The 72,089-nt window shown below is 40.8% G+C and overlaps 3 long non-coding RNA genes across 3 annotated transcripts; 2 read left to right on the top strand and 1 right to left on the bottom strand.

The window, feature by feature from the left end:
• Nucleotides 1-22,884: 22,884 nt before the first annotated feature.
• LOC138350679 (uncharacterized) lies at nt 22,885-26,520 on the top strand. Its single transcript, XR_011222210.1, has 2 exons — nt 22,885-25,872; nt 25,907-26,520. It is a non-coding gene; the product is annotated as an uncharacterized lncRNA (long non-coding RNA).
• A 5,067-nt stretch (nt 26,521-31,587) lies between these two features.
• Nucleotides 31,588-40,392, top strand: LOC138350678 (uncharacterized). The gene is made up of 3 exons (XR_011222209.1): nt 31,588-31,720; nt 35,647-35,763; nt 40,085-40,392. It is a non-coding gene; the product is annotated as an uncharacterized lncRNA (long non-coding RNA).
• A 5,910-nt stretch (nt 40,393-46,302) lies between these two features.
• Nucleotides 46,303-53,999, bottom strand: LOC138350525 (uncharacterized). Its single transcript, XR_011222155.1, has 3 exons — nt 53,864-53,999; nt 50,301-50,417; nt 46,303-46,607 (listed from the first exon to the last, which is right to left on the bottom strand). It is a non-coding gene; the product is annotated as an uncharacterized lncRNA (long non-coding RNA).
• Between the last annotated feature and the right edge of the window lie 18,090 nt (nt 54,000-72,089).

Genomic DNA, 72,089 nt, shown 5'->3' with positions numbered 1-72,089 from the left:
TTTTACACCGAATTTTCCTCGAATGCCTCCTTCAGCTGCTGCATACATCTGACATCAGGTACCTGCATAAAAATGTCACCAACACATCTGCAGGGTTTCACACCTATGGCGGGTTTCAAGTCCATGTCAACCAAGACCCTCTGCTCTATGGTACCCATGTACCCATGTAAAAGTTCGCAAACAGAACACCTAGGGGAGATCCCATGGTGACCCCATGTACTTGCTTATACATGTGCCAATCGGGACTCAAGAAGGGTGCCGCTTTAGGGCATGCTTGGAGTAATTTTCTCAGTATGCTCTCTGTTATGTCAAAAGGAGTACAAGCCGGATAACGATTCACTCTGTCCATTATCATCCCAATTGTTTCATCCACTGGCACGTTGGTAAACAGCAACTCCACATCCAAAGAGGCTCTTATCCCTGTGGCCCGTGTTCCCCGCAGTAAGTCAACGAATTCCTTTGAAGACTTCAGGCTGAAAGCACAAAGCACATAAGGAGTCAGTAGGCAGTTGAGTCGTTTAGCCAGTCTGTATGTATATATATATATATATATATATATATATATATATATATATATATATATATATACTTTTTAGACACTCAACCCACCAGGGGACTCGAACACTGGCCAACAAGGTGGCAGTTGCATGCTGTATCCACTACACCATACTTCAAAGCCATTAAGAGAGGTAGGAATTCTGGGGTATTTAACCAACCAGAACTCCAATCCTCTCCCAGGCAATGAGATAGTGTGGGACCTCTGATGCTCTTTCATCGATTCCTGTTATATGGGAAAACTCAGTGCCAAATGCTTAATGCACAGACTACCCTATTCCAGTAGCTGATGTTTATAACTTTTTAGACACTCAACCCACCAGGGGACTCGAACACTGGCCAACAAGGTGGCAGTTGCATGCTGTATCCACTACACCATACTTCAAAGCCATTAAGAGAGGTAGGAATTCTGGGGTATTTAACCAACCAGAATATATATATATATATATATATATATATATATATATATATATATATATATATATATATATATATATATATATATATATATATATATATAAATATATATATTAGTATATTTTGGTAGCAGTCTTTCCTGTAGACATATATTATTAAATATGACAGAAAAAGTAAGATTAATAATTCTAACACGAATTTTCTCAATCTTTCGTACATTTCGCTTCACTGTTGGAGGTAAATCAAAAATCAATTCTCCAAAATTCATTTTTATTTCTAGTCTGACGCGACACGAGCGCGTTTCGTAAAACTTATTACATTTTCAAAGACTTTAGTTCACAAATACACAACTGAATAGAACTTACGCATCTCCGATTTTATATCTACATTTGAGTGAGGTGGAAGGGGTGATGTGGCATTAACACAAGACAGAACAAGATGTGGTATTAATAGGGTATTAATTTCATCAACACAAGACAGAACAAGAGTATTAATAGGGTATTAATTTCATCAACACAAGACAGAACACGAAACAATGGATATTGAATAGAAGTGTTTGTAGAAAGCCTATTGGTCCATATTTCTTGATGCTTCTATATTGGAGCGGAGTCTTGAGGTGGGTAGAATATAGTTGTGCAATAATTGGCTGTTGATTGCTGGTGTTGACTTCTTGATGTGTAGTGCCTCGCAAACGTCAAGCCGCCTGCTATCGCTGTATCTATCGATGATTTCTGTGTTGTTTACTAGGATTTCTCTGGCGATGGTTTGATTGTGGGAAGAGATTATATGTTCCTTAATGGAGCCCTGTTGCTTATGCATCGTTAAACGCCTAGAAAGAGATGTTGTTGTCTTGCCTATTTACTGGGTTTTTTGGAGCTTACAGTCCCCAAGAGGGCATTTGAAGGCATAGACGACGTTAGTCTCTTTTAAAGCGTTCTGTTTTGTGTCTGGAGAGTTTCTCATGAGTAGGCTGGCCGTTTTTCTGGTTTTATAGTAAATCGTCAGTTGTATCCTCTGATTTTTGTCTGTAGGGATAACGTTTCTATTAACAATATCTTTCAGGACCCTTTCCTCCGTTTTATGAGCTGTGGAAAAGAAGTTCCTGTAAAATAGTCTAATAGGGGGTATAGGTGTTGTGTTAGTTGTCTCTTCAGAGGTTGCATGGCTTTTCACTTTCCTTCTTATGATGTCTTCGACGAAACCATTGGAGAAGCCGTTATTGACTAGGACCTGCCTTACCCTACAGAGTTCTTCGTCGACTTGCTTCCATTCTGAGCTGTGGCTGAGAGCACGGTCGACATATGCGTTAACAACACTCCTCTTGTACCTGTCTGGGCAGTCGCTGTTGGCATTTAGGCACATTCCTATGTTTGTTTCCTTAGTGTAGACTGCAGTGTGGAAACCTCCGCCCTTTTCCATGACTGTTACATCTAGAAAGGGCAGCTTCCCATCCTTTTCCATCTCGTAAGTGAAACACAGCACGGAACTCTGCTCAAATGCCTCCTTCAGCTCCTGCAGATGTCTGACATCAGGTACCTGTGTAAAAATGTCGTCAACATACCTGCAGTATATGGCCGGTTTCAAGTTCATGTCGACTAAGACTTTTTGCTCGATGGTACCCATGTAGAAGTTTGCAAACAGGACACCTAGGGGAGAACCCATGGCGACCCCATCTACTTGCTTATACATGTGCCCATCCGGGCTCAAGAAGGGTGCCTCTTTAGTACAAGCTTGGAGTAGTTTCCTCAGAATATTTTCTGGTATGTCAAGAGGAGTACAGGCTGGATCACGATACACTCTGTCGGCTATCATTCCGATTGTCTCGTCCACAGGTACGTTGGTAAACAGCGATTCTACGTCCAACGAGGCTCTTATCCCTGTGGCCCGTGTGCCCCGCAGTAAGTCAACAAATTCCTTTGGAGACTTCAGGCTGAAGGCGCAAGGAACATAAGGAGTCAGCAGGACGTTGAGTCGCTTCGCCAGTCTGTACGTGGGTGTGGGTATCTGGCTAATGATTGGCCGAAGGTGGTTTCCAGGCTTGTGCGTCTTGACATTTCCATACGCATATCCAGGTTTATATTCCCCAATGATCTTTGGCAGGTAGAGTCCGGATTTCTTGGCATTCACAGTTTCGATAAGTTTGTTGACCTTTGCTTTTAATTCGGCTGTAGTGTCCTTCGTTACCCTTTGGAACTTAGTTTGGTCAGAGAGTATGATGTTCATTTTCGCCAGATATTCGTCTTTTTTAAGAATGACATATATTGGCGACTTGTCACCTCTCCTGACAACTATCTCCTTGTTCTCACGAAGGCTTTTAGCTGCCGCTTTAAGCTCGGGGGACAGTATGGTGCTTCTGTAGTTGCCTCGATTCTTTCCTCCTTCTGCAATAAGTTCTGCTTGTAAGGTATCTTTGGTAGTGACCTTCTTTTGTGTCTCGAGGTCGAATATGTCGTCCAACAGAATTTCCAACTCTACTTTCCGGGCCATCTCACTCGGTCTGGACATAACATGACAGTTTATGCCCAGATTTAGGAGAGTGACTTGGTCCTCAGTGAGGTTAATTCCTGCAAGGTTCAGGAAGCCATCTCTTGGTCGTGGAATTGCCATAGGTCCTCCGGCCATATACTGCAGATATGTTGACGACATTTTTACACAGGTACCTGATGTCAGACATCTGCAGGAGCTGAAGGAGGCATTTGAGCAGAGTTCCGTGCTGCGTTTCACTTACGAGATGGAAAAGGATGGGAAGCTGCCCTTTCTAGATGTAACAGTCATGGAAAAGGGCGGAGGTTTCCACACTGCAGTCTACACTAAGGAAACAAACATAGGAATGTGCCTAAATGCCAACAGCGACTGCCCAGACAGGTACAAGAGGAGTGTTGTTAACGCATATGTCGACCGTGCTCTCAGCCACAGCTCAGAATGGAAGCAAGTCGACGAAGAACTCTGTAGGGTAAGGCAGGTCCTAGTCAATAACGGCTTCTCCAATGGTTTCGTCGAAGACATCATAAGAAGGAAAGCGAAAAGCCATGCAACCTCTGAAGAGACAACTAACACAACACCTATACCCCCTATTAGACTATTTTACAGGAACTTCTTTTCCACAGCTCATAAAACGGAGGAAAGGGTCCTGAAAGATATTGTTAATAGAAACGTTATCCCTACAGACAAAAATCAGCGGATACAACTGACGATTTACTATAAAACCAGAAAAACGGCCAGCCTACTCATGAGAAACTCTCGAGACACAAAACAGAACGCTTTAAAAGAGACTAACGTCGTCTATGCCTTCAAATGCCCTCTTGGGGACTGTAAGCTCCAAAAAAACCAGTATATAGGCAAGACAACAACATCACTTTCTAGGCGTTTAACGATGCATATGCAACAGGGCTCCATTAAGGAACATATAATCTCTTCCCACAACCAAACCATCGCCAGAGAAATCCTAGTAAACAACACAGAAATCATCGATAGATACAGCGATAGCAGGCGGCTTGACGTTTGCGAGGCACTACACATCAAGAAGTCAACACCAGCAATCAACAGCCAATTATTGCACAACTATATTCTACCCACCTCAAGACTCCGCTCCAATATAGAAGCATCAAGAAATATGGACCAATAGGCTTTCTACAAACACTTCTATTCAATATCCATTGTTTCGTGTGCTGTCTTGTGTTGATGAAATTAATACCCTATTAATACTCTTGTTCTGTCTTGTGTTGATGAAATTAATACCCTATTAATACCACATCTTGTTCTGTCTTGTGTTAATGCCACATCACCCCTTCCACCTCACTTCCACCTCTGCCACATTTGAGTGTATATATGTATACACTCAAATGTAGATATAAAATCGGAGATGCGTAAGTTCTATTCAGTTGTGTATTTGTGAACTAAAGTCTTTGAAAATGTAATAAGTTTTACGAAACGCGCTCGTGTCGCGTCTATATATATATATATATATATATATATGAATGAAAACTCACACCCCAGAAGTGACTCGAACCCATACTCCCAGAAGCAACGCAACTGGTAACTACAGGGCGCCTTATCCCGCTTGACCATCACGGCCGTCAAAAGGAAGTGATAGCCGAGGCTATTTGAGCCACTTCCCCATTCAGGCTTGTTCGCATATATATATATATATATATATATATATATATATATATATATATATATATATATATATATATATATATATATATATATATATATATATATATATATATGTCGTACCTAGTAGCCAGAACGCACTTCTCAGCCTACTATGCAAGGCCCAATTTGCCTAATAAGCCAAGTTTTCATGAATTAATTGTTTTTCGACTACCTAACCAACCTAACCTAACCTAACCTAACTTTTTCGGCTGCCTAACCTAACCTAACCTATAAAGATAGCTTAGGTTAGGTTAGGTAGGGTTGGTTAGGTTCGGTCATATATCTCCGTTAATTTTAACTCCAATAAAAAAAATTTACCTCTTACATAATGAAATGGGTAGCTTTATCATTTCATAAGAAAAAAATAGAGAAAATATACTAATTCAGGAAAACTAGGATTATTAGGCAAATCGGGCCTTGCATAGTAGGCCGAGAAGTGCATTCTGGCTACTAGGTACGACATATATATATATATATATATATATATATATATATATATATATATATATATATATATATATATATATATATATATATATATATATATATATATATATATATTTATATATATATATATATGTATATATATATATATATATATATATATATATATATATATATATATATATATATATATATATATATATATATACACAGACCCCTGTTCGGGTCTCGAAGAACGGTCAGTTGCATGCCAGTGTTGGCACTATTCTGCTCCCGCCCGATGTTGCGACCGGTGTTCGGGACCTGCGCGACTGCCACGACGATATTCGACATATCCTTCCTGCCCAGGGCCATTCTATTCTCCAGGTGGACACGTTTACTCGTCCCCCTCGTGGTATTCGCCGTCAACCCCTACGGGCTGTGAAGATTACCATTGATAGTAGGACCCTTCCACCCTCTGTCATTCTTGCTGGTGCCAGGTGCTCTGTCCAAGAGTACATTCATTCTCCTCGGCTCTGTAACAAGTGCTGGAGGTTTGGGCATGGTGCCCTCCGCTGCTCCGGGACTGTCTCTCTCTGTCCTTTGTGTGGTGGCGAAGGTCACTCTTAAGTCGGAGTGCACTTCTCCCCAAACTCGTTGCCTCAACTGTGGTGAGGCCCATCCTACCTTCTCCCGTGCGTGTGTCTATTACAAGCTTGAGGCAGCCGTCCTCAACTTGAAACACCGGGAGCGTTTATCTTTTCCTGAGGCAAGACGCCAGGTTCGCCGGCTCCCGCCTTATGCTAATCTCTCTTATGCTCGCGTGTTGTGCTCTTCCTCTCCTCGTCCTTCCCACCTTCCTCAGACTCACAACCGTTTCCGGGCCTTGGACCCTGATACGCCCACTGCCCCCTCCTCTGTTCCTTTGGGTTCTCTCCCGAAGGATCCACCTCCTGGTCCTCTGTCTGGGGTTCCCATTCCTTCTACCCGGTCTGTCGTGTCTCCTATGTCTTCTTCCTCGTCTCCCTCCGTTCCTCCTTCCCATCCTTCCCCTCCGTCTCTTGACTCTCCCCGCCGCCTGTCGGTGCGGGCTGATGTCGATCGCTCTCCAAACGGCCGTCATGTGTGCTCTCGTTCAGCTTCTCCTGTTGAGACACTAAAATCCGTTGCCCAGTAAGTGGTTGCTGGGACACCAGTCTCTTTAAGTCAGAAGCGTAAGCCTGGCTCCTCTCCTTCCTCCTCCCCGGCGGGTAAGAAGGTTTCGCTTTCTTCCTCGGCCCCTACTTCTGCCTCTCTCGCTCCTTCCCCTCCCATTTCGGTGGTTGCGCCCCCTGTTCATGCTATGGAGGTTTCTTTAGCCCCCGTTTCCCTCTCGGTTGCTGCCCTTGCTGAGGTGCGCTCCCCTCTTTCTACCCCCCCCCCCTCTTCCTGCTGCTGTCCTTGACTGCTCCCCTCCGTTGTCTCCTCTTCCTCCTCCGGACCCCGCCCGCCCACCTCTGGTCTGTTCGCCCGCCTCCTTCCCTCCATCTTTGCTCAGTTTACCCATGCCCCCTAACCCTGACTTTGCTGACCATGATCCCGACCCTGATATTCTTTAACGTGCTCTGTTGCTCTTTCGCCTTTGTTTCTTCCTTGTTCTCTGTTTTTGTCCTTTCTCTTCTCGTCGATGTCTCTTCTTCAATGGAACGTTCGAGGTTATTACGCCAATTTCCTCGAACTCCAACTTCTGATTTCACGGTTTTCGCCCCTTTGTGTCTGTCTCCAGGAGCCGATGCTTGGTGCTCGTCCTGGTCGTTTTCGTGGCTATTCCTTTCTCTCCCCACCCCCAGCCGTTGCTGGGGCTTCTAATTCTTCTGCTCTCTTGATTCGTGCTGATGTTCCCTTTGTTCCTTTACTTTTTCCTTCGCCTCTCCATTGTTCTGCTGCTCGTATCTTTGTGGGGAAATGGTTCACAGTTTGTTCCATTTATCTCCCCCCGAGTGTCCCACTTTCTCTTCCTGATTTGAAACACCTCCTAGACTCCTTGCCGGAGCCTGTGCTCCTGCTGGGTGACTTCAATTGTCGTCATTCTCTTTGGGGTGACGTGCTGACGAATACCTGGGGTCCCCTTCTTGAGCCGTTTCTCCTCTCTTCTTCCCTGTCTCTTCTGAATTCTGGTGAGCCCACTCATTTGTACTCTCGGACTCGCACCCTTTCTTATCTTGATCTTTTTCTCTGCTCTTCTTCTCTTTACTTAGATTTCACGTGGCAGGTTCTTGATGACCTCCATGGAAGTGATCATTTCCCCATCCTTGTTTCCTTTTTCTCTTTTCGCCCTTCCCTCTCTTTCCCTAGGTGGCAGTTTGCTAAGGCGGACTGGACCCTATTTACCCTCAGTACTGCTCTCTCTGACCTCTCCCTTCTGCCTCTCTCTCGCGCTCTCCTCCTCTTTCATGACACTGTCTTCAACGCTGCCCTCCGCTCTATTCCTCGCTCTTCCTCTCGGGGTCCACAGAAGTGCGTTCCCTGGTGGAATGCGGACTGTGCTCGGGCTGTCCGCTGTAAGCATGCAGCCTGGAAGAGGCACCGCCGTAGGCAGACGTCCGATTCTTTTCTTTTCTTTCGGAAAGCGAGTGCGGTGGCCCGTAGGGTTATCCGTACGGCTAAACGTGAATGTTGGGCATCTTATGTCTCAACAATTACGTCTGAAACTCCTCTGCCCCAGATCTGGAAGCGTATCCGCAAGATAGCGGGTAAGTTCGTTCCCGATGTTTCACCGGTCCTTCACCTCCATGGTACTCTTGTGGCGGATCCGTTGCAGGTAGCTTCCGTACTGGGTTACCACTTTTCTTCTGTTAGCTCTGGTCTTCATCTTCCCCTATCTTTCCTTCTTCGTAAACTGTCCTTGAGTCTCGTTCTTTAGATTTCTGCACTCGTCTTCAGCTTCCCTATAATGATCCCTTCTCTCTCTGTGAACTTCGTTCTGCCCTGGCCCTCTGCGGTTCTACGGCGGCGGGCCCCGATGGTATTCCTTATGAGATGCTTCGCCATCTCCCTCCGTGCACGTCTTAGTATTTACTGAGTCTGTATAATCGGATCTGGGAGACGTCGTCAGTCCATGAGGACTGGCTCGATGCCGTTGTCCTCCCTGTTTGCAAACCAGGGTCTCTGGGTACTTCCCCTAAGGACTTTCGCCCTATTGCCCTCACAAGTTGTGTCTGCAAACTCTTTGAACGTATGGTTAACGTTCGTCTGATGTGGTTCCTGGAACACCATCACCTCCTCTCCCCTTCTCAATTTGGCTTCCGCAAGTGCCGCAGCACGACAGATGTCCTGGTGAACTTGGAGGTCTATATTCGTACTGCTTTTGCTGCGAAGACCTCCGTTGTTGCCGTCCTTTTTGACCTGGAAAAGGCTTACGACACCACTTGGCGTTATCATATCCTATCTCAACTTCATTCTTTTGGCCTTCGTGGTCATCTCCCTCTCTTTCTCCGCAGCTTCCTCTCTCGTCGTTCCTTTCGGGTGCGCCTTGGTACCGCTCTCTCTCCCTCTTTTCAGCAATACGAAGGTGTGCCCCAGGGTAGTGTTCTGAGCACTACTCTTTTTCAGGTTGCAATCAATGGTCTTCTTTCCTCTCTTCCTTCAGGTGTCTTCTCCGCTCTCTATGTCGATGATCTTACCCTTTGCTGTCAGGGTGATGATTCGCCTCTCCTTCAGCGCCGGCTTCAACTTGCAATTGATGCCGTGTCATCTTGGGCCACCGATCATGGCTTCAAGTTCTCTACTTCTAAGACTTGTGCCATGACTTTTACGTGGAAACGGGTCGTTCTTCGTCTCTCTTTGTCACTTTATGGTCATCCCCTTGAGTACAAAGATTCCGCGAAGCTTTTGGGGGTTATTCCTTGACACTCGTTTGTCTTGGTCTCCCCATATCTCTTTCCTCCGTGTTGAGTGCTCTAAGGCCCTTACCCTCCTTCGGGTCTTGTCCCATACTTCTTGGGGGGCAGATAGGCGCACTCTCCTTGCTTTACATTCCTCTCTCGTCCTGTCTAAGCTCGATTATGGTTGCCCTGCTTACTCGTCTGCTTCTCCTTCTACTCTTCGCCGTCTTGATGCTTTGCACCATACTGGGTTGCGCCTCAGTTCTGGTGCCTTTCGTTCGACTCCCGTCCTTAGCTTGTATGTTGACACTGGCTTCCTGTCTCTCCAAGACCGCCGTGATCGCTACTGTCTTCGCTATCTTGCGCGGTCCTTACAACATCCTTCCTCTCGCCTCTGTCGTGCTTTAACTTTTACCCCTCCTGCGGTTCCTGTTCCTCTTCACCACCTCCCTCTTTCTGTCCGGTTATCTCGCCTACAGGACTCTCTTTCCGTTCGTATTTCTAATGTTTCTCCTCGTGTTGTTCCTTCTTTGCCCCCGTGGAGAGTCCCTCTTCCACAGTATTGTACATCCTTGACCCACTTCACTAAAGCTTTTACTCCTCCTACGGTTCTAAAACACCTTTTCCTTGAGCACTTTTTTTCTCACTCCTGCTCCATTTCTGTCTTCACCAATGGGTCTAAGTCTGCGAACGGTGTTGGCTACTCTGTTGCTTTTCCTGATCGCACTTATATGTGTCGCTTACCTCCGGAGACTAGCATCTTTACAGCGGAGCTTTATGCTATTCTCTCAATGGTCCGTATGCTCTTCGTCTCCTGCATTTCGTTGTCAGTCTGTTTTCTTTTGTAGTTGTTGTTGACTCTCGTAGTGCCCTCATGGCTCTCGGGTCCTTTAATCCGGTTCATCCTGTATTTGTCGAGATCCAGCATTGGCTGTTTCTTGTTCACAGTAAATTTAAGTCGGTTGAGTTTTGTTGGGTTCCCAGCCATATTGGTGTGTCTTTAAATGAGCGTGCGGATGCTGCCGCCAAGGAAGCTGTCCGCTCTTGTTCCATCTCTCGTAAAGGCATTCCGTATTCCGACTTTTACCCGGTTATTCATTCCTCCGTCCTTACCCGTTGGCAGGCTTCTTGGTTGTATGTTACTGGTAACAAACTACGTACTCTTAAATGTTGTGTTTCTTCGTGGCCGTCCTCCTTCCACCGTAACCGGCGGTGGGAAACAGCTCTGGCGAGGTTCCGTATTGGCCATACTCGCTTAACCCATGGTCACTTGATGGAGCGCCACCCTGCTCCTTATTGTCCTAGTTGCATTGTCCCTCTTACGGGTGCATGTCCTTCTTGAGTGTCCTGACTTCCAGGACGAGCGTGTGTCTTGCTTTCCGACCGCCACTCGCGGTCACCTGTCCCTCAATAGAATTAATGGTGACTCGAATACTTTTGATATCGTTCGCCTTATGCGTTTTTGTTCTCGTATTGGCATCCTTGGTGATATTTAGCACCCTCTGATTATTTTGCGCATTTGATGGTGCTACATATCCTTCCCGGTTTGGTGCCTTCTTTTGATAATTACTTACTTACTTCCTGGCGTTGAGTGTGGTGGGTGGTTTCAAAGTCAAGCTCCTTACGTCGTTGCTCTAAAGCGAAGGCGGCTTGATTTTCGGCAACTTTGAGTTGAAGATCAGCTTGTTCCCTCTCATGCTCCTGTTGAATTTCAACTTGTTCCTTATGGATGATGGCTTGCTCTCTTTCATGGTCACGTTGGAGCTCAAGTTCCCATTCTCTCATCTGAAAAGCTCTCTGAAGGGCAGCTTCACGTTCTTTCATCTGAAGAGCTTCTCTCTCATGCTTACTTTGAAGTTCAGCTTGTTCCTTCTGGAGGGCGGCTTCACGTTCTTTTACCTGAAGGGCTTCCTTCTGATGTTCACGTTCTATGTTGGCGAGCTTGTAACAAGAGAGCAGTACATAGTACATGAACATCATAACAGCATGAACAAGCCACGTGGAGGATGAACAAACCACAGGCGCCAATCAGGCGGCAGCGGACAATGTAAAAGTTACACCTCTGTACAAGTTAGCCATAGAGTCAGGTCAACGGTCATCGAATCACAAAGAGGTCAGAGTTGATGCCGTCATGATAATCTTCAGGGAATAACCCCTAAACATCAAATGCAAAACCCTCATGTCCAGCTGAGGAGGAGGAGATCATGCGACAGACTGGAGAGTGGGCGCAGCCCAGTAGGGAGGTGTGTGTGTGGACTCGGGGGAAGGAACATCATCTCCAGGAAAACTGTGGAACAACATACGAGTAAGTACGGCTCTCTTGTACTAAAGCACCTCATTCAGTACCCTTGGCCTCTAGTAGGGAATATAGTTAGGGAGTGTCTTATTTAATTATTTCAAATAAAGTCATCTATTAAGTGTTATAAAATGTGTTAATGGTTCCTTGTCTTAGTGATATTGGGCCTACCGTCCCCTTTGCCCCAGTGACCTAGTGTTCTTAATTATCCAGTACTCCTCCCCCCGTTCGTCTTCCGTGTTGAGGTGTTAGTATTGGGTGTGTTCCGCCTTATTCTTGTATACACTATAGTTCCCAAGTGGTCAGGATTATTCAAGTGTCAGGCCAGGATCCTTGTACCGTTCAATTGTCCCCTACACCTGTCCAGGTAGGTTATTCCATCTGCAAGACCTACGACTCACTCCGGTCCCCTGCCCGGTAACTCAGGGTGGTGGCAGCGTCACTCGGTAACTCATACGACAGGCTGTGACTACGATTATCTCTATCTTTCTGTGTCACTCTCCCTCACTAGTGTCTCACTCTCCCTCGCCCTCACTCGCTCTCGTTCTCCCTCACTTGCTCTCGTTCTCGTTCTCCTTCACTTGCTCTCGTTCTCGCTCTTCCTCTCTCTCGCTCTCTCTTCTGTTTACTGGTTTACGTCTTCGTATGATGGCCCGAGTGTTAACATCTTACATGACCGATATAGCATCTGTTATTACCATAGAAAGAGCGGAGATTGCACGTTTAGCTCAGTGGTAGTAGCGGGGTGCGCGGTCGAGATATACAAGGCGGGTTATTACAAGCTCTATCTCTACTAGACAATCTAAAATGAGATTATGGAGATCAGTTTTAGTGGCTCCATGTGGAGGAGTGATATGGTATTTGTTTACTAGAGTTAGGAGTTCAGCCTTGGTGGCACGGGCTATGTGCCCACTTCATCTTATGGGTTATGCCGGAAGGCAGCAAGGCGGAACATGGTGAATGAATTAATGGCAAGCAATATGCAGAGGAATACCTTCAAATGGTGAACCAATATATGAGGTGTCAGACTGACAGGATGATGTGGTAACTTTAAACTATCCTGTGTAAACTTAATGATTACAAGTCAAGGTTACATCAATTGAGTAATTAAATTGATTACTTAGATCAAGGGGTGAAACAAATTGTTTCGTGAATGTAGGGATTTCTATACCCGATACTCTCTATATATGTCGAGACCAAGGGTAGGAGGTGTCCTACTAAAACTAGATAGTACTTTACAGAGTTATCACTCTTTGTGCTCTGGAAAAGAATGGTAACTCCCTACCTGTGTAAGTACCATGATCTCTGAGCAAAGCGTAGGGGTGTGGTAAGTGTCAATTAAAGACAAGAACTGCTGTATGGGTCGCAACCGTACAGCGAAGTCCTAATTGCGAGAGGAACTATGGTCCACTATTTCCTCCTAAGTTCGGGTTGCAAAGAGTAGGCGTAATAGCCCGGAGACAGATCAAAGTACCAGGGTACCATAGGGGGTGATCTGCCTGAGTGAGAAACTCTCCTGTAGGGACGAGAATAAGATGGAAAACACAGGATATAGCAAAGATTATTAGACAATCAATTACGAGTATGAATTTGCGCATAAAACACCCACGAAATCCAGAGTCAATCCAACAGTCATAAATTGTTACACCTGGAATGTATATAGTATTAAGCACCATAAAAATACTCAAATAGGGGATTCTGAAAAGACAAACATGTGTTAAAGCCAAGTACAACTACCAGAACTCAAAGGAAAGAGTCTAAAAACATTACCTGAGCAAGACTCCTAAGACAGGCCTCAACTTTAATGACGAAAAAAGGACGAATAGAGCAGTGGCAATTCAGGCAGATGGAATACCAATCACACTAAAATAAAAACAAAGTAAAAACAAAGTAAATAAAACTGCTACTGATCTCTTTACGGTGTGGTAACTGCGGGATAAAGTACAAAGAATGAAAAAACTTAAATATTTTAATATTACAAAAACTAAATTTAACAATTACAAAAACAGATCCTCAATGAAACTTGGCTTATGCACAGTGCAAAGATGTAAAAGAAACAAACATGTGAATGTTACGTTAAGATAAAAAATTACTGGTGCTGGAATACTATGTACAAGAGCTGCATAAATCTACCAACACCCAGGGGAGCAGGAGCAGATGTGGCAGCTTTGAGCACTGAGGAGTATTCCGCTGTTTAGTTGCTGGTGAACTCCTTATATACACGGGTGAGGCCATGTAGGTGGCGCTGGTGTGTAAGTAATTGCCAGCCGGCAGTCTCAAACGAACAGTAGGCTTGTTGACCAGCGAGTGGTTACTTTCATTCATATATTCTTATATGCAATATATACCCATTGATTCGAGTTCTGACTTTTGTTACCTCTCCCAAAAACATCTGTGTCATATCACCTCACACCAAAACGAATATAAGCATGAAATAATATTGAAAACTCCACACCCCTGAAGTGACTCGAACTCATACTGCCAGGAGCACACCAACTGGTGTACAGGAGACCTTAACCGCTCGACCATCACGATTGGACAAAAGATGATGGTAGCCAAGGCTATTTGCCCATCATCCTGCCGGCGCTCTGATGGTAATCTTAGGCACGGTATTTCTATCAAATCACCTCATTTTTGGGGGCCACATGAGCAACACAAATGCGAACAAGCCTGAATGGTCAACAGGCGTATATGCAACTGAAACCTCCACACCCTAGAAGTGACTCGAACCAATACTGCCAGAAGTACTATGCAACTGGTATACAGGAAACCTTAACCGCTCAACCATCACGACCGGACAAAAGATAATGGTAACAGAGGATATTTGCCCATCATCTCGCCAGCGCTCTGAGGATAATCTTGGGCATGGTATTATATCAAATTACAAAATTTTTTGGGACCACATGAGCAACACAAATGCGAACAAGCCTGAATGGTCAACAGGCGTATATGCAACTGAAACCTCCACACCCCAGAAGTGACTCGAACCCATACTGCCAAAAGCACTATGCAACTGGTGTACAGGAGACCTTAACCGTTCAACCATCACGACCAGACAAAAGATGATGGTAGTCGAGACTATTTGTCCATCATCCCGCCGGCGCTCTAATGGTAATCTTGGGCATGGTATTTTATCAAATCACCTCATTTCTCGGTACCCTCGGCTACCATCATCTTTTGTCCGGTCGTGATGTTGTGATATTCTAACATTTGCCAGTTAGAGGCAACACCTGGTAAAATTTTCTAGCCAGAAGATACATATGCTAAATTTTCTAATTAGGAAAAAAGGCAACATATTCTAGACAGCAACTACAAAATGCAATACTTTCCAGTTCCTGGCTAGAAAATGCAACATTTACCAACATGGAGCTACTTAACATGTATCTTTCAGCCTGGAGCTAAATAAAATAGTATTTACTATCAAGGGTCTTTTTCAACCAAACTTTTTCCAAGCCATTGGGCTTGGAAAATGTTGACTTCACGCATCAGGTAAATCACAAACTTAAACTTGTTATTGACAACAAAATTTATGTAGACATATTCATGATTCATGCAGTTCCCAAGCTACCGCACCTCTTGGACTCTGATGACAATATAAAATGCTTATAATTCCTGAATTAGTTGCACCAAATGTGATACAGTTTTAAGCCATGTCTAAAACACCACTAAATAGGGGCAGTGGCTATTTCTTAATGTCTTCTAGTTTTTTAGCTTAGAAATCCACAAGGGCAGAGTATCTATATCCTATTTGTGTCTTCAGGTATTATCGTGGAAGCTACGGGCAACGAGGACCTGGCCACCTTGCCCAGTCTGCAATATAGGGGATGTGGACTCGAACTGACAATCGTCTGCAGCTTCACCGATGACAGCCCCGACCTCGACTGGTGTTGTTGTCTGGCTCGGCAACTTTGTCCTCGCACCAGCACCAGAATTTTCTCGTACCCTTTTCTGAACTTCTGCGGCACTGACATCACCAGTACGTATATCTTTGACATATGAATATCAGGAGCACATGAGCGACATTGAGTTCCTCAGCGCTCTAATTTAGCTAACAATACTTTTCATATGATATTTGTTTAGCTGGAATTCTTTTAGAGTAGCCGAAGGCACTGTTTTGTCCAACACTGTCTTGGTTAATGGAACCTGAAGTGTTTCTAATGAAGTGTTTGAAAGTGTTTCTTTATTAAATGTTTCTAACACTTTTTAGCCCAGTACAATAAAGATTATTGGACACAACAGTACTTCTGGGTAAGGGCTCGACGAATATAAGCTTTGAGAACACTTGCTTTATATCTTTTGGGGTACTCGCTCCTACCATTTGGGCATACTCCTATGGTTGTAAGCTTGGTATATATGATGGTGCTCAGAGATGTTACTATTTTCATTATTAACACATCCATGAAAGGCAGACTATTATTGTAACTATTCTCCTGGGTGAAACAAAGTCCTGACTCTCTCTCTCTCTCTCTCTCTCTCTCTCTCTCTCTCTCTCTCTCTGTCTGTCTGTCTGTCTGTCTCTCTCTCTCTCTCTCTCTCTCTCTCTCTCTCTCTCTCTCTCTCTCTCTCTCTCTCTCTCTCTCTCTCTCTCTCTCTCTCTCTCTCTCTCTCTCTCTCTCTCTCTCTCTCTCTCTCTCTCTCTCTCTCTCTCTCTCTCTCTCTCTTTCTCTAGATGGCGCTTGAGATCGATTAGTTCTTATAGTCTTATTATTATTACAAATATGTAGTCGACATAACAGCAGTATTCTAATGGTTTGTGAATGATACTGAAGTCCTGTTTGATCAGAGCCTTTTTCGCCAGAGATACTGGCGATGTTCATTTGTGCTGCATGAGCGGCCGCTTCAAAATCATGGGGGATACCAGTTCCAAGCTGAATAAGTTTCTAGGAAAAATAATTTCGTCACTGGTGAGGACTTGAAGAGCGCCTGCTGTATGTCTTTCTTCAATTTTCTTGGGAATTTGTGATCCTATTTTGGACGTTTCTGATGTTACCATTTCCATGATGGGTATGTTTTGCTAGAGGAGGCAGGCGAATTAGGCTATCCCCCTTTGGTATTCATTTATCGTCCTAATGACTGAAGATGCAAGTGATTTGTCCCTCCTTGAGGGACGGTTAAACCGTCATTGCCAAACAAAACAACATTGTACAATTGTTGAATAGTTTCCGGAGCATCGTTGACCCTTTTCAAAAGATTAGAGAGTTTGGCCGCTGCATTAGGGTTGGCTTCTTTCGGGTTGTGTGGTAATGTTCTAGCAGACGTCGTTGTGATCGCCTGAATAAGGTTTTCAGATAGGAGAGAGTTAATGGGCTTGACTTCCTTAACTGTTAATGATAGACAACCGTTGTTTCCCTTTGGAGGTTGATTGGAACCTCCACCTCATTGATATTTTGTTATCTGTAGAAATGTTGAATGTGGTGGTGTTGTTGGTATCTGTGGTAGTGATGATGGTACTGGTAGTGTTGGTATCTGTGATAGTGTTGTATGTTGTTGAGGTGTTGGTATATGTGGTAGTGTTGAATGTGGTGGTGTTGTGAGTACCTGTGGTAGTGTTGAATTTGGTTGTGTTGTTGGAATCTGTGGTAGTGTTGAATTTGGTTGTGTTGTTGGTATCTGTGATAGTGTTGTATGCTGTTGAGGTGTTGGTATATGTGGTAGTGTTGTATGCGGTGGTGTTGTTGGAATCTGTGGTAGTGCTGTATGTGGTTGTGTTGTTGTATTCGTGGTAGTGTTTTGTGTGGTGATGTTGCATGTTATGGTGTTATTGGTATCTGTGGTAGTGTTGTGTGTTGCTGGTATTTGTAGTAGTGTTGTATATGGTGGTGGTTTGGTATCTGTGGTGGTGATGAATGTGGAGGTGATGTATGTCGTGGTGTTGTGGGTATCTGTGGTAATTTTGTATTGGGTGGTATTGTTGGTATCTGTGGTAGTGTTGAATGCAGTGGTGCTATATGTTGTGGTGTTGTGGGTATTCGTGTCACTGTTGAATGTCGTAGAGTTATTGGTATCTGTAGTAGTGTTTTGTGTGGTTATCTTGAGGTTATCTTGAGATGATTTCGGAGCTATTTAGTGTCCCCGCGGTCCGGTCCTCGACCAGGCCTCCATCCCCTAGAAGCAGCCCGTGACAGCTGACTAACACCCAGGTACCTATTTTACTGCTAGGTAACAGGGGTATAGAGTGATAGAAACTCTACCCATTGTTTCTCGCCGCCCCGGGATCGAACCCGGGACCACAGGATCACAAGTCCAGCGTGATGTCCGCTCGGCCGACCGGCTCCGTGGTGGTAGTGTTGCTATTATCTTTGGTTGTGTTGTATGTTTGTAGTGTTGTATGTGGTGGTGTTGTTGGTACCTGTTGAACCTACAGATTCCAACAATGTTGACATCTGCGGCACCTGTGGCACCTCCACATACAATACTACCACAGATACCAACAACACTTCCACAGATACCAACAGCACCACCACATACAACACTAACACAGATCCCAACAACACCACAGCACCGCCCCATACAACACTACCACAGATACCAACAGCACCACCAAAGATACCAACAGCACCACCCCATACAACACTAACACAGATCCTAACAACACCACAACATACAACACTACAATTTACAACAATACAACAGATTCCAACACCACCACCACATGTAACACCACCATATACAACACCACTATCTACATCCTTACCACAAATACTAACAACACCATCACCTACAGCTCAAGCACAAGATACCCACAACACCACCACATACAACACCACCACAAATAACACCACCACATACAGCAACACAACATACAACACCACAACATACAACACCGCCACATACAACAACACCACATACAACACCACAACACTCAACACCACCACATACAACACCACAACATACAACACCACCACATACAGCACCACCATAAATAACACCACCACATACAACAACACAACATACAACACTACCACATACAACACCACCACAGATAATCAAAACAACACAACATACAACACTACCACAGATACCAACAACGCCTCCAAATAAAACACTATCATAGATACGAACTCAACCACATACAACACTTCAAAATATATCAACAACACTACCACGGATACCAACACCACCACTGTATTCAACACTACTACAGATGTCAACAACACCACTACATAGAACACTACCACAAATACCAACACCTCAATCACATACATCACTACCACAGATACCAACAACACCACCCCATTCATCATTACCAAAGATACCAACATAACCACCACATTCATAACTACCATAGATACCAATAACACCACCCCATTCAACGCTACTAGAGATCCTAACACCAGTACATACAACACTACCATTTATCTCACAGATTCGAACAGTACAGCCCTATTCAGCACTACCACAGATACCAAATTCACCACTTTATACAACACTACACTTCTGTTGCAGATACCAACACCAAATTCATCACTACCACATATACCATCACCAAATTCATTACTAATTCTGATCCCGACATAAAATTCATCACCTGTTGTGTTGTTGTATTAATACAATAATACTAGTAGTAATATTAATACATTAATACTACTACAGATTCCAACACCAAATCAGTCACTACTACAGATACCAACACCAAATCCATCACTACTACAGATACCAACACTAAATTCATCACTACTACAGATACCAACACTTAATTCATCATTACTACAGATACCAACACTTAATTCAGCATTACTACAGATACCAACACTTAATTCATCACTACTACAAATACCAACACTTAATTCAGCATTACTACAGATACCAACACCAAACTTATCACTACTACAGATACCAATATAAAATTCATCACTACTACAGATACGAACACCAAATTTATTACTACTACAGATACCAATATAAAATTCATCACTACTACATATACCATCACCAAATTCATCACTTCTACAGATACCAACACTAAATTCATCATTACTACAGATACCAACACCAAACTTATCACTACTACAGATACCAATATAAAATTCATCATTACTACATATACCAACACCAAATTCATCACTACTACAACAGCCCATCCTTCTATTTAGTAGTACTAATAGTAACGATGAGGACCATCGTACATATATTAAGGGGACACGGGGTCCAAATATGCTCAAAATATGCAATAAATGAAAACTAGTTCCATTTCAATCAAACATTTTTGACTAGTTGTATAAGAAAAAGGGTTTCATCTGGTCAAAGTCTCAGTATCGTAGCATAAATAGGAAGGGAGGAAAAAAATATTGAATTATGTGTCAAAATTTTTCTAAAATGGTCAAAAATTAAAATCAAAGACAAGTGTCAACTGAAATGATGTCTATGCCTCTCAGCTATCACAGTAGCATATAATAAAAAATCTAATAATTTGTTTTATCAAAAAAAAATGTTTATTTTTTTTGTCATTTTTTTCTTATTTGTTTATCAGACGATTTGCATGAAACTTATACACCACACTTCATGTAAACCTATCTGCAAGGGTACCAATTTTGGCGGAAATAGGTTGATGTCAACTTCAGCCACAGATGGTAGAACCTTAGACTTTATTTTTTAATTATTTATTTTCAAGTAACATAGACGTTATCTCTACTCTTTCATTTTTTATTCTATTTATATGAAACTTGTATATTATATGTAGAGTTTATGACTTTAAAAACTGGTGCCACACTGTTTTCCTAAGTCCATTTATTGATGTTATAAATATTTATTAACATCATATTGTTGCATAATTTTTAGAGAAACTTTGACAATTTGTATTATTGCACTAAATACATTTGGGATAAAAATCTGGCCGCAAAACTTTTACTATATGCTAATGTGATAGCTGAGTGTCATAGAAATGATTTCGGTTGACACTTGTGTTTGTAGTAACACATTGAAAAATGTTGAAAAAGCGTCTAAAATAGGTATTTTTTTCGCTTTCTATTTAGGCTGCGATGCTGAAACTTGGACCAGTTGCAGGCCTTTTTACATATAAAACTTCAATAAATATTGATTTCATTAGAACAACATTTAATATCCTACCCCGTGCCCCCTTAACGTAAAAGGCAATTAGAAATTAGGACTGTATTATTGAATTTGGACAACCTGGGAAAAGATTTTTGTATTGACGTTGCAAAGAAAACCTAACCTAACTTTTTAAGCCTAATACACGCTATCTGAGGCCTAATATAGTAAATAAATGCTATACAATGTCTAGGAATATTTAAGTTTGGTCTTTAGCTTTAATTTTTCGGACAATAAATTGAATAGTACCAAATTCTATTATCTTATTGTCCATTATGTCTATGTATGTACCATGGTCCACATAGTTGTAAAAACTTTTTTCTAAACAGGAGGATGGGTTGACCAGATACCATTAACTCCATCACATACAGCACTACCATAGATCCTAACTATACCACCACACTCAACACCACTACAGATAGCAGAACATCACACACAACACTTCCACAGATTCCAATAAGACTAAAGCGAACAACACTACCAGAGATACCAACAACACCACTACATGCAACACTATCACAGATACCCGCAACACCCCCACATACAACTGTCACAGATACCAACAATGCCACATTCAACACTACCCTAGAATCCATCAACATCACTACATACAACACTATTACAGATAATAACAACACCTAAAGATTCCACTATTACAGATACCAACAACATCACATTCAATTTTACCACAAATATCAACACCACCATCACATACAACACTACCACTACCACAAACACCACAATCACCACTCTGAATGCCTCTGAATATCTTTTTACTACAAATTAAATATCATGTTCGTAGATTTTGCTGCAAAAGTGTATGACGCAGCCGTGTATGAACTTGAAGTTCCCTCCCTTCTGCAGGTGTGGGTGTGGAGAAACTTCTGAGAGGACTTGACCGTGAGGGCGTCACCACCAACAACCTCTTAGTGGAGGTCACAGACTATCTTTCCCTGGAAGAAGATCATCGCTTAAGAGATCTGGCACTAAAGTTCGGAATTCAGGGTTTTCAAGTCACTTGGACTGGAAGAAGAAGAACCGACTAACTCACGAAAACTCTCTTCCGATACTCTAGACCTCTTGGAGCTGAATGTTTGTGTCTGCTGGTACAAATTTGACTCTGTAATTATGTCTTAAATGAGTTGTAAGAAGTTAGAAGTTTGAATGAATTTCAACGTGTTTTCTACATTAATGAGTTGTAAATTACTGGTGGTGCAAATATGCTCTTACAGTGTTCTGGATCTCTGACCTGTAATCATTGAAATGATAATATTTTCTTCCTCGTCATGCTAATATACCCACGACTTGCAAACTTTCCAACAGCTACTGTAAATTATATTACTGCTAAATTCATGATTGATATAGATGAAAGTCAATATTGGAGAATCATGTAGTCATGATATATATATATATATATATATATATATATATATATATATATATATATATATATATATATATATATATATATATATATATATATATATATATATATATATATATATATATGAATGAAAACTCACACCCCAGAAGTGACTCGAACCCATACTCCCAGAAGCAACGCAACAGGTAACTACAGGGCGCCTTAATCCGCTTGACCATCACGGCCGTCAAAGGAAGTGATAGCCGAGGCTATTTGAGCCACTTCCCCGACGGCAACTCAGATGGTAATCTTGGGCATAGCATTTCACCAAATCACCTCATTCTTTGCTTCTGGGAGTATGGGTTCGAGTCACTTCTGGGGTGTGAGTTTTCATTCGCATATAGTCCTGGGGACCATTCAGGCTTGTTCGCATTTGTGTTCCTCACGTGTGCCCCAAAGAATGAGGTGATTTGGTGAAATGCTATGCCCAAGATTACCATCCGAGTTGCCGTCGGGGAAGTGGCTCAAATAGCCTCGGCTATCACTTCCTTTTGACGGCCGTGATGGTTAAGTGGATTAAGGCGCCCTGTAGTTACCAGTTGCGTTGCTTCTGGGAGTATGGGTTCGAGTCACTTCTGGGGTGTGAGTTTTCATTCGCATATAGTCCTGGGGACCATTCAGGCTTGTTCGCATATATATATATATATATATATATATATATATATATATATATATATATATATATATATATATATATATATATATATATATATGGCTACTCGCAATCAGTATCAGGAAGATTAAATATAAATAAAACTTCGCAAAGTTTCCTTCATATATTAATGAAGGAATGGTTCTTAGCGCCACTGAACTTCAATTAGATTTTGGATAATGTGATCGGAATAAGATATTCTAACTATGCAAAGCTCGTTGGGATGTTGAATCAGTACTTAAGTATTTCAATAACACGAACACGGATCAGGTCAAGAGTGCACAATTACAGATGTTTAAAGCAATGCCACAACATCACAACACAACCACCTGCGCCCAAGCTTCCAACACAAATAATTTTATGGCAATGGGTCGTCACAATCTATTCAGGCCTTCTTGAGGTTATCTTGAGATGATTTCGGGGCTTGAGTGTCATCGCGGCCCGGTCCTCGACCAGGCCTCCACCCCCAGGAAGCAGCCCGTGACAGATGACTAACACCCAGGTACCTATTTTACTGCTAGGTAACAGGGGCATAGGATGAAAGAAACTCTGCCCATTGTTTCTCGCCGGCGCCTGGATTCGAACCCAGGACAACAGGATCACAAGTCCAGCGTGCTGTCCGCTCGGCCGACCGGCTCCCTTGTAGGTATAACTTACGGAAATAATGAGAAACTGAACATTAATACAAATATATCTACTAACACAGTGCTAATAATAATATTATGTAATAAAATAATAATAAAAATGAAGATGCACAAAATAATACTAAATTCAGATAAACAAACATTTTTATAATCTTTGGGATAATATCAACCAGGTGCTGGTGTTGGAAATAACCAACAGTTTTATACATCTTTGTATTTTATGCAACCTTTGTATTAACCACAAGTAGTTACTAAAATTACTAACTTGTAGATTTAATCATTATCATGATTTATTTACACATATTGCCAGATTCTTCCTAGTCAGAGTGACGACGTGAGGAACGACAGGCAGTAACATGAATTCTCTCCACATTTAGTTGGATTTATAACAAGAGTCCAGTTTATCATTTCCTTTACTAAAAATAGTTACTTACTAATAAGTTTAATTTCGTAGTTTACTACTACTTACTGGAACTCCCTTATTTAGTTGATATTAAACATTCTAGAGAAAATTACTTTGATGTAAATGATTTTACTTTAATTTTCTCGATTGGCTGCACAACTTTAATAAGCCATTTTATGTTAGGAGAAATTCTTTTTTTTCACGTAAGAATTTAGTGTGATATTAATACTCGTCATTACCTCTTCCTTCCTTAGTCAATTGCGATATATACATATCCATTTACGCTCGAGATGTCTATCGAGAGCCGCGCATGCGCAATAAGGAAGAGGAGGAAGACGGGAGAGCGACACTAGACACGAGAGAAGAAGAGAACACGACACAGACGCCCTTGTCAGCGTGTAGCAGAGCTACGTTTTGATCCCATTTATTTCGCTCCCACGACCAGTAGAGCGGTGCCACGTTATCTGGCACAGTAGCCGTGTCCCAGACTAGTATATGAGCAATTCCAAAGTCAATGCCTTTCAAGCAGCAGCTGGAGGACGAAGAATTGCTCAAGTCTTCACATCAACGGACATGCGGCTCGGCAGCTAGGTTCACCTTTTTGTTATTATGTGGCCACAATTAACATTTAGGCTAGTTGTCGTTAGGCCGTAGAGCAAACAAATAAATCCCGTACGTGTCTTAAGTAAATTTACCATCTAAATAGATGATTATTTTCATTATATCTCTCTAGAATTTTTTTTACAGTGCTTGAATATAAATTGCACAGATATTGGCTGAAATTTCCTACAGTTATCCTCATGATTTAGGATGTATTTGTAGTTACTTATTATGTAGAAGATTTCTACAATGTAATTGCCTTTCAGTACCAAGGCGACGCCAACCGAGGTGCTAGGCTTCCCACCGTTCCGTGCAACAATTTGCCCTATGCAACACGTCGTCGGTGGAGCGTAGCAACTGATTACACCTCACTAGATTTACAGCTAAGCTGTCCCTTTTTATCTGTAGCAATAACTCTGTAGTTACAGTAGTGATCTCTCAAAGAGATCAATTACACTAACCCATTGATTTATTGATGCTGTTCAACATTTCAGTAGTATATTGTAGAGCATTTACCTCCAATTAATATTATATAATCAACCTTATTTACTTTCATATTTTATTTACTCTGGTGAAGAACCAGCACCAGAATAATGCTAGGGATGTATTAATCTTTTAGCATGTAACCCCCCAATTTTGTGTAAGTTAATTTGACTCCATTTATATAAGAAATACAGTTTCACTAAGATCCATAGGACACTAGTTCTTGGGATCAGTTTTTCTATTGTTTTATTTTGTTTTCCACTTTTTCTCAAAAGGTGGTGGTCCTTCATAGCTATCGAAGTATATATTTAATTATTAGTTATTGGAGTCAGGTTTTCCCCCACAGCTGGAGTCGACCCAGTATCCAGGGCAACCAGGTGCTTGGCTCAACCCAATTCCAAGGACAACTAGGTGCTTGGGTTGACCCGGTATCCAGGACAACCAGGGGCTGTGGTCGACCCAGTATCCTAGGCAACCATGTGTTTGGGCAGACCCAATACCTATGCAGGGTAACCAGGTGCTTTGGGAGACCCAGTACCCTGGTCAACCAATTCTTAGGTCGACTCAGTACCCGGGGACACCAGGAGCTTGGGTCGACCCAGAACCCAGTTGCTTTGGGCGACCCAGTTCCAAGGGCAACCAGGTGCTTGGGTCAACCCAGTACCCGAGGTAACCACGTGCTTGGGTCGTCCCAGTAACCAGAACAACCAGGTGTTGGGGCGTCCCTGTAACCAGGGCAACCAGGTGCTTGGGTCGACACAGTACCCAGGACAACCAGGTGCTTGGGTCGACACAGTACCCAGGACAACCAGGTGTTTGGGCCGACCCAGTACCCAGGACAACCAGGTGTTTGGGCCGACCCAGAACAACCAGGTGCTTGGGCCGACCCAGTACCCAGGACAACCAGGTGCTTGGGTCAACACAGTACCCAGGACAACCAGGTGCTTGGGCCGACCCAGTACCCAGGACAACCAGGTGCTTGTCTGGGTGCAGGTGTGAGATGTCTTCGTGTTGGATGTTTAGTTACTTGCTCCTCTTGTTTTGGTCTTTCCAATATTATGTTGAGGTATTATATGGTACGTGTTGGGTAATATGCGGCTGGGTTAACACTAGTTATAACTTCATTCCGAGTTGTTGTTGACTTGATTGTATTCATGGTGTAGGTGTAGTGTTCTAGTGTAGTGTTATTGGTTAAATGTTTTCTATTAAGTCCTTGTACTGACTACTTGGCTGCAGTTTTGCCGGATAATGTTAGTTCGGGTTAATTATGTTTGCTTAGCTCGACATTGAGGTATTGTGATGGCATTTTGTATTTCTGAGTTTGTTGGAGAATGTTTTTTCTTAACCCACTTAATATTTTACAACTGTGGAAGGACTGTGAATAATTGTATATGAATGACTTGTATTGTAATAATTGTATTGAATGACTTGATATATTATTCAGGGTCATATTGTGTGAAATTGAGAAGGAAATACTGTACATAATTATGGGTAAAAATTTGTATTTGTACATCTAGTAGTGATTGTAGCCCTTGAATAAATTTCTTAAAATATGTTTTGGTGTATTTCGGTCCTGATTTAATTTTCAGTGTGATTGACGATGCATAACTTGCTGTTGTTTGAAAATTCACATCCTTTGGGTTTACCATGTATTGTGGGGTACTGTCTACTTAATACTGTTACTGTTCAGTGAGATTTGACATAATTATTGATCACTTTCCCACTGTGAAATTTCATGTAGTGATGATTGGGGATTCTGTCCCTCCAGAAGGGGAGGGGGGGGGGGGAGGGAACCATGAACCTCTGTTCTGTTCCTAGATGCTCACTACCATGTATATCTCTAGGTCCTCTATAACAGTCAACAAGGCTCTTCTACAGTCCTCCCAAACTGCTACACAATGAAGTTCTCATCAAACACCAGAGATGCTTCACCACTGATCCCCCAGAAACACGTGAAACTCCTCTTCACTACCCCTCTACACTGCTTGAGGTCCACTCCTCACTATGGAGTTCTGCTCTCCCACAGAGTTCAGCATACACTCCTCCAGCCTCGATGTTCCATTAATTTCTTCCCAAACAAACCTGCAATCGCCATTGTCATGCCAATAAAAATGTTTCCCTACTAGAACATAATTAATAAACTATATCCCAGCATTAAATTTTGCCACCCGACGCCACACTGCGTCGCCCGACTGTGGTGGGTAGTAGTAGTAGGCATCCATCAGTCTCAGGAGACTATGGAGTTGCGCTCTGGTGTCGGCCTGGTCTGGAGTGGCCTCACCAGGGCGCAAAGCCAGGGTAGGTTGGGAATACCCACCAAAAAGGTGGGAATACCCACCTTTTTTAGTGGGTATTCCCCCCAAAAGGGGAACATGATTTGACACGCCGCCGGGAGCTTCCTCCCAGGCCGCGCTGCTGGGGCCTCCGCCCCCTCAGTTGCCTCTTGACCACCATCGAGAAAAGATATACAGCTCCACTCTCCAGCTTATCATCTGAACTCAAACTCCTTACTTCAGCTTACTGCCTCAATGAATATATGTATAATAATGTATATCATACATAAACATATATTCATTATGATCGCTGGGCACACGATCAAACACTATTGGCTAAATTAACAACTGATTAAATAGGCTTAAATAGATTGTACAATAGTGTTGTGACGATATTGCAGTCCCCACTTAGTGAGGGAGTAGAAAGGGGTAAGCCAAGAGTTGAGCAGCCACTTGATATGAACGGTTGGTGAAGCCAGGATAGGATATTGGATTGCTACCGGGTTGTAGCAGCTTAGAGTGTTGTATGTTAATATGTTCATTTCTTTTTATGTAGTTTATGTACTTCACCGCCAGAACCCTGAGAGTCTCCAGCCGACACAAGTCATAGCGAGCTATTAAAGTTAAGGAAGCGTCGTGGCCAAACTGGAAGGTCGGAGTCGGTGTTTACGCGGTCACCAGTTCCACCTATGCTACACATACTTCTTTTCCGGAGGGCCTGATAGCTGAGAGGACAGCACACCGGACCACAGTCCTAGGGTCCGTGTTCGATCCCCGGTGACGGCAGAAACAAAATTGGCAGAGTTTCTGTCACCCTGATGCCCCTGTTTCCTAGTAGTAAATAGGTACCTGGGAGTTAGACTGCTGTTATGGGCTGCTTCCTGGGTGTGTAAAATTCTATTTAACCACTGTTGCATACCACACATTTAGATCATGAACGTCACCCGGTCTTAGAAGAGGATCTAGATGGAGATTTCCTGGACAGCAAACATCACAGCAAGGCAAACAGATTGGAGGCAAAACGCCGCCAACTTACAGAGGTAAACAGAGACCATGCTGGCACCACGCGGCCTCAGTATCAACCTCCACTGCACAACCAAGGTAGGCCAAGTTCTTCTGATTAGCTAACTTTCATCATTGCCTTTGATGGCGAAGAGGAAAATGTGTTCAGAAATAGCCGGGCACAAAGTATCTTATATAATGCCATTCCCAAGATATTCGGGATCAACGTGCACAATATGAGACCTAATAAACGAAAAAAACTGATTGCAGAGGACCACAAACATGGCGAAGAACTAGAGCTTTCAGACATTACTGACATCTGTGGCCACAAAGTCAAGTGCTACAAACCAATAGGGGACCGATTAACAAAATATGTAATCCGACATGTGGTAGACATCAGTGTAGAGAGATACAGGCACTGCTCGGCTTACCTTTCTAGAGTACATTTCCCCTGAGAGGATTTGGTTAAACGGCTTCCTCCATAAACTAGAGGTGTATATACCACGTCCCACTCTGTGTTTTAAATGTAAAGGTTTTAACCATACCTGGAAAGGCTGCACCAAAGATATTAAATGTGGGAAATACTCTGGTTCCCATTACACGCAAGATTGTACATCAGATACACTTACCTGCTCAAACTGTGGTGGTGATCACGACATTACATTCAAACAGTGTCCTTCATACATAGCAGCAGCAGCAAAAACTAAGGTTCTCCCTACCAACAACCTGCTATACAGTAGTGCACTGAAACAACCTAACACAGCCCATCATCAAACACTACCTCACATTCAACCACAACCCTTGCATGTACTTGATATACCTGTCACCGACAATTCCGCAACCCCAGAGTCCAACCATCTCTCACAAAATGCACAACTGAGTCCTGATCTTGTTGAAACTCTTGTCACTCGCATTGAAAACGATCTTGTTGAAACTTTTGTCACACGCATCGAAAAAGCACTAGAAAAAGACCGACTTCTAACTAAATTCTTTACACAAGTAACACAACCCACCCATGAGGCTGACCCAAAAGACATCCCATCAACAGCTACAGACACTGACATCCACTCAAACAAAGCTACCATTGCTGGACACACATTGTTTAAACAGATGATGGAAAAACTCATAAATAACTCCTTAGCACGCTTAACCAAAATCTTTCCCCAGGCTGACTTGCCACAAACCCAAACCGCCAGTACCAAGAGTATGACACAGCCCACATCCTCATCTAGGTATCCAACACGTACTACTACTGGCATACCAAGGAAAACAGACACATCCATAACCCACAGTAGATTATTTGGTGACAGATAGAGCCACCTATGTAAGGCAATCAGATAAGAAAATCAGAAGCGGAGTGCCACATAGTGCCACTCCATATTAGGTCACCCAAGGTGTGGGTGGTAGCAGTCGAAAAAACAGTGAAGATAGGTATCTATTATGTACCACTATGATCATGTTCATTTATACAGTAAAGTAGCCACCTATGTAGGGCAATCAGATAAGAAAATCAGAAGCGGAGTGCCACTTAGAGCCACTCCATATTAGGTCATCCAAGGTGTGGGTGGTAGCAGTCGAAAAACAGTGAAGATAGGTATCTATTATGTGCTGCTATGTTCATGTTCATTTATACAGTAAAGTATGACAGTATATTTAAGTAAAAAAAATGAATTTATTTGCATAATAAACACACACTCAGGTGAGCGGCAGTTACGCCCCCCCCCCCCCCACTTCCCTCTGTAGGCAACCTGTCCTCTTAAAAAGAACGTCAACATTTGCCGTTTGACTCTACGGCTGTTTTTGGACGTTATTTTGTGTAAAACTACGTCTATTTTCGCTTCCATGGACTATCTCTTGTTATACAATGAAATACCACACTCTTATTATTCTATAACTCACTGACTATGCTCTGATATTTGTTCTTCAAGTAAAAATATATATATTTTTGCCTTAATTAGGCCATAATCCAGAAAATTCCAGCCTATCGCTCTTTATATTTAGGAAAACATCTAATAAATTTGGAAATGAATTTTTCGTTCGCCGACAGTTGCCTGTTACTATTTAACCCTCTATGCTTTAATGTCGCTGGTCATTGTGACTTTCCCAGGATTTATATAGGTTTTGTAGTAGCATTTAGTCAGACTACAGTAATTTAACTAATGGGAAACCTCTATAGTTGTCGTAAATTAATAATAATCATTTATCAAATAATAAATTAGCAAACATATGCAACATTTTATGTTACGACTTTTCGGGTAGGCCGTTCTGTTTGTTTACAACCCCAATGGTTCAAAATACACAATACTTTTAATATATAAGTGACTAAGTATGCTCTAATATATGGTCCTCAATGAAAATTATCGTTTTTTTTTTGTTAATTTGTCCATAATGAATAAGATTCCTTACTGTTGATCTTTATATTAAGAAAAACATCTAAACAAATTGGTATTGTGTTTTCGTTCAGATAAAGTTTCCAGATACTATTTCCTAGTTATCAATTAATGTAGGTGGTTATTTTAATTCGCGGCTACCAGGGGCTTTCTCCCATTATACAATATAAATGTACTCACTAACTATTCTCTGGTATCTGTTCTTCAAGTAAAATTACCTATTTTTTTGTTTAATTAGTCCATAATTCATAAAATTCCTTCAGGTCGATCTTTATATTTAGAAAAACATCTAATCAATTTGGAATTTAATTTTTCGTTCACCTACAGTTACCAGCTACTATTTCATTGTTATATTTTATGTCGCTGGTCATTACAATTTTCCAAGAATTTAAACAGCTAAACAGCAAGTAGCATCTTGTTAGAGTACAGGAATTTAACTATGGAGAACCTCGATAGCTGCCGAAAATTATTAATGATTATATATGTAATTTAAAATAATGAATTATATACCATTTCTTATGTTACGTCTTTGGCGGGTAGGCGGTTCTGCGGGTTTACACCCGAATTGTTTAAAAATCACACTATTTTAAATGTATGAGTCACTAGTATGCTCTGATATATGTTCTGCAATGAAAATAAAGATTGTTTTGTTGTTAATTACTCCATAAATGTGTAATGTGTTAATTCAGTCTAAAATCTTTTTGCAACGTTTATATGCGATTTACGTAGCTGGAAACTACCTAATATTTAAAAATAATAGTTACAACATTCTATTAATATATAATGTTGAAATAAATATCACACAAAGTCTGTATATCTGTTTTTAGATGTCTTATAAAAAAAAATTTTTTATTGTATTAATGATGTTTGTGAATCTTGAGTAAAAATTATGTTATTTATTATTAATCTAATTGTTATTATTTTAAGTAAAAGAATTGCAAGTATTCGCATAACCACGGGATCTCTGTTTGTGTATGAATGCACGGATTTGTTTTTGTTATGAGAGGGACGCCTTAGAAAGCATGGTGTAGGCCACCTGTGGCTCGCATCCGATCCCACGATCGTCGTCGCCCCTAAATCAACACAACAGGTATTTAGTATTTACGATTATAATAAGTAATATTTCTTTTATAATAATATTGCAGCAGGTGGTGTAGTGGTAGGACACTCGCCTGGCGTTCCGCGAGCGCTATGTCATGGGTTCGTATCCTGGCCGGGGAGGATTTACTGGGCGCAATTCCTTAACTGTAGCCTCTGTTTAACGCAACAGTAAAATGTGTACTTGGATGAAAAAACGATTCCTCGCGGCGGGGATCGTATTCCAGGGACCTGCCCGAAACGCTACTCGTACTAGTGGCTGTACAAGAATGTAACAACTTTTGTATATATCTCAGGTTAGGGGCTAGGCATTTACACTCTTAGGTCAGCAAACTAGCTAGAAGGTTAGACTATTAGACTCCACTGGTCAATCGGGGCCCTGCATGACTCAGCTTATCCTAACCTAGCCCAGCTTAAACCATCTTAGCATAGTTCATTCTAGCTGTGCATAGTGCTTGCACAGCCTTGCTTATCCTAGTTTACCTCTTCCTAGCCTACCGTAGCCAAGCCTATCCCAGTATACCCTTACCTAGTCTTGCCTAGCCTAACCCTGCCTTGCTTTTAAACATGACCAGTCCTTCCTACCCTAGCCAAGCCCTGACCAGCTAAGCCAAGCCAATCCCTGCCAAGATTTAGCATAGCCTAAGGAGGCCTGGTCGACGACCGGGCCGCGGGGACACTAAGCCCCGGAAGCACCTCAATGTAGCCTCAAGGTAGGTAGCCTTGCCTTTTTATTAATATATAGAGAGTACCACCTCTGGTTGAGTATGTAGGAACCCTCCACTTATAGGGTTGAGGGTTCCATATATATATATATATATGCGGAAAATCCACAGAGAAATATGCAATGAGGTGAACGTTTCGGCTTTGTTAAAGCCTTTGTCAACACCAGACTGACCTAACGCAACTGATCTAACTGATCCCGTGGTCAGTCTGGTGTTGACAAAGGCTTTAACAAAGCCGAAACGTTCACCTCATTGCATATTTCTCTGTGGATTTTCCGCATATATATATATATATATATATATATATATATATATATATATATATATATATATATATATATATATATATATATATATATATATATATATATATGCGGAAAATCCACAGAGAAATATGCAATGAGGTGAACGTTTCGGCTTTGTTAAAGCCTTTGTCAACACCAGACTGACCACGGGATCAGTTAGATCTTCTTCTTGTTGATAGTAGGTGCAGTTTGCATGAAGGGTTTGTCCTCCCGATGACTGCACCAGTACTGATGTTGTTGGACGCTTTTATGTTGAAGACGATCGGAGCTACCAAGGTGCTTGTTGCTTTGTGCTGTAGATAGAGGAACGGTGATTAAAACAGAGGTGTGTGTTAGAGGGAGACTTGCCGCACCGTAGGGCGGTGTGTTGTGTTTATGGCGTCAGCTGATCCTTGGTGTTGCGACGAGGTAGTTGTTTTCTGTGTTTAGCTGTTGGTGGCGCCAGGTATAAATGTGGCGCGGGTCAGATGTGACCCAATTTGTTGGTCGATTGGAGATATTTAGCCAGTGCTCTGACTATTTGGTATTTTTCTTGTGACGAGTGGTCACCGCCTCCTAATATATGCTCGATGGTAAAGGGTATTTTAAGTGCGATAAAGACTTGTTTGAAATTTACTCTGGCACTATAATGTCGGAAGCAGTGCAGGAGATAGTGTTCGACTGTTTCAGGCACCTGACAGTGAGTACAGAGTTCGTTGATGTCTGTTCTGTACTTAGAGCTGTGTGCTGCTAGTTTGGTGTGTCCCAGCCTTAATCTGGTCATCGTTACATCAATTTCTCTGCTTTTATATCGGACATGTTTCCAAGTTTCCCATTTCTTTTTAATGGACCCATAGTGCAAAGGTGAGCATAACGTTTTCCAGTTTGTTGCAAAATCCTGGGAGATGGTATCTTTGAAGGCTCCTTTACGTGCAACATGGGGAATTGGATGACGGGTGAGGTGAGGCGTGTCGTGCATTGCTTTGGCTAGTTGGTCTACCAGTTCATTATGGAGAATACCACAATGTGCTGGGACCCATTGGATAGAGGTGTCATAACCGTTCAATTGATGTTTGTGAAGAAGTTGAAGGCATGGGTAGACAATCTCCTTGCATGTTTTCGAAGAGTACGAAATTGCTTGAATCGCGCTCTTGGAGTCACTACAGATTGTATATATCCCAACTGGTAATGTTGTGATGATTTGGAGAGCTTGATACAAGGCATATAATTCCGCTGTGAAAATAGATAGTTGGTTTGGTAACCGCCATCCCTGCTTGAGATGGTATTCCGGTATCCATACAGCGCAAGTGACCGAGGGTACGTTGTTCGTGAAGATGCGAGACCCATCTGTGTAAATCTCTGTGGTATTTGGGTAGCAATTTTTCATTGTTGAGACAAAGACTGAGGCTATGGCTGAGTTTGGTGCAGATTTTGGAATGTTGTCCTCGAGTTGTATTGCTGTATTAGGAGTTGTATAAAGCCAAGGTGGAATGGGGGGAACAGGAGGTCAGTTAGATCAGTTGCGTTAGGTCAGTCTGGTGTTGACAAAGGCTTTAACAAAGCCGAAACGTTCACCTCATTTCATATTTCTCTGTGGATTTTCCGCATAAAATGATCAGTGTTTTGTGATCGTCAATTGCATATATATATATATATATATATATATATATATATATATATATATATATATATATATATATATATATATATATATATATATATATATATATATATAATATAAATAATGTGTGTGTAAACATGCCACGTGTGTGTAAATCACAAAAATTAACACTTGATGAAGAATGTGACAGTGTCAGACCACGGAGGAAGAATTGAAACAGGAATTTCCTTAAGTACTTTCATATATTAATACATCTTCAGAAGGAATAATTTTTTATATAAATTAAATTAAAAAAAATCATTCCTCCATGGTCTGACAGTCATATATATATATATATATATATATATATATATATATATATATATATATATATATATATATATATATATAATGTGTGTGTGTGTGTGTGTGTGTACTCACCTAGTTGTGCTTGCGGTGGTTGAGCTCTGGCTCTTTGTCCCGTATGTATGTATTCATATATGTATATATATATATATATATATATATATATATATATATATATGTATATATATATATATATATATATATATATATATATATATATATATATAATATTTTATATATCCTGCCTGAAATGCTGCGTGTACTAGTGGCTTTACAAGATAGTTCTTATAAAGATAGCATTTTGTGGTTATTCTCTATATCTGGTTCACCTAACAGTAAATAAGTACCTGGGAGTTAGACAGCTGCTATGGGCTGCTTCCTAGGGATGTGTGTGTGTGTTTGTATTCATGTTGAATTTTACAAAGTAGGAAGAGATGTTTGTAAAAAAAAAAATCAAATATTTTTGAAAGTATAAGTAGATTTGATATTTTTCTTTAATTGTTTATGTCTGCTGTCTCGCCTCCTTTATAAAATGGCATCATTCTTGCTTTTTTAAGGATATCAGGAAAAGTAAGGCACTCCAGAGATTTGTTGACTCCTTCCTAGTGTTGCCTAGCCCAGCCCAGCCTAGACAAGGCAGGCTGGGCATCCTAGCCTCACGCAGCTTAGCCCCAACCTACATGTAGCATCCCAGTCCATCCTAAGTGATCATTACCTTACTGGCTGTGTTTTCTCTTCAGCCCTGAATGTAATGTGGTGGAACATAAGCAGATACATATCAGGTCTTAGAGAATCTGTACTTCATACATTTCTTAATAATGTCTCACAAATATTTAAATAATTAAAAAAAAATTGTATAATAACTTCATATTATTCTTGCAATTTATTTTTGCATTTTTTTTTATACAAAATTTACATTTTAAAAGATTACCTCAATTTTTAGATTGATGACTTGAAGACTACAGTGCCATCCACAGCAAATCATGGTCTTAAAATATCTCCTAGCAATGACGAGACCAATTTTCACAGAGATCAAATTTTTGCTAAGCAGTAGTCACAGGTAAATATATATTATATATATAATATTATATATATAATATTATATATATAAAATTTACTACTTCATTGCTCAAAGCACCTTCAGACATTCTGAGAGTTGTGCTATTTTATTAAAAAATTAATTAGGCTATATTTTAATGTTTTGTAATGTTTTCATTACTTTTTTTGTTTTGAAATATAAATTGTTGAGTTTTGAAACATTTTGACATTAACTATACCTGAATATTTATAAACAAAAAAATACCAGAACTATGTCCTTGACAATTGCACTAAGAAGTCTTTGCCAAAATCAGGTGCTCAGTGCAGTAGTTAAAAACTTAAAAGTTGTACCACCTCTGGTGCAAGATTAGGGACCCATAGCCTCAGAGAAGAAAATAGAGAGTACTCAGAGAAGGCCTTGAATAATAGGCAGGCTGTTTGTGTGTGTTTCGACGGTAAGCTTGCTGACACCAAATGTAGTTACCTAAGTGTAGTTACAGGATTAGAGCTACGCTCGTGGTGTCCCGTCTACCCAGCACTCTTTGTCACATAATGCTTTGAAACTACTGATGGTCTTGGCCGCCACCACCTTCTCACTTAACTTGTTCCAACTGTGTACCACTCTGTATGCGAAAGGAATTTTTTTTATATTTCTTTGGCATCTTTGTTTAGTTAGTTTAAATCTATGACCTTTTGTTCTTGAAGTTCCAGGTCTCGGGAAATCTTCCCTATCGATTTTATCAATTCCTGTTACTATTTTGTACATAGTGATTTTATCACCTCTTTTTGTTGTCTTCTAGTTTTGGCATATATAATGCCTCTGACCTCTCCACATAGCTCTTGCCCTTTAGTTCTGGGAGCCACTTAGTAGCATGTCTTTGCACCTTTTCCAGTTTGTTGATGTGCTTCTTAAGATATGGGCACCACACAACCGCTGCATATTCTAGCCTTGGCCGAACAAAACTCGTGAACAATTTCTTTAGTATTTCGCCATCCATGTATTTAAACAAAATTCTGAAGTTAGAAAGCGTGGCATAGGCTCCTCACACAACGTTCTTTATGTGGGCCTCAAGTGATAGTTTTCTATCTAGAATCAACCCTAGACCTCTTTCTTTTATCAGAATTATATAAAGATTTCTCACATAATTTGTAGGTTGTGTGGGATCTATGTTCTATTCCACATTCCATAACATGGCATTTATTCACATTAAATTTCATTTGCCAAGTGGTGCTCCATATATTTATTTTGTCCAGGTTTTCTTGAAGGGCATGACAATCATCTAAATTTCTTATCCATCCCATTATCTTAGCATCATCAGCAAACATGTTTATATAATTCTGTATTCCAACTGGTAGATCATTTATGTAGACAATGAACATTTCTGGTGCATGTACTGTGGTACTCCACTTGTGACACTTCTCCAGTCCGATTGCCTCTGATTACTGCCCTCATTTTTCTATCAGTCAGAAAATTTTTCAGCCATGTTAGAAGCTTACCTGTCACCCATCCAAAATTTTCTAGTTTCCAGAACAACCTCTTATGTGGAACTCTGTCGAAAGCCTTTTTTATGTCTAGATAGATGCAGTCGAACCAACTACCTTTTTCCTTTAAAATCTCTGTGGCTCAATCATAGAAACTGAGTAAATTCGATACACAGGATCTTCCAGATCGAAAACAATACTGTCTGTGTGATATTATATAATTTCTCTCCAGGTGTTCTACCCATTTAGTTTTTATTATTTTTTTTTTCAATCTTTTCACTGTTACACTTGTCAATGATTCAGGTCTATAACTGAGAGAGGTGGGGTCTTCCCTGTTGCCACTTTTGTAGATTGGAACTATGTTAGCCTTTTTCCACATGTTTGCTATGACTCCTGTACACAGGGATGCCTGAAAGATCAGGTGAAGTGGAAGGCTGAGCTCAGATGCACATTCTCTCAGAACCCATGGTGAAACTCCATCTGGACCAACTGCTTTGTTCTTACTTAGCTACTTTAGCATATTTTCCACTTCATCTCTAGACACCTCTATACGCTCTATGATGTTCTCAGAAATTCTTATTGTGTCTGGTTCTCTTAAGATTTCATTTTGTATAAACACACTTTGGAACTTTTGGTTTAATGTTTCAGACATTGCATTATCATTTTCTGTGAATCTGTTTCCTATTTTCAACCTCTGGATATTATCCTTTACCTGCAATTTGTTGTTTATGAATTTCTAGAATAGGCCCAGTTCTGTTTTACATTTATCCATTATCCCTTTTTAAAAATTTCTTTCTGCCTCTTCCCTTACTGCTGTATAGTTGTTTCTCGCATCTTTGTATCGCTGGTATGATTGGGGGTTTGGCTTCTTTCTATTTTGATACCTGCTTGATGGGGTTCTGCTCTTCTACCCCCCAAGCCCGGCCCGAGGCCAGGCTCGACTTGTGAGAGTTTGGTCCACCAGGCTGTTGCTTGGAGCGGCCCGCAGGGCCACATACCCACCACAGCCCGGCTGATCCGGAACTTCTCTTAGAAAACAGTCCAGTTTTCTCCTGAAGATGTCCACGGTTGTTCCGGCAATATTTCTTATAGTCGCTGGGAGGACGTTGAACAACCGCGGACCTCTGATGTTTATACAGTGCTCTCTGATTGTGCCAGTGGCACCTCTGCTCTTCACTGGTTCAATCTTGCATTTTTTTCCATATCGTTCACTCCAGTACGTTGTTATTTTACTGTGTAGATTTGGGACCTGGCCCTCCAGTATCTTCCATGTGTATATTATTTGGTATCTCTCTCGTCTCCTTTCTAGAGAGTACATTTGGAGAGCTTTGAGACGATCCCAATAATTTAGGTGTTTTATCTCGTCTATGCGTGCCGTATATGTTCTCTGTATTCCCTCTATTTCAGCAATCTCTCCTGCTCTGAAGGGGGAAGTGAATACTGAGCAGTACTCGAGACGGGACAACATAAGTGACTTGAAGAGTACAACCATTGTGATGGGATCCCTGGATTTGAAAGTTCTCATAATCCATCCGATCATTTTTCTGGCCGACGCAATATTTGCTTGGTTATGCTCCCTAAACGTTAGATCGTCGGACATCATTATTCCCAAATCCTTGACATGCTGTTTTTCTACTATGGGAAGATTCGATTGTGTTTTGTACCCTGTATTATGTTTCAGATCCTCATTTTTGCCGTACCTGAGTACCTGAAATTTATCACTGTTAAACATCATGTTATTTTCTGCTGCCCAATCGAAAACTTTGTTGACATCTGCTTGTAGTTTTTCAATGTCTTTCATTCCATGTTTGTGTCTTTTGGTCTGTGGCCCTCTCTCAATTTCTGTTGAACCAATCCTGTTTTCTGGCCCTGCATCTCTGTTTTGGTATGAATGTTTGTGTGCCTTCATTGTATATTTTGCAAAATTTGGCATACATTTAATTTACTTCCCTGTCTAGCAACAAGTCTGCCTAATTACTTATTAAAAAAAATTTGAAGTTCCCCATAGTGACCTCTCTCTCTTGAAATCAAGTTTATCAACTGTTTCAATGTCCCCATTTTCTGTGTGTGTGTGTTTGGAGGCTAAGCTTGCTGATACCATGTGTGTGTGTGTTTGGAGGCTAAGCTTGCTGATACCATGTGTGTGTGTGTTTGGAGGCTAAGCTTGCTGATACCATGTGTGTGTGTGTGTGTTTGGAGGCTAAGCTTGCTGATACCGTTTGTGTGTGTGTGTGTGTGTTTAGAGGCTAAGCTTGATGATACCATGTGTGTATTTGGAGGCTAAGCTTGCTGATACCATGTGTGTGTGTGTGTGTTTGGAGGCTAAGCTTGCTGATACCGTGTGTGTGTGTGTGTGTTTGGAGGCTAAGCTTGCTGATACCATGTGTGTGTGTGTGTTTGGAGGCTAAGCTTGCTGATACCATGTGTGTGTGTGTGTTTGGAGGCTAAGCTTGCTGATACCATGTGTGTGTGTGTGTTTGGAGGCTAAGCTTGCTGATACCATGTGTGTGTGTGTGTTTGGAGGCTAAGTTTGCTAACACCGTGTGTGTACTCACCTGTTTATATAATAATAGGGGTGTGTACCACCTCTGGTGCAATTGTAGGGACCCACAGCCTTGAAGAAAATAGAGTATTCAGAGAAAACCTTGTGGATTCTCACTGAACACTAATCTTTTCTTCTCCTATCACCCTTCTTATTTTGTTTTATGCTGTATTCTATTATATATCATATAAATACATAGCCAAATGGCAATATTTATTATGTCTATACAAAAAGAAGACATCCACTTTATTTTTTTTCTCTCCTTTGTTTCTATGTGGATTTTGTTGTGACTAATGATTCTCCTCCTTCCCATCAACAGGTCATCCTCACTGGGCTTGCTCGGCTTTTGTGTTACTGTGAGGGTGCCATCATCGTTTACCCTTCAAGACTGACTCATGCTGGCATTGCATTTGTGGACTTCCCTTCACAGTAAACAGTCCTTCTCCATATGGTGATTGTCCAGGGCAAGCTGGGTGTGACTGCCATCTTGGAGAAGCAGGGTCTTTTAATATGAAGAATCTTCCGTCTTCTCTACTTACGCCAGCTTGTGCCGGCCTTGCATTCTTGTTACTTCATGGCCCTTGGGCCTTTTTTATTTATTTTACATAATAAATTTTTTTATTAATACCCGTGTTTCACAAGAGATCCTTAACATTTTAAGCACCAATTGTATTGACTAATGTACGTCTTGTAACCTTTAAGACATAAATAGACAAGACATAGATAAATGAGTGAATAATGCTGAGTGACTAGGTTAGGGTGAGGAACATAGTTCAGTGTCTGGCTTTGGAAGAATGCCTACTGTTTTAGAAACCTTATTGCCATGATCATAATCGTATGGGTTAAAAAGCATTTGTTGTCACTCCTACACTGTGGCTTGTTGAGCTTGAAACCTTTGCTCCTTGTTCGTGTTACATCTGACCTTTTGAAGAAATTGTATGAATCAATATCCTCCAAATTGTTCAGTATTTTAAAGGTTTCGCTCTATTACTCTCTCATTTGCATATATCTAAGCATATAGATTAGATATAGATTTAGATTAGATTTTTTAGTCAGGTAAAGGTACATACATTGCAGATGAGTTACAAAGGGAAAGACATTGACTAGAGTTCACTAGCTCTATTGGAAGAGAAACGTCTGCAAGACAAGTGTGGGCAAAAATTAAGGTAGCAGCGGCTCACAACGACCCCCAACGGCTTCATTTTGTATCTTCTCCAACTTGCCCATCCTACCTTTACCAAAACAAGAAATGACAGGTGCAGCATAATCAATAAGAAATCTTACAGTACTCAAGTACATCATTCGTAGCACTTGGACTCCCACTCCTTTCCACAGCATGCCAAGGCCTTCAGAGGTTGTAATCTCTTCCGACATTGAGTCAACAGTCTGTTCATCTCAGTTTCCAAACTCTCATAGGTATATCCAACATATATGCCTAAATATTTATATATATTAACTCTATATTTTTACCGTTTATTTCCAATATAATGGGCCTCCGACTTCTACATTCAAACTTTAGTTTTGTCTTCATTAACCACTAGTCCCATGTGGTGACACTGGTTTCCGAAATTGTCCAACACTGTTTGAATCTTTGAAATATCTTTGCCCTGAAACAAAATATCATCAGCATATATGATTGAAGTTACCCAATTTGAGTATTTCTCAGATGCTATCTTATTCATTAGTACATTAAACAGGGTGAGACTCAACACTCCTCCCTGAGGTGTGCAGAGTTCTTGACCTTGATACCTTGAACCATACAACCTTGATACCACACCTGAGCCTTCCTTTCCTGAAGATAATCCCCTATCCAGCGCAATAATCTCCCTTCAACACCAAGACCAGCTAATTCATATAAAATAACCTCTTTGTTGGCTTTATCAAAAGCTCCTTATAAATCAATAAAAATTCTATAATAATCATTACCATTAGCTAGACATTTAATAATACAGTCAGAGGTACTTTTTCCTCTGAGGAACCCGAAAAATTATTAGACAGCTGATCACCTATTATATACAAAAGTTTATTTAAAATGATCCTCTCCATCAATTTACAAAAACACGAGGTTAAAGACACAGGTCTGTACTCTCCATTGGCTTTAGGGATAAGGATGATCATAGTTCTTTTTCATTTACTGGGAATTCTGCCCTCTTTATAACTAATATTAAAGAGGTCTAACAGCGGGCTTTTCGTCATAATGGCAAGTTCATTAAGTATTTCATAAGTTACTCCATCCTCCCCAGGGGGCGGTAGATTTCCCAACTTTAATCGCCGTTATTAGTTCTTCTCTGGTAATACCTGTGCAAGTGACATCACCACTGTTACCTGCTGTAAGTATAAAATCCTTTCTTAGATCTTTCCAAGAATCAAAAGACTCTCTCGTTACAGCGGGTAATTAAATGAACTAAGTTTGGCAGCTTCCGCCCATTTATTTACGAGACCTTTTGCAATTCCTTACTGGTCAGGATGTGCAACAAAATTATGCTTTTTACCCCTTATTTCATTTATGTCTTGCCAGATTTCCTTCAAGTTTGTTACTCCTAACTTTCTCTGCAAACTCCTGCCAATACTTGCTCCAAATTTCCATTCTCTTCTCCGCACACTTTTATGGGGGGATGCTTTTCTATACCAGATGTTTTCCGGTTCAATGTTGCATTAAATACATCTACCTCCTTAATTAAATCTTAATAAAATGCTTCTGCCGAATCTGGCTTATAAGTATCATACCAAGACTTAATATGACCAACAAGACCCCTTAATTCTCCCTTATTAAACTTTAAGCTTTTCCTCTGAAGGCAGGCATGCTTTTTATCTAGTTTAAGCTGTATTTGTAATGCAAAATCTCTTAGCATTTCATCCACAGTAAGACAATTCTCCTCTATGCCCTCAGCATTTATCAAACAAGCATAATCTAATCTCCCTTCCCTCAGATGAGGAGAGGGCTCGCCCAGCAGTTGAACATCTTCATGTTCAACATGTTCATCTTCATGTTCAGAATGTTACCATCCCTATCCCCAGTTTCCTGGAGTGCTGCTATGTTAATATTCTCTCTAAGAGTATAATAGTGTACATCCACCGCTCTAGTTTTTAATCCATTAACGTTCCAAGATAATATTATCAATCTACTTTCATCCATGAACTCCGTAATATTTTTTCTTTCTCCTCACTTGCACAACTACTACTAACATCGAAGGTAATAGTATTCATATCTATTTTCTTTGTTATTTCTGTATACCTTTTTACTTTAACGAAGGTACCCCCCAGGTGTAGGGAGGAATGATCTTTTCCAGGTATATTTTGAAAATCAGCATCGTTTTGCCACGTACCGCTTCGGTGGGTATGCGGTTCCATGAGTTAATAACTCTGTGGGTGAAAAAGTATCTCCTGTAACTGGTAACTGGCTATTCAGACGAAGGACTTCGGGTAGATGTAGTTTACATGGACCTGAACAACGGTCGTAGTCTGCTGTCTGCTCTGTGTCGAGGCTGTAGCGTCTTGGGTCGATTAGAACTGTACACGCCGAGTGCTACATTCTTGACTGGAGATTGTACTGTGTGCTATTCGATTGATTGATGAAGATTAAGCCACTCAAGAGGTGACACGGGCATGAATACCCCGTAAGTGGTGGCCCTTTTGAGCCATTACCAGTATCAAGAGCTGATACTGGAGATCTGTGGAGGTGCGACTGCACCCTGCGTGACGGGAGATGTCTCCCGTGTGGTGTGTGCTATTCTGATTTATTTATAAAGATTAAGCCACCCAAGAGGTGGCACGGGCATGAATAGCCCGTAATGTGCTATTCTCAAGTCGCTTGCTTATGTACGGTGACGACACCTCACAGTAAGATATAGAAGGGTGGAAAACCGTTACCTGTAAATAGGGATAGGATTAATGCTTGTGTAATTAGTTATGCCATTATGATGATGAGATAATGGAGTATATGGATTACTCGATCACTACATCACCTTCAACTATTACTAGGGGAACTATTCCATGGTCCAGCGATTTTCTGAAAAGGAGTTTCACTGGCAAGCATAGTGAATTAAGAGCATAAGAATAAAGGTAACTGCAGAAGGCCTATTGGCCCATACGAGGCAGCTCCTATCTATAACCACCCAAACCCACTCATATACATGTCCAACCCACGCTTGAAACAATCGAGGGACCCCACCTCCACCACGTTACGCGGTAATTGGTTCCACAAATCAACAACCCTGTTGCCAAACCAGTATTTACCCAAGTCTTTCCTAAATCTAAACTTATCCAATTTATACCCATTGTTTTGTGTTCTGTCATGTGTTGATACTTTTAATACCCTACTAATATCCCCTTTGTTATGTCCATTCATCCACTTAATTGTAAACCTCTATCATATCACCCCTAACTCTTCGCTTTTCCAGTGAATGCAATTTAAGCTTTGTTAATCTTTCTTCATATAAAAGATTTCTATTTTGGGGAATTAACTTAGTCACCCTACTCTAGACACGTTCAAGTGAATTTATATTCATTCTATAATATGGCGACCAAAACTGAACTGCATAATGTAAATGGGGCCTAACCAGAGCAAGATATAGCTGAAGAACCACACCAGGTGTCTTGTTACTAACACTTCGATTAATAAATCCCAGTGTCCTATTTGCCTTATTACGAGCATTCATGCATTGATCCTTTTGTTTTAAATTCTTACTAATCATAACTCCCAGATCCCTTTCACAATCTCAACACCATCTAGCTCGTATCTTGTAACTATTATCATTACCTAGTCTCAAAACTTTACATTTATCAGCATTAAACTGCATCTGTCAATCTTTTGACCATTTCAAAACCCTATTTAGATCAACTTGAAGTGATAGTGAGTCTTCTTCCGTGTTAATTTCCCTACCTATTTTTGTATCATCTGCAAATTTGCAAATGTTGCTACTCAACATAAGAACACAAGAACACAAGAACAAAGGCAACTGCAGAAGGCCCACCGGCCCATACGAGGCAGCTCCTACCTACAACCACCCAATTAATTTGCCAGTTCCTTTACGACTTGGGACTTAAATCCATTTACACTTTGGGCTTCTGAGTCTTTTAGTTTGTCAATGCTCTTCCTGATTGTGTCGCGTGTAATTGGTATTTCTCTTAATTCATTCTCCTTACCTCCGACAAACATTTGTGTTGGTGATGGGATGTCATTCAAGCTTTCTAGTGTGAACACTGATGTTAGGTATTCATTGAGAGTGTTTGCCGCCCTTTTATGATACAACTTAAAATTGTTAGTCTCATCTTTTATGGGTCCTACGGAGTCAGTTCTTTGTTTGGGTTTTACTTCGTATATACTTGCCCGAAACGCTATGCGTATTAGTGGCTTTAGGTATTGTATTTTAAATTTTAAAATTTTGCCCCGAGGTGCGAGTTTATTGAGAGTACTTAGCTGTATCATTAGCAAGGTAATTAACTATAGTTTGCTGTCCTCCGTCCTTTAACAAATCCATTGACCCCTCCCCTAACCTGCCTATTTTGTGCAATAGTCGGTTTAGGATGATCCTTTCAAGCATCTTCCAAGTGCATTACATGAGACTGATAGGTCTATAATTGCCAGGGTCATTGGGTTTCGGTATTGGGACCATTATTGCATGTTTCCATTGTGTGGGCAACACTCCACATAGGAATGACTTGTTAAACAGGTGGAGTAGTGGATTGCCAGACACTTCACACAGTGCATTGAGTATGTCGTAGGTGACGCCATCTTCACCAGGTGCTGTACTTTTACCCTTTTCATAGCCCCCTTTACTTCCTTGGCTGTAATTGGTTCCCCATACTCGTCATCACTAGATAGTGCTCTTTTTATCCTAATCCTTCTGTCATTATGTCGGAGGAGCTGTTCCCTGCTTACTTCTGCAGGGAGGGAGGAGGAGGATGATGCTGCATCACTCCACTTGTGAATTAGTTCTTCAGCCTTACCCTGGGGGTCGTTGTGAGCCGCAGGCCGGGCTCTGCTCCCCTTAGCTACCTTAATTTTTGCCCACACTTGTCTTGCAGACGTTTCTCTTCCAATAGAGCTAGTGAACTCTAGTCATTGTCTTTCCCTTTGTAACTCATCTGCAATGTATGTACCTTTACCTGACTAAAAAATCTAATCTAAATCTATATCTAATCTATATGCTTAGATATATGCAAATGAGAGAGTAATAGAGCGAAACCTTTAAAATACTGAACAATTTGGAGGATATTGATTCATACAATTTCTTCAAAAGGTCAGATGTAACACGAACAAGGAGCAAAGGTTTCAAGCTCAACAAGCCACTGTGTAGGAGTGACAACAAATGCTTTTTAACCCATACGATTATGATCATGGCAATAAGGTTTCTAAAACAGTAGGCATTCTTCCAAAGCCAGACACTGTACTATGTTCCTCGCCCTAACCTAGTCACTCAGTATTATTCACTCATTTATCTATGTCTTGTCTATTTATGTCTTAAAGGTTACAAGACGTACATTAGTCAATACAATTGGTGCTTAAAATGTTAAGGATCTCTTGTGAAACACGGGTATTAATAAAAAAATTTATTATGTAAAATAAATAAAAAAGGCCCAAGGGCCATGAAGTAACAAGAATGCAAGGCCGGCACAAGCTGGCGTAAGTAGAGAAGACGGAAGATTCTTCATATTAAAAGACCCTGCTTCTCCAAGATGGCAGTCACACCCTGCTTGCCCTGGACAATCACCATATGGAGGACTGTTTACTGTGAAGGGAAGTCCACAAATGCAATGCCAGCATGAGTCAGTCTTGAAGGGTAAACGATGATGGCACCCTCACAGTAACACAAAAGCCGAGCAAGCCCAGTGAGGAAGACCTGTTGATGGGAAGGAGGAGAATCATTAGTCACAACAAAATCCACATAGAAACAAAGGAGAGAAAAAAAATAAAGTGGATGTCTTCTTTTTGTATAGACATAATAAATATTGCCATTTGGCTATGTATTTATATGATATATAATAGAATACAGCATAAAACAAAATAAGAAGGGTGATAGGAGAAGAAAAGATTAGTGTTCAGTGAGAATCCACAAGGTTTTCTCTGAATACTCTTTATTTTCTTCAAGGCTGTGGGTCCCTACAATTGCACCAGAGGTGGTACACACCCCTATTATTATTTAAACAGGTGAGTACACACACGGTGTTAGCAAACTTAGCCTCCAAACACACACACACACATGGTATCAGCAAGCTTAGCCTCCAAACACACACACACACACACACACACATGGTATCAGCAAGCTTAGCCTCCAAACACACACACACACACACACACATGGTATCAGCAAGCTTAGCCTCCAAACACACACACACAGAAAATGGGGACATTGAAACAGTTGATAAACTTGATTTCAAGAGAGAGAGGTCACTATGGGGAACTTCAAATTTTTTTTAATAAGTAATTAGGCAGACTTGTTGCTAGACAGGGAAGTAAATTAAATGTATGCCAAATTTTGCAAAATATACAATGAAGGCACACAAACATTCATACCAAAACAGAGATGCAGGGCCAGAAAACAGGATTGGTTCAACAGAAATTGAGAGAGGGCCACAGACCAAAAGACACAAAAATGGAATGAAAGACATTGAAAAACTACAAGCAGATGTCAACAAAGTTTTCGATTGGGCAGCAGAAAATAACATGATGTTTAACAGTGATAAATTTCAGGTACTCAGGTACGGCAAAAATGAGGATCTGAAACATAATACAGGGTGCAAAACACAATCGAATCTTCCCATAGTAGAAAAACAGCATGTCAAGGATTTGGGAATAATAATGTCCGACGATCTAACGTTTAGGGAGCATAACCAAGCAAATATTGCGTCGGCCAGAAAAATGATCGGATGGATTATGAGAAATTTCAAATCCAGGGATCCCATCACAATGGTTGTACTCTTGAAGTCACTTATGTTGTCCTGTCTCGAGTACTGCTCAGTATTCACTTTCCCCTTCAGAGCACGGTTGCACGGTTGTTCCTGCCGGAACAACCGTGGACATCTTCAGGAGAAAACTGGACTGTTTTCTAAGAGAAGTTCCGGATCAGCCGGGATGTTGTGGGTATGTGGCCTTGCGGGCCGCTCCAAGCAACAGCCTGGTGGACCAAACTCTCACAAGTCGAGCCTGGCCTCGGGCCGGGCTTGGGGGGTAGAAGAGCAGAACCCCATCAAGCAAGTATCAAAATAGAAAGAAGCCAAACCCCCAATCATACCAGCGATACAAAGATGCGAGAAACAACTATACAGCAGTAAGGGAAGAGGCAGAAAGAAATTTTTAAAAAGGGATAATGGATAAATGTAAAACAGAACTGGGCCTATTCTAGAAATTCATAAACAACAAATTGCAGGTAAAGGATAATATCCAGAGGTTGAAAATAGGAAACAGATTCACAGAAAATGATAATGCAATGTCTGAAACATTAAACCAAAAGTTCCAAAGTGTGTTTATACAAAATGAAATCTTAAGAGAACCAGACACAATAAGAATTTCTGAGAACATCATAGAGCGTATAGAGGTGTCTAGAGATGAAGTGGAAGATATGCTAAAGTAGCTAAGTAAGAACAAAGCAGTTGGTCCAGATGGAGTTTCACCATGGGTTCTGAGAGAATGTGCATCTGAGCTCAGCCTTCCACTTCACCTGATCTTTCAGGCATCCCTGTGTACAGGAGTCATAGCAAACATGTGGAAAAAGGCTAACATAGTTCCAATCTACAAAAGTGGCAACAGGGAAGACCCCACCTCTCTCAGTTATAGACCTGAATCATTGACAAGTGTAACAGTGAAAGGATTGAAAAAAAAAAAAAATAAAAAATAAAAACTAAATGGGTAGAACACCTTGAGAGAAATTATATAATATCACACAGACAGTATTGTTTTCGATCTGGAAGATCCTGTGTATCGAATTTACTCAGTTTCTATGATTGAGCCACAGAGATTTTAAAGGAAAAAGGTAGTTGGGTCGACTGCATCTATCTAGACATAAAAAAGGCTTTCGACAGAGTTCCACATAAGAGGTTGTTCTGGAAACTAGAAAATTTTGGATGGGTGACAGGTAAGCTTCTAACATGGATGAAAAATTTTCTGACTGATAGAAAAATGAGGGCAGTAATCAGAGGCAATCGGACTGGAGAAGTGTCACAAGTGGAGTACCACAGTACATGCACCAGAAATGTTCATTGTCTACATAAATGATCTACCAGTTGGAATACAGAATTATATAAACATGTTTGCTGATGATGCTAAGATAATGGGATGGATAAGAAATTTAGATGATTGTCATGCCCTTCAAGAAGACCTGGACAAAATAAGTATATGGAGCACCACTTGGCAAATGAAATTTAATGTGAATAAATGCCATGTTATGGAATGTGGAATAGAACATAGATCCCACACAACCTACAAATTATGTGAGAAATCTTTATATAATTCTGATAAAAGAAAGAGGTCTAGGGTTGATTCTAGATAGAAAACTATCACTTGAGGCCCACATAAAGAACGTTGTGTGAGGAGCCAATGCCACACTTTCTAACTTCAGAATTTTGTTTAAATACATGGATGGCGAAATACTAAAGAAATTGTTCACGAGTTTTGCTCGGCCAAGGCTAGAATATGTAGCGGTTGTGTGGTGCCCATATCTTAAGAAGCACATCAACAAACTGGAAAAGGTGCAAAGACATGCTACTAAGTGGCTCCCAGAACTAAAGGGCAAGAGCTATGTGGAGAGGTCAGAGGCATTATATATGCCAAAACTAGAAGACAACAAAAAGAGGCGATAAAATCACTATGTACAAAATAGTAACAGGAATTGATAAAATCAATAGGGAAGATTTCCCGAGACCTGGAACTTCAAGAACAAAAGGTCATAGATTTAAACTAACTAAACAAAGATGCCAAAGAAATATAAAAAAATTTCCTTTCGCATACAGAGTGGTACACAGTTGGAACAAGTTAAGTGAGAAGGTGGTGGCGGCCAAGACCGTCAGTAGTTTCAAAGCATTATGTGACAAAGAATGCTGGGTAGACGGGACACCACGAGCGTAGCTCTAATCCTGTAACTACACTTAGGTAACTACATTTGGTGTCAGCAAGCTTACCGTCGAAACACAGACAAACAGCCTGCCTATTATTCAAGGCCTTCTCTGAGTACTCTCTATTTTCTTCTCTGAGGCTATGGGTCCCTAATCTTGCACCAGAGGTGGTACAACTTTTAAGTTTTTAACTACTGCACTGAGCACCTGATTTTGGCAAAGACTTCTTAGTGCAATTGTCAAGGACATAGTTCTGGTATTTTTTTGTTTATAAATATTCAGGTATAGTTAATGTCAAAATGTTTCAAAACTCAACAATTTATATTTCAAAACAAAAAAAGTAATGAAAACATTACAAAACATTAAAATATAGCCTAATTAATTAATTAATAAAATAGCACAACTCTCAGAATGTCTAAAGGCGCTTTGAGCAATGAAGTAGTAAATTTTATATATATAATATTATATATATAATATATATTTACCTGTGATTACTGCTTAGCAAAAATTTGATCTCTGTGAAAATTGGTCTCGTCATTGCTAGGAGATATTTTAAGACCATGATTTGCTGTGGATGGCACTGTAGTCTTCAAGTCATCAATCTAAAAATAGAGGTAATCTTTTAAAATGTAAATTTTGTATAAAAAAAAATGCAAAAATAAATTGCAAGAATAATATGAAGTTATTATACAATTTTTTTTTAATTATTTAAATATTTGTGAGACATTATTAAGAAATGTATGAAGTACAGATTCTCTAAGACCTGATATGTATCTGCTTATGTTCCACCACATTACATTCAGGGCTGAAGAGAAAACACAGCCAGTAAGGTAATGATCACTTAGGATGGACTGGGATGCTACATGTAGGTTGGGGCTAAGCTGCGTGAGGCTAGGATGCCCAGCCTGCCTTGTCTAGGCTGGGCTGGGCTAGGCAACACTAGGAAGGAGTCAACAAATCTCTGGAGTGCCTTACTTTTCCTGATATCCTTAAAAAAGCAAGAATGATGCCATTTTATAAAGGAGGCGAGACAGCAGAAATAAACAATTAGAGAAAAATATCAAATCTACTTATACTTTCAAAAATATTTGATTTTTTTTTTTACAAACATCTCTTCCTACTTTGTAAAATTCAACATGAATACAAACACACACACACATCCCTAGGAAGCAGCCCATAGCAGCTGTCTAACTCCCAGGTACTTATTTACTGTTAGGTGAACCAGATATAGAGAATAACCACAAAATCTTGTAAAGCTACTAGTACACGCAGCATTTCAGGCAGGATATATAATATTAATATATATATATATATATATATATATATATATATATATATATATATATATATATATATATATATATAATGTGTGTGTGTGTGTGTGTGTGTACTCACCTAGTTGTGCTTGCGGTGGTTGAGCTCTGGCTCTTTGTCCCGTATGTATGTATTCATATATATATATATATATATATATATATATATATATATATATATATATATATATATATATATATATATATATATATATATATATATATATATATATATGCGAACAAGCCTGAATGGTCCCCAGGACAATATGCAACTGAAAACTCACACCCCAGAAGTGACTCGAACCCATACTGCCAGGAGCAACGCAACTGGTATGTACAGGGACGCCTTAATCCGCTTGACCATCACGACCAGACATAAGGAAGTGATAGCCGAGGCTATTTGACCCACTTCCCCGCTGGCACTCAGATGGTAATCTTGGGCATAGCATTTTATCAAATCACCTCATTTTTGGGGCAACACGTGAGGAACACAAATGCGAACAAGCCTGAATGGTCCCCAGGACAATATGCAACTGAAAACTCACACCCCAGAAGTGACTCGAACCCAATACTGCCAGGAGCAACGCAACTGGTATGTACAGGGACGCCTTAATCCGCTTGACCATCACGACCAGACATAAGGAAGTGATAGCCGAGGCTATTTGACCCACTTCCCCGCTGGCACTCGGATGGTAATCTTGGGCATAGCATATGGGTTCGAGTCACTTCTGGGGTGTGAGTTTTCAGTTATATATATATATATATATATATATATATATATATATATATAAACTGAAAACTCACACCCCAGAAGTGACTCGAACCCATATGCTATGCCCAAGATTACCATCCGAGTGCCAGCGGGGAAGTGGGTCAAATAGCCTCGGCTATCACTTCCTTATGTCTGGTCGTGATGGTCAAGCGGATTAAGGCGTCCCTGTACATACCAGTTGCGTTGCTCCTGGCAGTATTGGGTTCGAGTCACTTCTGGGGTGTGAGTTTTCAGTTGCATATTGTCCTGGGGACCATTCAGGCTTGTTCGCATATATATATATATATATATATATATATATATATATATATATATATATATATATATATATATATATATATATATATATATATATATATATATGAATACATACATACGGGACAAAGAGCCAGAGCTCAACCACCGCAAGCACAACTAGGTGAGTACACACACACACACACATTATATATATATATATATATATATATATATATATATATATATATATATATATATATATTATATATATATATATATGAGTGTCAGACGATGGAGGAATGATTTTTTTTATTTAATTTATATAAAAAATTATTCCTTCTGAAGATGTATTAATATATGAAAGTACTTAAGGAAATTCCTGTTTCAATTCTTCCTCCGTGGTCTGACACTGTCACATTTTTCATCAAGTGTTAATTTTTGTGATTTACACACACGTGGCATGTTTACACACACATTATTTATATTATATATATATATATATATATATATATATATATATATATATATATATATATATATATATATATATATATATATATATATATATATGTCGTACTTAATAGCCAGAACGCACTTCTCTGCCTACTATGCAAGGCAGGATTTGCCTAATAAGCCAAGTTTTCATGAATTAATTGTTTTTCGACTACCTAACCTACCTAACCAAACGTAACCTAACTTTTTCAGCTACCTAACCTAACCTAACCTAAAAAGATAGGTTAGGTTAGGTTAGGTTAGGTTAGGTAGGGTTGGTTAGGTTTGGTCATATATCTTCGTTAATTTTAACTCCAATAAAAAAATATTGACCTCATACATAATGAAATGGGTAGCTTTATCATCTCATAAGAAAAAAAATTGAGAAAATATAATAATTCAGGAAAACTTGGCTTATTAGGCAAATCAGGCCTTGCATAGTAGGCCGAGAAGTGCGTTCTGGCTACTAGGTACGACATATATATATATATATATATATATATGGAACCCTCAACCCTATAAGTGGAGGGTTCCTACAAACTCAACCAGAGGTGGTACCCTCTATATATTAATAAAAAGGCAAGGCTATGCTAAATCTAGGCAGGGATTGGCTTGGCTAAGCTGGTCAGGGCTTGGCTAGGGTAGGAAGGACTGGTCATGTTTAAAAGCAAGGCAGGGTTAGGCTAGGCAAGACTAGGTAAGGGTATACTGGGATAGGCTTGGCTACGGTAGGCTAGGAAGAGGTAAACTAGGATAAGCAAGGCTGTGCAAGCACTATGCACAGCTAGAATGAACTATGCTAAGATGGTTTAAGCTGGGCTAGGTTAGGATAAGCTGAGTCATGCAGGGCCCCGATTGACCAGTGGAGTCTAATAGTCTAACCTTCTAGCTAGTTTGCTGACCTAAGAGTGTAAATGCCTAGCCCCTAACCTGAGATATATACAAAAGTTGTTACATTCTTGTACAGCCACTAGTACGAGTAGCGTTTCGGGCAGGTCCCTGGAATACGATCCCCGCCGCGAGGAATCGTTTTTTCATCCAAGTACACATTTTACTGTTGCGTTAAACAGAGGCTACAGTTAAGGAATTGCGCCCAGTAAATCCTCCCCGGCCAGGATACGAACCCATGACATAGCGCTCGCGGAACGCCAGGCGAGTGTCCTACCACTACACCACCTGCTGCAATATTATTATAAAAGAAATATTACTTATTATAATCGTAAATACTAAATACCTGTTGTGTTGATTTAGGGGCGACGACGATCGTGGGATCGGATGCGAGCCACAGGTGGCCTACACCATGCTTTCTAAGGCGTCCCTCTCATAACAAAAACAAATCCGTGCATTCATACACAAACAGAGATCCCGTGGTTATGCGAATACTTGCAATTCTTTTACTTAAAATAATAACAATTAGATTAATAATAAATAACATAATTTTTACTCAAGATTCACAAACATCATTAATACTATTTAAAAATTTTTTTTTATAAGACATCTAAAAACAGATATACAGACTTTGTGTGATATTTATTTCAACATTATATATTAATAGAATGTTGTAACTATTATTTTTAAATATTAGGTAGTTTCCAGCTACGTAAATCGCATATAAACGTTGCAAAAAGATTTTAGACTGAATTAACACATTACACATTTATGGAGTAATTAACAACAAAACAATCTTTATTTTCATTGCAGAACATATATCAGAGCATACTAGTGACTCATACATTTAAAATAGTGTGATTTTTAAACAATTCGGTTGTAAACCCGCAGAACCGCCTACCCGCCAAAGACGTAACATAAGAAATGGTATATAATTCATTATTTTAAATTACATATATAATCATTAATAATTTTCGGCAGCTATCGAGGTTCTCCATAGTTAAATTCCTGTACTCTAACAAGATGCTACTTGCTGTTTAGCTGTTTAAATTCTTGGAAAATTGTAATGACCAGCGACATAAAATATAACAATGAAATAGTAGCTGGTAACTGTAGGTGAACGAAAAATTAAATTCCAAATTGATTAGATGTTTTTCTAAATATAAAGATCGACCTGAAGGAATTTTATGAATTATGGACTAATTAAACAAAAAAATAGGTAATTTTACTTGAAGAACAGATACCAGAGAATAGTTAGTGAGTACATTTATATTGTATAATGGGAGAAAGCCCCTGGTAGCCGCGAATTAAAATAACCACCTACATTAATTGATAACTAGGAAATAGTATCTGGAAACTTTATCTGAACGAAAACACAATACCAATTTGTTTAGATGTTTTTCTTAATATAAAGATCAACAGTAAGGAATCTTATTCATTATGGACAAATTAACAAAAAAAAACGATAATTTTCATTGAGGACCATATATTAGAGCATACTTAGTCACTTATATATTAAAAGTATTGTGTATTTTGAACCATTGGGGTTGTAAACAAACAGAACGGCCTACCCGAAAAGTCGTAACATAAAATGTTGCATATGTTTGCTAATTTATTATTTGATAAATGATTATTATTAATTTACGACAACTATAGAGGTTTCCCATTAGTTAAATTACTGTAGTCTGACTAAATGCTACTACAAAACATGTATAAATCCTGGGAAAGTCACAATGACCAGCGACATTACAGCATAGAGGGTTAAATAGTAACAGGCAACTGTCGGCGAACGAAAAATTCATTTCCAAATTTATTAGATGTTTTCCTAAATATAAAGATCGATAGGCTGGAATTTTCTGGATTATGGCCTAATTAAGGCAAAAATATATATATTTTTACTTGAAGAACAAATATCAGAGCATAGTCAGTGAGTTATAGAATAATAAGAGTGTGGTATTTCATTGTATAACAAGAGATAGTCCATGGAAGCGAAAATAGACGTAGTTTTACACAAAATAACGTCCAAAAACAGCCGTAGAGTCAAACGGCAAATGTTGACGTTCTTTTTAAGAGGACAGGTTGCTGTAGGGCAGGTGTAAAAAACAGGATCCTCTCAGTAGGGATGGTCCTCCCCCTCACCACCCTTCCTCGTACTTGATGACCTTGAGTGTACCGTAAGAGGGACCCACATCCCTTAGTTGTTTTTAAGTTGGTTATATTTTAAGCTTATATACTTAAAAGAAGGAGAAAAAGAAATAATCCTGATGATTTATAGATTATATTATCAAAGTACATAGGGTTAAACATAGTCGTATTGTAGGTCATCTCCCCCCATATAATATTTCCTAACAAGGGCCCTCCCCATGCCCACAGGTCCGTTGTGGGGTCTTCCTCCCCCTCCTCCCCCTGGGACGAAGATGATGACTCATCATCACCCAGAGAGTGAATGGGCTGTAGTGGCTCTCCTTCAGGTGAGTGACTGCTGACGTCATAGGGTTCACTCTCACTGGTGGGGCGTTGTCCTTCCTCTCCTTGTGGCTCAATGACGTCACCACCTTCACTCTCGGTGGACATTCCTTCGGCTGAGGCGTTGGGGTGGGGATCCGATGGTATGTCTGGGTGACCATATGCTGGGCTAGTGTATTTATTTAGGTAAAAGCGCTTATCATCAAATGCGCTTAAACCCCTCTTAGTAATGAATGTGGTTGCCATCTGCCCCCCTACGTTTCTGATTTGTGAATAATGGAAAGTATTTACTACACCATAACTGTGTAGGGTCTCTTTAAAGTGATTATGTGTTAAAGATCTTTGCACAGCTCGGGGAATACCCTAAGCGGTGATGGAATTTTTATTGTCAAGCAAAAGCACTCTATACATTTTGGGCTTGAGTGCCACGACTTCAAGGATCTGTTCATCTGATACCTCTGACTTTAAAAGCCTTAAAACACCCTTTTTAGAAGGATCATACAAGGGGTGAGTTTCAGGAAAATTACTCGTATCCATCCACAAACTAAGGGGTTCTTTCCCCATCTCATTAAAGACATCTTCAGCTAGTAAACTAAAAATAAAACTGTCTGTATCACTTTACAGCAGTTGTATCTTATCTGTATAGTGGTTCTTAAGTACCCTGTACCAAAAATGGTGCAAACTGTATTTTGCTAGCTCAAGAATCTGGAACCCAATGTAATTAGGATGAGTAATTTTAATGAATGGTCTGGAACTGACAGACAATAATTTATTGTCACCTAAATGTACCATACGTTTAAAGCGAGGATTCTTCACCTCTCGTAAAAAGACCCTAGCTGAAGTCACTAGTTTGGTGTCAATGGCATAACGGGTTGGGTTCAGTAGTGTTTTACCAAAAACACTATTCGTTAGTAATTTGAAGAGTGTTTTCCTATCGTTACTGGTGGAGGCATTTCTATTGTTAACGTTTGTGTTAACAAATTCTGCCATAAAATCTGACTGACGGAACTCGTAAGTTGCATGTATAGTTTCTACTTCAAGTCCTATCTCAATAAATAGTTGTAAAAGGTGAAGAGATATGAAATAATGTTTTTTGGGGAGATGATCTCCAACCAGTTTAATATTTTGTTAGGGAGATTTGTAATGTTATTTGTTTCCAGAAGTCCCCTACTAAATGGTGAGATATCCATCATACTTATCCCCCTATGGTGTAAACAAAGAGGTAGATCATCTGTTAGTCTAGCTATTTCAGGTCTTATGTGTTTGGTGTCAATTAAGAGCCAGTACCCTTTGTTAGAAGAGAATGGTTGTTCTGTCATTATCTTCCCTCCACTAATGAAGGAGTTCATCTCATCAGATGATAGTCTCCTTAGTCCCCCATAGGGCAATTTCTTAGTCATACAACTCCCATAAAGTGAGTTGAAGTCTAAATACAGTAAGAATGAAGATCTATCCTCCTGGGGTTAAAAGATGGGTTGACATAGCGGTTGTTAGCTCTAGCATAACTCCTAACTGCAGTTGTAAAACCCCCTCGTATGTTTTGTGATATGAGATTGTGCAACGTCACATCTGCACTTAACTCCAACGATATTTTGCTACTTTTCAAGAAGCAGTCGTAGGAGTACCCCGGAAGGCTACAGTAATGGGTCATTTCTAATGAATAGATATCATTTAGAATTACCCTGTCGTGGGTAAAAATGTCAGCCAGTAATCCAACATCACACCTCAAATAAATGAGGAGGTAGTCTTTCAATGTTCTACACCCTGTTGCCTCCCATACTAATTTAGAATGTCTATATTCTTCCAAAGTTATACCTGATTTGTTTAGGGAGCTGTAGAACATTTCAATAGGAGGGAGTGTTGTGTCATTAAAGCAGCTGATTTTTGTGGTATATTCATAAGGGAAAAACTGCTTACCCTTTAAGAGTAGGTGGTGACTCTTTTTGTGTAAGCCATTTATCATTGAATGAGTGAATGTTAAGGGGCTGCCTGAATCAATGTGGGTTTTTGCTAGGGACGAAAGACTGCCCGTAATAAAAGCCAGTGAATCAAGAAATTTAAGGTTGCCTATTTCTACCTTAAGATATTTAGTCCCCTGTCTCATGAGGATATTGCTCTTAATATTTGAACCCATGTCAAACTCCCTCAAAATTAAGCCCATGTCATAAGACATATTGTTGGCAATTAGGACTAAACTCTCTGGAGCATTCTTGTGGCAGAGGTTGCAGTAATTACATAGAGCTCCAATATAATTGAGCTTTTCCCTAAGGTGATCATGATGTTGAACCTTGAAATTGGAGGGTGTAAATACCTCCTCACAAAACTGACAGTGAGTCTGTTTCCTAAAATGGACCATATCCTCAAGAGACATGTCTATTTCATAATGGGGGAGAGTGGATCTGATAATTTCCCATTTGGTAGCAACTAGCTGCATGAAATGTGTGACACTGTCCCCCCCCCCCAAAATAAGTAAATTTATCAATGACAGTATGGTTCCTATTAACAATTATATAGCTGTATGCTATAGGCCTATGTATGGCTATAACAGAACCCAGACAATCCTCAGTGCTTAGGACACACTCAAAATCAAAATAGCCCACATGGGAAGGGGGGTAACCTTTCCCCGTATTTTTAAAATGGAGTGTGTCCCCAGCCTGAGGGTAAATAATTTTTTGAGTGATGTCGCAGGAAGATGTGTGATTTGATAGCTCTGACGAATTTTGATATTCTGAAAGACAGTTTCTACAGAAGACTGTCTTGCGTCTGAGGCTGCGAGTAAAGTTCCATAGGAACTTGTCGAACTCCTTAATTAGGGCCACATGAGATTCTCCCAATAACAATAAAGGAACTATGACCGAGTACTGTCTGCTACCACGATGACAAAGAGAGACGTGATAGACACCGTCTGTATGTTTGTGTATTGAATACAAAAAAATGGATAGTTTATTTCTATTCTCCAATTTAGAGATATCCTCCCAAGACAGAGGGAAGGATAAATTGTCGTATTTGACCATTTTCCTAATCCTAGAGTGAGACTCTACAAGTCTCCCTATACGTCTCCACTTCCACCCTTGTTGTGATGCCAGAAAAGCAGCAATGCATTGAATAATGCATGTTCTATTGTTACCAGCAGGGTTTGGGTTGAAGACCTCATACCGTCCCCTTAGAAAGGGGGGATAAGGGACATAATCCCCCAAAACTGACCTTACACTTAAATTACAGATGACGATTTTGAGGAAATCGACATTATATAGTATGAAACCACTCCCCTCTGTTTCTGAAAGGAGATCCTCCAGTCGTGTAATCATATAATCCACCCAGCTATCAATAAGATTACCCACCTCCTCAAGAGTTACCAGTCTAGCAGGTGTTGTTATGAAGTGTTCCCTAAAGTCATCATCTTCTGTGAGTCGTTGTTTTAAGTGTTACATTCACTTCGAGAATGATTTTTAGTTATGAAGTAAAATTGCCATGTCCCCCAAGAGAATTCATGTAATTCTCTATTTCAGATATGTAATAGTCCCTAAAGTTGCTTAGGAGTCCTATAGGGTCTGTGGCGAAGGCTGAGGGGATGGAATATTCCATCCTAGTAAAGAGATCCCCCAGGGCCCCCACCCTATTAATTAAGTGGGGAGTGTCTATAGCATCCTCCTCTTCTGGGGAATTTTCATCGCTATTTAGGTTATTAACTCGATTGTTGTCATGAGGTCTAAGACCACTAGGGCCTGGCTGAGAGATGTCACCACTATCACCACCACCATCGTCGTCATCATCATCATCATCATCATCACTCATCACTTCTTCTCCCCCCTCCCCTCCATTTGCAACGGACTGTCTAACCCCACCACCACCTAAGGGGTTATTGTCACGCTGGGCTTTGTCATGTGCTTCTCCTACCTGCCTCTGAATCACCCCTGGAAAAAAATAATAATAATAATAATAATAATAATAATAATAATAATAATAATAATAATAATAATAATAATAATAATAATAATAATAATAATAATAAAAGGCAACACCCACACGCCAAACCCCATGACATAAGTTCTCAAAAAAAAAAAAAGCTTCTTAAGAGAAATAAAGTTGGAGGGTTTATTCACTCACCTCGGGGACATGTTTGTAGGTGTTCAGAGGTCAAGTCCTCACACAGAGAGGTCCCACAATTATCACAAGCGAATGTGTGGTGAGGTCTCAAGGTGGTATTTCCACACATGAAGCACATGAACCCATCCTCTCTAGTAGGGAGGGTGGGCGAGCGATGTTTAACTATCGTAGGAAATAGTGTATAATTTATATACACTCACTCTCCCACACTCATGGAGATGGGGAAAACCACCTTAATATTTCTCATTTTGAATTAAATATCCATAAATAAATAAATAAATAAATAAATAAATAAATAAATAAATAAAATAAGGTCATACCTCCAGCACAGGTTCTCCTGTGTTCGCCACTAGACTGCACACATGCAGTTTCTCCACAGAAGAGGCATGTGTAACACCTATGAACGAAGAGATGTGATGAGGCCCATCCAGAAATTCTACAAATATCACCAACCTGGGCCATCACGATCACGCTTACCTTTAATAAATAAATAAATAAATAAATAAATAAATATATATATATATATATATATATATATATATATATATATATATATATATATATATATATATATATATATATATATAAATATATATATAAATATATATATATATATATATATATATATACATATATATATATATATACATATATATATATATATATATATATATATATATATATATATATATATATATATATATATATATATATATATATATTCCCCCCCAGCACTCAAATCAGTCCACTTCTCATTCCTGCTCCTACTTATCTATACATATATATGTATATATATATATATATATATATATATATATATATATATATATATATATATATATATATATATATATATATATACATATACATATATATATATATATATATATATATATATATATATATATATATATATATATATATATATATATACATATACATATATATATATATATATATATATATATATATATATATATATATATATATATATATATATATATGTCGTACCTAGTAGCCAGAACGCACTTCTCAGCCTACTATGCAAGGCCTGATTTGCCTAATAAGCCAAGTTTTCCTGAATTAATATATTTTCTCTAATTTTTTTCTTATGAAATGATAAAGCTACCCATTTCATTATGTATGAGGTCAATTTTTTTTATTGGAGTTAAAATTAACGTAGATATATGACCGAACCTAACCAACCCTACCTAACCTAACCTAACCTATCTTTATAGGTTAGGTTAGGTTAGGTAGCCGAAAAAGATAGGTTAGGTTAGGTTAGGTAGGTTAGGTAGTCGAAAAACAATTAATTCATGAAAACTTGGCTTATTAGGCAAATCGGGCCTTGCATAGTAGGCTGAGAAGTGCGTTCTGGCTACTAGGTACGACATATATATATATATATATATATATATATATATATATATATATATATGTCGTACCTAATAGCCAGAACACACTTCTCAGCCTACTATGCAAGGCCCGATTTGCCTAATAAGCCAAGTTTTCCTGAATTAATATATTTTCTCTAATTTTTTTCTTATGAAATGATAAAGCTACCCATTTCATTATGTATGATGTTAATTTTATTTTATTGGAGTTAAAATTAACGTAGATATATGACCGAACCTAACCAACCCTACCTAACCTAACCTAACCTATCTTTATAGGTTAGGTTAGGTTAGGTAGCCGAAAAAGGTAGGTTAGGTTAGGTTAGGTAGGTTAGGTTGTCGAAAAACAATTAATTCATGAAAACTTGGCTTATTAGGCAAATCGGGCCTTGAATAGTAGGCTGAGAAGTGTGTTCTGGCTACTAGGTACGACATATATATATATATATATATATATATATATATATATATATATATATATATATATATATATATATATATATATATATATATACATATATATATAGATAAGTAGGAGCAGGAATGAGAAGTGGACTGATTTGAGTGCTGGGGGGGAAAATATATATATATATATATATATATATATATTGTTGGGGGGGTTTCACCTCTCTATTATTCTCTACCCTTACTCTGGGGTGAGCAATAGTTATGCTCAAGGTAACTCACCGTAGCCCTGCGGGTCTTCCCTCGATCCTCACGGCGCCACTGCACGCCAGGAGAGTCTCCCAGTCAATCTTAACGGCCTCTTATTAAGAAAGAGTGAGAACACGACTCGTTCACCTCGACTGTCGTGTGCCCTCCCCAACAATAGGGCTCTACGGTTAAACACAAGATCGCCAACTGGTGTTTAAGGTGGCCAGTAACACCCTCAGTGGACTGGTGTATTCAGTGGTAGCCTTGGCAAGGTCACACTCAAAGATCAGGAATCAGGCAGGTACTTATTGTTATCACTCTATGCTTACAGGTATAGTATAGCCACAAGATCAATGGAGGGGATGATAAAAACACAAAGAGAGTTTTGTATTTTACTTAAAATGTATGAAAGATGTCACAAGGCCACACAATAATCATAAATCAACTGATCCTGACTCGGCCGGTAATTCCCACGGATATTATGCGACCGCTAGAGGGCAACACTCTCCCCTCCTCATCAAGTGTCAAGAACAGCTGATCGCAATGGACTCTCCGCGCGAAATTTGCTTGTTTGCTAGATTCACGTGCTCGGTTTCTTTAAATTCTCCAATATTACTAGAAACTCGCACACTCGATATTGGCACAAATAAACCGAATTACTTAGTTACACTGTACTCAGGCTCAAACAGTCTTTTCTACAATCAATTCTACAATGATTCACTGTAATGGCTTTACATGGTTCTTCACTCAACCATATATTATGAAATATTAACACTGGAGTTTTCAGTACTTTCTCTCGTGGGCGATAACGCAATGATTCACTGTACTCACAAATGATTATTCACTGAATGAACATAGACATATATATGGTATATAAATCAATCATCAATACATGGAAAATAAATAGTTTCTGGGCACATAGCCTAACCTCCAAATACTGGCATAATCTTATATATAATTTACCACTATATGTTCATATCAAAATCTATAGAAAGATATACACAACACAGTAAATTTATCACTGGTTCCTGGTGCCTGTACACACCAACAATCAACATGAATATTACAAGTACTCTTGATAGTACTGTCTAGCACACTGGTGCTTTACCGTGACATAGGTGAGACTTGCTCACGACATATAAAATCTTCGGGCTAGATAATATAGCCAAATAATATAGCTAACTAAAGGGGAATGGGGAGGGAACTAGAACCACCTACTTCACCCTATCCTCCGATGAGAGTCGAGATGTAGCTCCTGGTCCTCGTGTCGGGAACGCCCCCACACTACACGTCGTTGTGTCCTACCAGAGCCTCTCGTCGTCCCACCGTTTAGCGCGTCGTCTCCGTGCCTCCTCACTGCAGGTCCGTCCTCCTCCTTGACTTCTTGAAGGTTGGAGTCGGTCTCCTGGCCGTCGTCTTCTCCCAGCAACGGCTGTCGCCTACGTCTCAGCTACAGTCGTCCGGTTTCCCCAAATAGTCCTCTCTTCCTCAGCTACCCAGTGGCTCTGTCAGCCACTACGCTGTCACGAACTGGTGAATTGCCACCGACGTCAACATACGTCACTGCACGGCTTCACTGCTACTGGCACAGTACCTGACTGGAGCACTTGTTGCTCAAATAACCGTCAATTCCCTCTTCTGGTTCAACACATGAACTAGGGAAGACTTCTCAGAGTACTGGCGGACTTCAGGTGACGCGTAAATCCACGGTAGTGGGAAACAGCTGTCCGACAGACAGGACCACTCGTCGCACGTCCGACCTCTATGACGTGTCGTGTCTGACTGCTGGCGCCAGCCCGGCGCGCTGGCCGGACCCCCTTCCTTCGTGACGTCACTTTCGCCACGGGAGGTTTTCATTGGCTCCCGGTGCCACATTGCTGTCGGTGACCAATCCGGTGCCACTGACGTCACACGGTTTTGGCGGGAGATCAGGGAAGCCAGCGCCATTTTGGCTCCCTAAAGGGCCTAAACCACAGGCCAAAATATCACTATTTCACAAATTTCTCGGCTCTCCGAGAACACTTCACTCTCTCCCATATATCAAATTGTAGCCTGCAACGTAGAGAACGCTTGAGAAAAGTAGACATGACTCTTACTGCAGGCGTGGGAGAATTATAAGGGGAGGGAACTCCGTCACATACCCCTCCCCTTAAAATAAGAGTCATGTCTCGTTAGTGTATGCGGGATAGGGCGTCCGCTACTACGTCGTCCTTCCCCTTGATGTGCTTGACCTTGATCCTTGTCAGACTCTCAGTGCGGGTGAGACTGGTGCCGTTCGCCCTGGACCACTTACTTTCCTCCTCCGGGAGTTCTCGGTCCCTCGGTACACTCAGACCCGTCTTACGCTGGGTTTCTTGGGACATCGTTCCTTCCTGCTTGTCGGCTCTTCCTTCCACAATGAAGAAAGGTTTCAGGCGGTCCATGCGACACACCTGTTTCTTCCGGGGTCCATCCGGCTTCCCAATCTCGTACGACACTGGACCCAATCGTCGCAGCACTCGGTACGGTCTCTTGAACCGCGTCTTGGTCGCTCTTCCTTTACCTGGCAGCACAACCATTACTTTGGATCCGGCCTGAAAATTCCGCTGCGCAGCTCTCCTGTCGTACCACTCCGACATCTTGCGTTGCGCCTTCTTCAGGAGTTTCCTAGCCAATTCCTTCGCTCGAGTGAGACGTTCTTTGAACTTCTGGACATATTTATTCACCGTCCTCACGGTCGCTCCTGGAGTCCATCGTTCCTTCATCATGAATAGCATGGCATATATAATATAGATAAATGGAAAGTAAGCCTTCTCAGGACCCACACGTCCTCCTTCGGCCTTACTAACCAATTCGGGGAACTCCTCCTGCTGTAACTCTCCGAGACGAGTGCGGTTTACCCCTGGAGAACTGGTGAGTGTCACCTGCAACTCACCATTCGGGCTACTTTCGCCCTCCACTCGTTCTCTGGGTCCTACGCAGAGGTGATCTGTTCCCAGGCTGTCAATCGTCTCCTCAGCCCCATCAGATCCACAACCTCCTGGTTCTTCGCGTTGCTTCGGTGTCACAGTACGAACGGGGATCGCCACCGGTGCGATTCCCTTCTCGTCCCCACAGACGTTCAACTCTTCGCCTGTCTCCTCGTGTTGTTCTGGGTACTCTTCGCCTTTCACGAGATGCGGGAGGACATATCCTCCACACGCGTCATTCCCCAAGATGACCTGCGCCTCCATCTTGGGCATTGATGTACAGACTCCCACCTCTAGGGTCTGGCAGCCATATTCGGAATTTAAAGTTACCTGGTGTAGGGGCATCCTCACTGGGCCTCCCACAGTGGCCACACTTGCCACCCCCACACTGGTACTTTCGTAACCCTCGGGGAACAGGGTTTCACTTACCAGGGTAAAGTCAGCCCCGGTGTCTCTTAGCATCTTCACGGGGATGGGGTCTGCGACCCCCATCCTTACGGTTCCTTGACACATGAATGGGTGAACTTTCTTCTCCCCATTCAGCACGGGTTCATCCCGCACTCCCTCGGCTCTCTGGTCCTCGAACATCACTAAGGCAACGTGTCCCCGCTGCTTAGGGCGTCTGCACTCCCGCGCGACGTGTCCGGGTATTCCGCAGTTGTAGCAGCGGCCCCTCGGCGGAGACCATCCGCCACCGCTCGTCTTAGCACTGCCTCCAGAGACCGTCACACCCTGTGTCTTTCCCGCCTCACTTGTCGTTTCTTTCCCTGTAGTAATAGTTCCCGAGCTCCCAGCTTGGTTCTCCCCTATCGGCTCTACAACACCTTTTGTTCCTCGGGTGTTCCAACTTGAGAAATGGGATTTGGGAGAACTCGCTCCTGTCCTCCATCCATCCGTCCTTCTATAACTCCGATCGTTTCCGACGTATGCGTGTGGTCGGTTCTGTCCCTCTCGGCGTGGGCGTAGGGCTTCCTCTAGCATGTCGGCCCGGTCGGCTGCGGCCCTCAGGTCCTTTATGTCCGCCTCCTTTACCCTCATCCTGATCTCAGGAGAGAGCACGGACATAAACTTTTCCATGGCCATTAGTTCCTTGACCTCTTCGACCGACCTTGCTTCTTCAGAGTCCAGCCACTTAAGGAGTTTTCTTTCAATGTCCCTCGCCGTCTCCGCATACGATTTTCCTGGCAACCGGGTACATTCTCTAAACCTCTTTCTGTAACACTCTGGCGTGAGCTTAAAGGAACGGAGCACAGCTCGTTTTACCGCATTGTAGTTAGTGCATTCTTGGAAGTCGAGCATAGTGAAGGCTTGGCGAGCTTCCCCTGTGAGCCTTCCTTGGACCAACTCCGCCCACTCCGCCCTTGGCCACCTCTTCATAGCAGCAACTCTCTCAAAGTGATCGAAGAAACTTTCGGCTTCACTAGGCACAAAGACCGGCAGGTCTCGTTCCCTCACTCGTCGGTCTTCCTGTGGAGGGGCAGGGGCACCTAGTCCCAGTTCAGCTCGCTTCAGCTCCACCTCCTGGTTAGCTTCTATTTCCATTTGTCTCAGCCTAACTTCTTGCTCTCGTTCTTCCCTGCGTAGCTGTGCTTCTCGTTCTTGCTCTTCCCGGCGCAGCTGTGCTTCTCGCTCTTGCTCTTCCCGGCGCAGCTGTGCTTCTCGTTCCTCTTTGCGCTGCTGTGCCTCTTCTCTCCTCAGCTGCGCTTCTGCTTCTTCTCTCCTCAGCTGCGCTTCTGCTTCTCGCTCTTCTTTGCGCTGCTGTGCTTCTTCTCTCCTCAGCTGCGCTTCTGCTTCTCGCTCTTCTTTGCGCTGCTGTGCTTCCTCTCTCCTCAGCTGCGCTTCTAGCTGCAGCTTCATTATTTCCAGCTTTATGCTGTGCCTGCTGCCGCTGGATCCCCTGCTGCTTCCACCAATACTCAGGTGTTCACCCTCACTGGCAGGTGTTTGGGGCCGTTCCTCCCCCAAAGCTTCGTCTCGAGCCTTGAGCTGAGCCATTATCTCTAGTCTTCTTTCACCAACTCGGGCAGATTTCAGCTTTATTCCAAAATGATCCGCTATAGCCTGTAACTGTGCCTTGGTGCACTCTTCCAGCACCTGTTCGTCTCTAGAGTCAATAAACCTCGCTACTTTATCATCCTCCATCTTGTGCTACGAGTGTTAACCTGCACCTGATCTCTAACACCACTGCCAAGTACCACTGCAACCTTTACTCCGATCTATATCCTGGCAAGGTCGCCAATGTTGGGGGGGTTTTCACCTCTCTATTATTCTCTACCCTTACTCTGGGGTGAGCAATAGTTACGCTCAAGGTAACTCACCGTAGCCCTGCGGGTCTTCCCTCGATCCTCACGGCGCCACTGCACGCCAGGAGAGTCTCCCAGTCAATCTTAACGGCCTCTTATTAAGAAAGAGTGAGAACACGACTCGTTCACCTCGACTGTCGTGTGCCCTCCCCAACAATAGGGCTCTACGGTTAAACACAAGATCGCCAACTGGTGTTTAAGGTGGCCAGTAACACCCTCAGTGGACTGGTGTATTCAGTGGTAGCCTTGGCAAGGTCACACTCAAAGATCAGGAATCAGGCAGGTACTTATTGTTATCACTCTATGCTTACAGGTATAGTATAGCCACAAGATCAATGGAGGGGATGATAAAAACACAAAGAGAGTTTTGTATTTTACTTAAAATGTATGAAAGATGTCACAAGGCCACACAATAATCATAAATCAACTGATCCTGACTCGGCCGGTAATTCCCACGGATATTATGCGACCGCTAGAGGGCAACACTCTCCCCTCCTCATCAAGTGTCAAGAACAGCTGATCGCAATGGACTCTCCGCGCGAAATTTGCTTGTTTGCTAGATTCACGCGCTCGGTTTCTTTAAATTCTCCAATATTACTAGAAACTCGCACACTCGATATTGGCACAAATAAACCGAATTACTTAGTTACACTGTACTCAGGCTCAAACAGTCTTTTCTACAATCAATTCTACAATGATTCACTGTAATGGCTTTACATGGTTCTTCACTCAACCATATATTATGAAATATTAACACTGGAGTTTTCAGTACTTTCTCTCGTGGGCGATAACGCAATGATTCACTGTACTCACAAATGATTATTCACTGAATGAACATAGACATATATATGGTATATAAATCAATCATCAATACATGGAAAATAAATAGTTTCTGGGCACATAGCCTAACCTCCAAATACTGGCATAATCTTATATATAATTTACCACTATATGTTCATATCAAAATCTATAGAAAGATATACACAACACAGTAAATTTATCACTGGTTCCTGGTGCCTGTACACACCAACAATCAACATGAATATTACAAGTACTCTTGATAGTACTGTCTAGCACACTGGTGCTTTACCGTGACATAGGTGAGACTTGCTCACGACATATAAAATCTTCGGGCTAGATAATATAGCCAAATAATATAGCTAACTAAAGGGGAATGGGGAGGGAACTAGAACCACCTACTTCACCCTATCCTCCGATGAGAGTCGAGATGTAGCTCCTGGTCCTCGTGTCGGGAACGCCCCCACACTACACGTCGTTGTGTCCTACCAGAGCCTCTCGTCGTCCCACCGTTTAGCGCGTCGTCTCCGTGCCTCCTCACTGCAGGTCCGTCCTCCTCCTTGACTTCTTGAAGGTTGGAGTCGGTCTCCTGGCCGTCGTCTTCTCCCAGCAACGGCTGTCGCCTACGTCTCAGCTACAGTCGTCCGGTTTCCCCAAATAGTCCTCTCTTCCTCAGCTACCCAGTGGCTCTGTCAGCCACTACGCTGTCACGAACTGGTGAATTGCCACCGACGTCAACATACGTCACTGCACGGCTTCACTGCTACTGGCACAGTACCTGACTGGAGCACTTGTTGCTCAAATAACCGTCAATTCCCTCTTCTGGTTCAACACATGAACTAGGGAAGACTTCTCAGAGTACTGGCGGACTTCAGGTGACGCGTAAATCCACGGTAGTGGGAAACAGCTGTCCGACAGACAGGACCACTCGTCGCACGTCCGACCTCTATGACGTGTCGTGTCTGACTGCTGGCGCCAGCCCGGCGCGCTGGCCGGACCCCCTTCCTTCGTGACGTCACTTTCGCCACGGGAGGTTTTCATTGGCTCCCGGTGCCACATTGCTGTCGGTGACCAATCCGGTGCCACTGACGTCACACGGTTTTGGCGGGAGATCAGGGAAGCCAGCGCCATTTTGGCTCCCTAAAGGGCCTAAACCACAGGCCAAAATATCACTATTTCACAAATTTCTCGGCTCTCCGAGAACACTTCACTCTCTCCCATATATCAAATTGTAGCCTGCAACGTAGAGAACGCTTGAGAAAAGTAGACATGACTCTTACTGCAGGCGTGGGAGAATTATAAGGGGGGGGAACTGTTATACTCAAATTCTGTCAGTTGCAATGTAACCAATCACAGGCAAGTAGGCCTCACTCAATAAATATATACAGAAGCGACTACTGTGTCTACATTCAACCCGAACAAGGCAAACGAATAGAACTCCGTCACAATATATATATATATATATATATATATATATATATATATATATATATATATATATATATATATATATATATATATATATATATATATATATATGTCGTACCTAAGAGCCAGAACTCACTTCTTGGCCTATTATGCAGGGCTCTCGTCTTACTTAACTAAGTTAGCAAGGACTCTGTTGTTTCTGGCTAAGTGTAAACATTTTGGCCTATTATGCAAAAAATCATACTGTTTTTTTGGCCAAGAATGCAAACTGGCGATTGTTTATTTGTTTATCACATGGTCACTGTAAAGTAAGATGTTGTCCATTGAATGTAGGAAGATATTTAGATAAAAATGTCAAATGGGGACGATGTACAGATTAATAATGGCCTTAGGAATTGTTTGTACTATAAATCAGTAGCACGTGGAGCGATATGGTGCTTGAACACTTAGCCGGCATACACTATTATTTAAAACAATTTTGTGTTTATAGAGAGAAAGAGAGAGATAGATTAATAGTTCTCAACTCCTTAAAAAATACATAACTGAAACATGCTCATGTCTGAACATTTTGTCCTGCCTCAAAATCACATTGAACAAATAATGTCTTATCCCAGGCCAGCATCCTCTCCGATAAGGATCCTTGGTGGCTCGACCACTAGAAGTTACATCCTGTATACCACTACATTCTCATTTGAACCTAATAGTACTTACCTAACCTAACTTTTTATATAGTCTGTATACGGTAGCTTATTACGAAGCGATAAGCACCCTCCCCTAGGATAGGTTAGGTTAGGTTCCCTAAGTTCAACGCAACCCCCTGTCCCATCATGCCTGGAGGAGACAGCTGGTTGCCCGGAGTAGATGGTAGCAGTGTCAGCTGAATTATATAAATATCAAGTAGTCGCAGGCTACTCTCACATTTTACATCCACTGACGGCCAACCAACACACGCTTCGCTACTCTTCCATCAAATAGAAATTTAGTAGCCACATTCTTACTAATATTTGGAATATTCAGGTGTACAAACTTTTTAAAACCATGGTATCATTATTTCCCTTTAAATCTTTTACATCTTCGATTATATCAAGTTCCCAAATAAAAAAATATGTAGACAAATATTGTTCAGTTGATATAAATATTACATTAGAACCATCTATAATTAAATTAAGATCATCAAACCACAAAATTGTAAATGTTTATGCTATAAATATATTGATGGGTTCTACTCAAGAAGGATATCCTGCGGCATCCCAATTACAATTTATACTGCGAGTCGCAGTTAGGGAGGATGCAAATTATTGTTCTTATGTGTTTGTAGAATTCTTCTCTAACATTGACCAAAGAAGCATCATGTTCTGTGAACATAATTTCAAGTACCCCCATGATCCGGATTACTTAATAGTGCCTATCAAGGGATATAGGTCCTACGCCAAAGATCCTTCCATATTTCTGATGATGATACAAGCTTCCAATCAGGAACGAGAAGCTCTGAGAGAGATAATGATAGCAGACGGAATATCGATTCCATCGCTATGTAGCAAAGTTGATCAGGGTGCGCTGAAAAAGCTTATGTCCCTCAAACAATATTTGAATCGACATTATTATTTTAGGTACATGATGTTTAAAAATATACGTTGGGAATTAACCCGAGATGTGAGAGCTTACGAAGCATGGTTTAAAAATGAAAAATGGCTAAACTACGTTTTTCACAGGATGGAACAACATAAACCCTATTGTTTATATATAAAACAAAGTCATAGCTACCCTCGTCAAGATATAATTTATAGGGACCCCAACCATAAACTTGAATCTAATTCTTATTTTTGGGGGGTACCCGAATATCGTAAAAAATGGTCTGAAAATTATATAATTCGGGTTTTCAGTGATGGTGATGAAAAGTGTGATGATATATGTGATATTACGCTACGAAACCTTGACCGAATTTATCATTTAAATTTGGCGAAGGGGGAATTAATTGCTCGAATAGTGGTGAAAGAATACGGATCATTTTATGTAGAAAAGGTAAAATGCGTACTTTTCATAACCCGAAATCCCCATCTCTTTATGGACCTCATTCAAATGGGAGAAAAGGAAGAAATCTGTCGTTTTATTATAGAAGACGAAGGTTTATCATCATCATCATCACCACCACCTCCATATAAAAACACCTACAACCCAAATAGTTTGCAGGCAATGTGCGTCAATCAATTTGTGAATTCCTTTTTGGATACTACTAGAATGGGATATTGGACCGTGGCCTACTTACGTAGAGCAATCAACACCAACCCTAACATTCCTGATTTTTTAAAACCCCAATTAATCAACGAAGTTCAACAGAATCTAATGATTAGATCGTGGGAAAGAGCAGTGGCAGATGAAACAACTACTGAACTTTTATTTAAATAAGAACAAATTCAATGAAATTGTTTTTTACTGAATTGAAAATATTTGTTTACTATTCTTCTAATAAATAA

Source organism: Procambarus clarkii, chromosome 46 (assembly GCF_040958095.1).
Source record: "Procambarus clarkii isolate CNS0578487 chromosome 46, FALCON_Pclarkii_2.0, whole genome shotgun sequence".
NCBI classification, from domain to species: domain Eukaryota; kingdom Metazoa; phylum Arthropoda; class Malacostraca; order Decapoda; family Cambaridae; genus Procambarus; species Procambarus clarkii.
This window is presented reverse-complemented; position numbering and strand designations above follow the sequence as displayed.